General features: G+C 39.6%; 2 protein-coding genes across 2 annotated transcripts; both read left to right on the forward strand.

Moving 5' to 3' along the window:
- Window positions 1-37,847: 37,847 nt before the first annotated feature.
- LOC111920146 (trans-resveratrol di-O-methyltransferase) lies at window positions 37,848-39,370 on the forward strand. The gene is made up of 2 exons (XM_023915732.3): window positions 37,848-38,655; window positions 38,942-39,370. Exons 1-2 carry the CDS (start codon window positions 37,870-37,872, stop codon window positions 39,242-39,244), a joined length of 1,089 nt encoding a protein of 362 aa, XP_023771500.1. The 5' UTR covers window positions 37,848-37,869; the 3' UTR covers window positions 39,245-39,370.
- A 4,076-nt stretch (window positions 39,371-43,446) lies between these two features.
- Window positions 43,447-44,754, forward strand: LOC111919949 (probable dolichyl-diphosphooligosaccharide--protein glycosyltransferase subunit 3B). The gene has a single exon (XM_023915519.3). It carries the CDS (start codon window positions 43,504-43,506, stop codon window positions 44,557-44,559), a length of 1,056 nt encoding a protein of 351 aa, XP_023771287.1. The 5' UTR covers window positions 43,447-43,503; the 3' UTR covers window positions 44,560-44,754.
- The last annotated feature ends 27,335 nt before the right edge of the window (window positions 44,755-72,089 follow it).

The raw sequence follows: 72,089 nt of genomic DNA on the forward strand, positions 1-72,089 counted from the left end.
TGTGTATTGATTTTGTTAATAATAACTTGGATAAAGCATCATTATGGCATTGTCGTCTTGGACATATAAGCAAGAAACGCATAGGCCAACTCCAAAAGGATGGAGTCTTGGAGTCATTTGACCTAAAGTCAGATGATAGTTGTGAATCATGCTTACTTGGAAAAATGACAAAGTCACCCTTCACAGGCTCATGTGAGAGGGGTGAAGGTTTGTTGGACCTTGTACACACGGATGTGTGTGGACCATTCAAACATGCCACAAGGGATGCTAATCGTTATTATTTGACTTTTACTGATGATTACAATAGATATGGATATGTCTACTTGATCAAGCATAAGTCAGAGACTTTCGAAAAGTTTAAGGAATTGAAACAGGAAGTCGAGAATCAATTGGGCAGGAACATTAAGATGCTTTGATCCGATCGTGGTGGTGAGTATCTTAGTTCATAATTCCTTGACTATCTAAGGGAATGTGGGATAGTCTCACAATTAACACCTCCCAGGACACCACAGTTGAATGGTGTGGCTGAGAGGCGTAATCGAACCTTGTTGGATATGGTTCGTTTCATGATGAGTCGAGCTTCGCTACCAATCTCATTCTGGGGGTATGCCTTAGAGACTGCCGCCCATATCCTTAATCTAGTCCCTACAAAGAAAGTTCCCAAAACTCCTCACGAGATGTGGACTGGTAAAGTACCCAAACTAGACCACATCAAGATTTGGGGTTGCGAGGCTTTCGTGAGACGCGAGACTCATGATAAGCTTGAACCCCGAAGCGAGAGGTGTATTTTCATTGGCTACCCACAACAATCCTTTGGTTACCTCTTCTACAGACCTAGTGAAAATGTGGTCTTTGTAGCTAGGAGGGCTTTCTTTAGAGAGAGAGAGAGTTCATAAGCCAAGGAAACAGTGGGAGGCAAGTTGATCTTGAAGAAATTCAAGAGTCAAGCGGTGAAGCAACTTCAAACCCTAGCACTCAACTTGAGGAGGAAACTCCTGTTGAGCCAATTGACAAGTCTGTACCTCTGAGGCATTCCACAAGGGTTAGGAATGCTCCTGAGCATTACTATGCATTCCATATTACTGCAGAAGGAGATACACTTATCAGTGATGAGACACTGATAGGTCTGGATGAACCTAACAGTTACGCGGAAGCCATGGCAGGCCCTACGTCATCCAAGTGGAAAGAGGCAATGGACAACGAAATACAGTCCATGTATGACAATCAAGTTTGGAACTTGGTTGAGAATGTACCAGGTCGTAAGACAGTAGGGTGCAAATGGGTCTTCAAGAAGAAGACCGACATGGATGGTAAAGTACACACTTATAAGGCTAGACTGGTTGCAAAAGGCTTCTCTCAAATTTCTGGAGTGGACTATGATGAGACCTTTTCTCCAGTAGCCAAGATTAAGTCTATTCGGGTTCTAATGGCCATAGCTGCATTTCATGACTATGAAATATGGCAAATGGATGTCAAAACCGCTTTCCTTAATGGAAAGTTGGCTGAAGATGTTTACATGAGTCAGCCAGAGGGTTTTGTCAGCAACGAGTACCCTAATAGAGTGTGTAAGCTTGAGAAATCCATTTATGGATTGAAGCAAGCACCTCGCAGATGGAATCTTTGCTTTGATGAAAAGGTCAAGGAATTTGGATTTTCTAAGAGTGAAGATGAGTCTTGCGTGTATGTCAAGGCTAGTGGGAGTATAGTTAGCTTTTTGGTGTTGTATGTGGATGACATACTACTCATAGGAAATGACATCCCAACTCTGCAGGAAGTTAAGTCCTGGCTTGGGAAGTGTTTCTCTATGAAGGACCTAGGAGAAGCTGCCTATATTCTAGGGATAAGGATCTTGAGAGATCAGAGAAAAAGACTAATTGGACTTAGTCAGAGTACCTACTTGGATAAGGTGCTGAAGAGATTCAGCATGCAGGACTCCAAGAAAGGAGAGTTACCCATCCAGAGTAACGCCAAATTAAGTAAGACACAAAGCCCTAGCACTGAGGCTGAGATAGCAGAAATGAGTCGAATACCTTATGCTTCGGCTGTAGGATCGATCATGTATGCTATGACGTGTACTCGACCTGATGTAGCTTTTGCCCTGAGCATGGTTAGCAGGTATCAGGCAAACTCTGGCAAGGCACACTGGACTGCGGTAAAGAATATCCTCAAGTACCTACGGAGGACTAAGGACTGGGTCCTTACCCTCAGTGGGAGTGATGACTTGAGAGTTGTAGGGTATAGTGATGCTAGCTTCCAGACTGATAGGGATAATTTCCGCTCTCAGTCGGGCTGGGTCTTTACTCTAAACGGAGGAGCAATTTCTTGGAAGAGTTCCAAGCAAGAGATAGTGGTTGATTCAACTTGTGAATCAGAGTATATTGCAGCTAGCGAGGCGGCAAAGGAAGCGATATGGCTGAAGAACTTCATTGGAGACCTTGGATTTGTACCAGCTATTAAAGAGCCAATGGAAATTTTCTGTGATAGTGAAAGTGTTGTTGCCTTAGCCAAGGAACCAAGGGATCACGGGAGATCCAGACACATCGACAGAAAATACCATTTTATCAGACATCGAATAGAAGAAGGACTCCTCGTGGAAAAGAGGGTATCATCGGATGAGAACCCAACAGATCCCCTCACGAAGGGACTGACTCGGGTTAAGCATCTCCAGCATGCTCGGAGCATAGGACTGAAGGATGATATTAGATTTAGTAGTTAGATAACCTCGAAATTTGTAAAGTGTAATTGACATTAGATGATGAATAAAAGGTGTTTTATTTATGAGTAAAGTGTTGCTATCTCTTGTCGATCGTTTACTATATTTCTTTTGCATGTTTTGACTTCCAGAATAATTTTGTTTGGTATAACATATTATTCAAACCTCCACAGTCGGTCATATGTCGGAAGTAGGTATGAATCAAGACTGTCATGATTGGTTGCAGAGGTCTAAGGTGTTGGACAAGGCTACAACAATCATGAGTGCTCATAAGTTCTGAGCATTGGACTTAACCCACGCTCACCGGAATCACTTCATGGAATTCTATCTCGAGAGATCGTGAGATGGTAATATAATATAAGTCTTCAAACCTAGAGATATGATTTGTTACTTACAAGTTGGTTATGCATTGATTGTACGAAAACGCATTGGTAACTAGATGTTATAAAACGTGCTTTTGTGTATAATTCAATGAGTGGTAGAACAAACATATGAGTCAAAGTTTATCTATTCCTTCTTGGATTAGAAGCTGATATCTGGGCCCCTCGATGGTTTTGTTTTGACCCATGTACTGGGCTCGGTCAGAACTAAGTTGATGTGTTCAATTAAGTTCTTTGTCAAACAAATCGGAAATCGGGAAACAAACTGCTGGACAATAAGTAAGACAGTGTTCCATGTATTTGTCCGGCTGATATCTAGAACAGAGGATTATATGATCACTTATCTTAAATGGCGTATCAACATCTTCTCAGTTCCGAGAGACCTTGAAAGAGCTACGATTGCCGGTCGGTTCCTGAAGTACTGGAGTTATAGTTATTAGACTTATCCAAGTGGGAGACTGTTGGATAAGGTGTCTAAGTCCATAACTATTTATGGTTAGTACTTGACCCGACCCGGCATGGTCCATTTGGGTTGCATGGCACCATGCAATTGGATAGACTAAATGAGAGGAATAAAACTTGGAGATTATTAACATATTATAAGTTCTAATATATTAATAATATTATTTGATTAGTTTGATCAAAGAATTAATTTGGAATTAATTAAGTGATCAAAAGATAACTAATTAAATATATGGGTTGATTATGTAAATCATTCATATCTTGTATAGTGGGCTAAGAGGCTCCATGTATTATCAAGTTGGGTTCTACCCATAGGATGGTCCATGGATGTTCCATGGGAGTTACAAACCCATGGGTCATGGAAATGAAGAGTCATGACACATTAGGGTTTACATGGTGTAACCCTAGATGTGTCAACACTATATAAGGATCCCATTCTCCACCAAAATCGGCTACACATAAGAAACTAGAGGGCTAGGCCGATTTCAAGAAGTGTGTATTCTCTCAAAAGTCTTTCCAAGAGCATTTGGTGTTGTGTGAAGCATTTGAGGCATCACACTTGGGGTGCTAGGCTCACAAGGTTTCAAGGAACATAAGCAACAACAAGGTAAGTTATTCTATCTTTCATTGAAGTTAGAAATTGTTCCCCATGTATGCTAGATAGGAATATAACCTTGGAATTCAACTTTGCATGATAATTAGACAAAAATAGATCCAAGGTTATTAGGGTTGCATGTACACTTAGGAAGTGTTAGAATGCTCAAAACCCATCATGGGCGAGGCTCGTATCTCTCAGATAGCAGAGTGTGGGCGAGGCCCGTATCTCTCAGATAGTAGAGTATAGGCGAGGCCCGTATCTTTCAGATAGCAGAGTGTGGGCGAGACTCGTATCTCCCAGCTAACGGAGTGTGGGCGAGGCCCGTATCTTCATGAGTGTGGGCGAGGCCCATATCTCCTAGCTGTTCATTGTATGTTTTTATGGTATGAGGTATTATGGGGGAACTCACTAAGCTTCGTGCTTACGGTTTGCAGTTTTGTTTTCAGGTACCTCTTCTTTAATGGGGAGGAGTTGTCGCGGTAGCGGCACATCATACACGCACCTTGTTTTTCGCACCATGAGTCATTCTGGGATTTTGTACTCTGATAGTTGATTGTTTTCATGTTTCAGTTTTCAGACATGATGTATGTTATGAAATGGTTTGACCAGACAGTGTTTTAATTACAATCGTTTTCTAAAGTATTGATTTAAAAAGAAAATTTTTTTGGATGTGAAATTTGGGTCGTTACAAGTTGGTATCAGAGCCCTGGTTTGAGGGATTCGGACACACCCTCGGGGGTGTCTGAACTCAAATCGAGGGATTAAAGATTTTTAAAAGGGAAATGTTTTGTAAAATTTAAGAAAGAGTTTTAGAAAGAACGAATTGTGTGATGTGCGCGACCGACCGAGCTCAAGTTAGTATTCCCCAAAGTACCTATACAAGTTTATGTTTCGTTTATCAGTTTTAGTAGGACAACATGCTAGAATAGGACTAAGGATCTAGGAGTGATGCCTTATGTGCCTGCTTGATGTGCTTCCGCTTATGAGAGTTGCATGCTAGTATTGAGTAGACAGTAGTAGGATAGCATGTTTAGGTTATGCCTGGTAGTATGAGCTTAGCATTGTATGTTAGTTCAGCTTCTCATTATGTGGGTAGACTTGCTTGAGTAGTTCTCCTGCGTCCGAATGCTGCTTGCTATGTGCTCTATGGGACTCTGAGTGATGAGAGTTAGTCATTAGGTGAATACGTCACATTACATGTGATCAAGGTTGGATAAACTTAGAGTGCTGGATTTGGCCCTATTGCGCATCTCTTGTTTGAGTCTAACCGTTGTAGGGACGAGTCTGTTACTCGAAGGATTATCTGAGCCTCATCGCACGTAACGGTATTCAGGTAATGGCTAATTGACATTACAAGGAGGCCTTCAGTAGCTGAGGACAGGGTAGGGTGGAGTCAGAGATTCGCTAGGGCAAACCTAGGATGAGTATAGCAGTGATTAGCAGTAGAGAAAGGGATCTGGTGGAGTCGAGGCAGTCCTTGAAGAAGGTATGGATAGATGTGGAAGGTAGTATGGGCCCGTACTACTGAAAGCAGAGGATCCGTACCCGAACTAAGGAAGGCTGAGACAAGACCAGGAAACTTGAAATAGATGTGATCCCTTTAGAGGTATCAGTATCACTAATGGTTGCCTGTGTGTATTGCAGAATGGTGGTACTATGCCAGAGGCCACCTGATGGCAGTTCTGGAGAGGGATCATGTTCAGGATCAGGTTCCGAGCCAGTAGATGAGAGGCTACACGAGTTCATCGCGTCAGAGATCACTAGAGGCATCCTTGAGTCGACCCCCATCATTTTCGGGTCGATCAAGGAACGGATAGTTGAGCTGATGGAGGACCGCCTCAGGGCGTTCAGGAGTGACATGGCATCTGGCCAGTCAGGATCTCACACACTGTCCTTTAAGGACTTCAGGGGCAGTGGTGCGCCGAATTTCCATGGGGCGAAGGACCGCATTGCTGCCAGACGATGGATTGCGGACATTGAGTCCGCACAGCTGACCAGTTTCTGCCCCGAGGGTTCGAAGGTGAGATATGCAACAGGATGTTTACGAGACCGAGCTAGAGATTGGTGGGAGTCTGTCGGTGACTCATTGGGAGCCTCGGTTGTTGAGGCTATGACCTGGTCGGACTTTGTGAGCAGGTTTAGGGCAGAGTTTGCGCTGGCTGTCGAGCTTCAGCAGCTGGCCAGGGAGTTTTTAAACATGAGACAGACTACGGAGACTGTGGCGGAGATCACCGCCAAGTTCCGGGAAAGGGAATTGCTGGTGCCCCGGTATGCGGGAGATGAGGATATGAGGAGGGCCCGCTATCATGACATGCTACGGGCTGACATCCAGGGGCATGTTAGCTTTTCAGCTTGCCCTACCCTGGAGTCCAAGATTGCCAGGGCGAGGGAAAGGGAGATTGATTTGGAGCATATTTGGAAGAGGAAGGCAGAGACGGGGCAGGTGGTTGAAGCTTCGGGGAAGAAGCCCAAGGGATCAGATGGTAGGCCAAAAGGCCAAGGAGGGTCGGGCCGCTGCGGGAAATGCGGCAGGTCGTACGAGGGAACATGTAGATCGGGATCTTCGGGCTGCTACAAGTGCGGCAAGACGGGGCACTTTAGCAGGGATTGTACTGCCCCTGTCTCGGTTGTTCAGACATCTGAGTTGTTGTGTTTCCATTGCAACCAAAGGGGCCACAAGAGGGCCAATTGCCCCCCAGTTGACAGCAGCATCAGCGCCAAGGAAGGTGCCAGCTCCAACGACTTTGAGGATTACAGATGGCCGGCAGGGCAAGTCAGAGGTTCCAATGGTGAGGAGTCAGGCCTTTCAGCTGACTACAGAGGAGGCACGCGCCACACCCGATGTGGTGACAGGTATGATTTTTTTATTTATGCTTTATGTTATGCTGCTGTAATTTTGATATGCTATATGTATGTGCTATGTTTAGGATCGTTCCATGTGAACGGTATCCCAGTTCAGGTGTTGTTTGATTCGGGGGCTACCCGATCATTTGTTTCTCTTGCGCTTAGCAAGATGTTTCTTGAGTCTCCGGGCACGTTGGATTGCCCTTTAGAGGTGGAGATTGCTGACGATCGATCGGTGCGAGCATCAGCAGTGTTTAGTGATGGAACATCAGCCTCCGGCGAATCTTCTGGTCTTCTGCTGCGGCGGAGATCTGACATCACAATCAGAGAGACGCGTTAGAGCCGCCCCAGGGACTATGCCCCGGGAGCGGCCTCCGACGGTCAAGTTAGATCAGCTAGAAGATCTGAGATGGTCCTCCATAGCTGGAGAGAACCATCTTGGTGCTAGTAGTGGTGTATGGCGGCGGCGGGTGGCGACTGAGCCACCCGGCCGGAGTATAGTGGCGGTTGAGCCATCGGGGGAAGAGTCTGGGGGAAGGTCCCTCTCCATGGAGGAGGTACTATCCATTATATAGGGGACAATTAGGTCAGGCCTTGGGCCAAGCCCCATTCAGGCCCAACTAGCAAGGAGTTGGGCAAGGCTGCCCGGAGGCGTCGGGCGGGGCTGGCGGACGCGCCCCAGGCAGGGCTGGCGGGCGCGCACCAAGAGAGGATGGCAAGGGAGTGCCAGGCGAGGGAGCGCCGGTCCGAGCCGGCAAGAGAGTCCCCAACAGGGCTGGCAAGGGAGTCCCCAGCAAGGCTGGCAAGGGAGCGCCAGGCAAGGCTGGTAGGAGCGCGCCAGGCCAGGCTGGCGCGCTAGAGCGGTCTGGGTCATGCCAGTGGACCATATCCCATCAAGTCCCCCCAGTCTGATGGTATTGGTACGCGGCCAATGACATCGGACTGGACTAAGTCGTATAAACCAACAGGAGAGTCCCCAGCAAGGCTGGCAAGGGAGTCCCCGACAAGGTTGGAAGGAGAACACCAGACAATGATGGCGGGAGCGTGCCAGGCTAGGCTGGCATGCTAGAGCAGTCTGGGCTATGCTAATGGACCATTCCTCATCAAGTCCCCCCAGTCTGATGTTATTGGTACGCGTCCAATGACATCGGACTGGACTTAGGCAAATAAACTGTGCGTCGTCAAGTCCCCCTAGTCTGATGCGATTGGGTTGCTGACAATCGGATTAGACTAGATAAAGCACCAATACAATAAACAATAAAGAGAATGACCGAACCTCTCCCACGGGAGCCGTGGGGTTATGCGATGAGCCAAACGCTGCTTGAGCTGACTTGATACTCCTTCATTGAGAGGAGTGCGAGCCGGTCGGTGAGATGCAACGTAACTGTTGCTGCGATCATGCGGACTGAGGCTGCTATAGAGTGTTACGCGACACTAATATCGGTGGAATGTCGGACCGGGGTAGCTAAGAAGAGTAAGCTTGCCATTCAATCCCTGAGACTGTTATCCGACGTGATTGTTATGGTAGGCATGTGAGATGGGATGTCACCAGTAACCATCTATATTGTCTGTATTGCGGCGTACCAACCCTATTCTCCCCTCCCCCTTTCTTAGAGGAGCCGAGGAATAGATTCTGAGAGTTGGGTGACTAGGTTTCTAGCGAGGGTCACGTAGTAAGACTATTGTTGATAGCCAGACAACATAATTGTTGAGGGATAGGTAGTGAGGCTATAGGGTGGGGTTGCATAGCAAGACCATTTCCAAAAGCCAGGAAACAAAGATGTCATGGGGTACGTGGTGAGGCTACAGGTAGGGTTACGCAGCAAGACCGTTTCCGAGCGCCAGGAAACAGAGATGTTGTGGGGTACGCGACGAGGCTACAGGTAGGGCTGCACAGCGAGACCATTTTCGAGAGCTAGGAAATAGAGATGTTGTGGGGTACGCGGCTAGGCTACAGGTAGGGCTGCACAGTGAGACCATTTCCGAGAGCCAGGAAACAGAGATGCTGTGGGGGCGTAGGTAGCAGGGCCGCTATCGGGATGACCTTCTTGCCGGAGAGTATCCTCACTATAGCAGGTTGTAATGTGGATAACACTTCATCGATCGCCCGAGTACAAGAGAACCATGATGACTGTGAGAGAGGAAGCGCCAAGATCATGGTGTGGAAGAAGCTTGTGATGCGCAACTTAGGAGAATAGCTTGGGCTTAGCAGCCAATGATCATGGAGGTGTTACGCAGGAGAGCATTGCATGGAATGGATCGGGCTTAGCTGCTAGTGATCATAGATAGATCATGCGGAAGAGCATCGCGTGAAATGGTCAGAGCATGTTGCTATAATGGAGTCGGGCTGAGAAGCCAGGCGACTCAAGGCGAGAGTACTGAACCTCGTATGCGGAGCTTATCGCTATAATGGAGTCAGGCTGAGAAGTCAGGCGACTCAAGGCGAGGGTACTGAACCTTGCATGCAGAGCGTGCCGCTATAATGGAGTTGGGCTGAGAAGCCAAGCGACTCAAGGCAACGGTACTAAACCTCGCATGTGGAGCATGCCACTATAATGGAGTCGGGCTGAGAAGCCAGGCGACTCGAGGCGATGGTGCTAAACCTCGCATGCGGAGCGTGCCGCTATTATGGAGTCGGGCTGAGAAGCCAGGCGACTCAAGGCGAGAGTACTGAACTTCGCATGCGGAGCTTGCCGCTATATATGAGTCGAGCTGAGAAGCCAAGCGACTCGAGGTGAGAGTGCTGAACCTCGCATGCGGAGCTTGCCGCTATAATGGAGTCGGGCTGAGAAGCCAAGCGACTCAAGGCGAGGGTGTTGAACCTCGCATGCGGAGCTTGCCGCTATAATGGAGTCGGGTTGAGAAGCCAAGCGACTCGAGGCGAGGGTGCTGAACCTCGCATGCGGAGCTTGCTGCTATAATGGAGTCGGGCTGAGAAGCCAGGCGACTCGAGGCGAGGGTGCTAAACCTCGCATGCGGAGCGTGCCGCTATAATGGAGTCGGGCTGAGAAGCCAGGCGACTCAAGGCGAGAGTACTGAACTTCGCATGCGGAGCTTTCCGCTATATAGGATTCAAGCTGAGAAGCCAAGCGACTCGAGGCGAGAGTGCTGAACCTCGCATGCGGAGCTTGCCGCTATAATGGAGTCTGGCTGAGAAGCCAAGCGACTCAAGGCGAGGGTGCTGAACCTCGCATGCGGAGATTGCCACTATAATGGAGTCGGGCTGAGAAGCCAAGCGACTTGAGGCGAGGGTGCTGAACCTCGCATGCGGAGCTTGCCGCTATAATGGAGTCGGGCTGAGAAGCCGAGCGACTCGAGGCGAGGGTGCTGAACCTCGCATGCAGAGCTTGCCGCTATATAGGAGTCGGGCTGAGAAGCCAAGCGACTCGAGGCGAGGGTACTAAACCTCGCATGCGGAGCATGCCGCTATGATGGAGTCGGGCTGAGAAGCCAGGCGACTCAAGGCGAGGATACTGAACCTCACATGACTGGGCACATCACCCTACAATCTATGTGTCTAGCTCGTGCGACCAGTCTGAGTTAAAGCGGAATGGTACCTGATGCTTTGCTGCATCATTAGCTGTAGTGACGATCGGTGCCTCGCTGTCTTGGCTGACTGCCGACGGCTATGCAGCGAGGCTATTGAGAGCTAGACTGTGGAGTTGCTATTAAGAGCTGATCAACGGGGCCATTGAGAACTGAGCATCGAGCTGCTATCGATAGATGAGCAGCACGACCGCTGAAAGCTGGGCAACAAGACTACCGAGGGCTGAACAGCGGGGCTGAGCTTCCGACTTGGAATATTAATATCACCTTGGGAGTGCACGATCATGCATAACATCAGCTCTTCATATATTTTAACTCTGCCCCTTCGGAATAAAAATCACTTCTACATGGTGTCGTACCAACACTATTCCCCCTACCCTCCCCCTTTTTTTAGAGGAGAGGCGAAGAAAGGGAAAGAAGGATGTATAGTTGCTGAAAGCTGAGATACATAGCTGCTGGGAAGAGCTAGGCGACCCAAATACTAACAAAAAATGGGTAGTGCGGTTGCCGAGATCTAGGCGGCGCGACCGCTGCGAGTCAGACAACATGACTGTTGGTGACTGGGATTTGCGACTATTGAGCTGGATCACATGACTGCTGAGGGTCGGGCAGCGCAACTGCGAGATGTTGGCCAACATGACTGATGAGAGCTGAGCAGCGAGACTGCATGGCGCTGGTCAACACAACTTTCTGATAGGCAGACACCTTAGTTGCCGTCACGAGTAGTAGTAGCGTACTACTCTTCTCCCTCCCCCTTTTTTTCTTGAAAACATTGAGATGGTCAGACCACATCTTATAGAATCAAATTTAGCTTGACTGATTGGAGCGCACGAGCTTTGATTTTTTTTTTGAAAATGGTGAGTGATCTAGGTTGTAACGTATCTTCTTATGTCGGATTTTGTTGGGTGGGATCTCAACAAGTGGGTACTGGGCTGATCATTAAAATTTATCTTGCAAAAAATATTCATTTTAATTGTTGGGCTAGCCCATTAGTATTGAAAAACTAATTTGAGAGAGAAAACCAGCTAGATTGCTTAGCCCAACATAAAATTTCAATACATTTATTCATTAATCAGCCCCAACCCAATAATAACAGCCCAAGATCGAGTTGTGGGCCCTCTTAGAAAATGATTAGCCCAATATGAAGGTCTTGAAAGCCATTTGAGAAATATGGGTAGTGCCCTAATTTCTTTCTGTCGTTTATGCGAAAAAAAATGAGAGGATAGGTTGTTTTATGCTTCTTGATGAACTCGAAAGTGAAAAGTCGTATCTGGAAGAAGGTGGGTAACGAATGGTCCTGATGTCGGAGTTCGTGATCTGAGGGGGAGATACGAAGCTCTATTTATTCGGCGACGTTGAGTGAGGGAGATCGGGGCGGAGGTGGTCGACTGGCGGCCCCGATCCCAGTGGTGGTCCGATGGCGCTACTGTCTTGCAATTGGAGATGGTACCGACGACCTTTCTCCCCCTGATGATGACAATGATTGATGGTTCTAAAAATGGCCAGTGATGACAACTGGAGTTTTCTTCCGGTGAGAGGAGATAGCCATTATTGCGACCGGCCATGGCGTTGACGATTTGTTTCTGTTGGTCATCGGGTGGTCCGGCAACGTTGCGATTCCGGTGCGACAACTCATTATCGATGTCTCTGATTTGCTATATCGTCTGGTGAAGGGTCAACTGGAGAAGGTGGTTATCGGATATCACTGTTGGTTGATTGGAGCACATTTCACCGGTGACCGGTGTTGAAGGTGGTCTGCATTCAATCTGTTGCTTTGGTTTGTTTACCATCGGTCGATGAGCGGGCTTTGGAGAGGGAGATCCAGGTGGGGTCGGCTGTATTTGACTTTGTGTAGGCGGGTCCCACCTACAAATGCTTCTGTCCTTTGGTTCGTGGTGCACTATATACACCCATACCTTTTTTTTTCTTTTTTTGTTGATTATAAGACAACTCATTGTTGTAATATTTTGTACAATCTACTGCCAATGTGAGCTGTAAAAATATATGTATATAACTGCTCTTTTAGTAGAACTCCTCTCCACCCTTTTTTTTCTTTAAATCCATGGATAAAAGTGACTTTTACCGATATTTTGAAATGTATAAGCATTACAACAAAATTTAAACAAACTCGTATCTGTAAATCATTACTGAAACAAACTTTTCATAATATGTGAGCTGACATGGATGGTAAAAAATCATAATAATATTTTTCCAAGATTGAGCAAAACCATCAAAATATGGGCACAACTCTTAAAAGCCTCTTTCTCTTCTTATTCTTCTTTTTTTTTGAAGGTTATTGAGGAACATATTAAGATATGAACAAAGACCTTTAATTTTTTTAGAGGTTTTGTAAAATGTACAAGCCACATAGTTGTGTGTACAAATAAATGTTGTAGGGATTGAAGTTTTACACATAAAATCTAGGTAAAAAACGTTTTTCTATAACATATAAACTAAAAATAATGTAAGAACTTATTTTCCTCTCAAGTTTACTGAAGAACACCAACATATGAACAAAAGCGGGTCTGATGTGATTTTCTTCTCAATTTGAACAAGAAAAGGATGGTTTATGAACTGTAGAAACCTCTTTCCTTTTCAATGTTCTCAAGAAATCACCAGAATGAAAATTAATACAAGAGCTGAAGTTGTAAAATGGAGTTATATGTGGAAAAAGCGAACAAACAAATGATTCTCTGCTCTTATGAGCTGATGAAAGTGGGTTTAAAACTCATAAAACATCTTTTCTTCTGAAGTTGCTCAATAAACCCCCACATATGAACAAAAAAACGGATCTAACAAGGTTTTTTCTCACTAAACCTTCTTTACTCTTCAGCTTGCTCAATAGATCTGAAAATCTTTTGTTTTCCATCTCTGGGCTTCTAGAGGAAACACCAAATAAACAACTTGGATGAAGTTGTACATGATAAATCAGGAACCAAAACTGATTTTCTTGAAAATGAGCAAGCAAAGGAGGTAAAGACTTTTAAAACATTGTTTGTTCTTCAACTTGCTGAGTAAAACTCGAAAATATGAACAAAGATTGAGAAAACTCATAAAAATCTCCTTTCTCCCCAACTTTCTAAATAACCCGTCAAAAACATGGACGAAAGTTAGATCGTATGAAGTCTTTTAAAACTTGAGAGATGCTCAGATGAACTAAAACAAAAAATATTTAGATATCTGAGCAAAAAGAGACAGATCTGAAGATCTTGGTGAAAAAAACTGACCAGATCAAAAGATCTGAACGAAAAAGTAAGCAAATCTAAAGATCTGAATGATGGCTAAACAGATCTGAGAAGATCTTGTCTAGAACCAAAGTCGATATGAACAGATCTTGGCAAAAGCCAAATGGATTTGAAGCAAATGGTGCTAGAAATGAACAGATCTGAGAAAAACCTGATGTGAAGAACCACAAATCTGATCAGATCTAGACAAGAACGAGCTTGAGGCCAACTGAGGCTTTTGCTACTTGCTCGAATCTGGGATGGCACCAAATGATGGAGCATCAGCCTCCGGCGAATCTTCTGGTCTTCTGTTGCGGCGGAGGTTTGAAATCACAATCAGAGAGACGCGTTAGAGCCGCCCCAGGGATTGTGCCCCAGGAGCGGGCTCCGACGGTCAAGTTAGATCAGCTAGAAGATCTGAGATGGTCCTCCATAGCTGGAGAGAACCATCTTGGTGCTAGTGGTGGTGTATGGCGGCGGCTGAGCCACCCGGCCGGAGTATAGTGGCGGCTGAGCCATCGGGGGAAGAGTCTGGGGGAAGGTCCCTCTCCATGGAGGAGGTACTATTCATTATATAGGGGACAATTAGGTCAGGCCTTGGGCCAAGCCCCATTCATGCCCAACTAGCAAGGAGTTGGGCAAGGCCGCCCGGAGGCGCCGGGCGAGGCTGGCGGGCACGCACCAGGAGAGGATGGCAAGGGAGTGCCAGGCGAGGGAGCGCCTGGCCGAGCCGGCAGGAGAGTCCCCAGCAGGGCTGGCAAGGGAGTCCCCAGCAAGGCTGGCAAGGGAGCGCCAGGCAAGGCTGGCAGGAGCACGCCAGGCCAGGCTGGCGCGCTAGAGCGGTCTAGGTCACGCCAGTGGACCATATCCCATCATTCAGGGATTGTGTTCTAAGGTTGTTTGAGGAGCGCTACTTGGTGGATTTGGTTCCCATTCTGTTGCGTGGGAACAAGGTGATTATAGGCATGGATTGGTTGAGCCCTAATGGGGCGGTGATAGATTGTGCACAACAACTGGTGCGGATCAGGACCCCAAGTGGGGGAGAGTTGGTGATCCACGGTGAGAGGCCACAACGTGGACCCGCAATGTGTTCAGCAGCGAGAGCTAGGCGCTACCTTCAGCAGGGTTGCGCGGGATATGTCGCGTATGTTATGGACACCCGGGAGGCGGGTAATGCGACAGTGAGCTAGGTTCCGGTGTTACGAGACTATGCTGATGTATTCCCCGAGGAGCTTCCGGGAATACCTCCGGAGCAACAGGTAGAGTTCAGGATCGACCCAGTCCCTGGTGCGGCTCCGATAGCCAAGGCACCGTACCGGTTGGCTCCTCCCGAGATGCAGGATTTGTCTACACAGCTGCAGGAGCTGTTAGACAAAGGATTCATTAGACCGAGCAGTTCACCCTGGGGAGCCCTGATTCTGTTTGTGAAGAAGAAGGACGGGTCGCATCGGATGTGTATAGACTATCGGGAACTGAATAAGGTAAAGGTGAAGAACCGTTACCCACTCCCGAGGATTGATGACCTCTTTGACCAGTTACAGGGAGCATCTTGGTTATCCAAGATCGATTTGCGTTCGGGCTATCATCAGATGAGGGTTAGAGAGGAGGATGTGCAGAAGACCGCGTTTCGGACGCGCTATGGCCATTATGAGTTTGTGGTGATGCCGTTTGGGCTCACCAATGCCCCTGCCGCGTTCATGGACCTCATGAACCGCGTGTGCAGACCGATTTTGGACCGGTCTGTGATAGTTTTCATTGATGACATCTTGGTTTATTCCAAGACGCAGGAGGAAAACGAGGGGCATCTACGAGAGGTGTTGGAGACCCTGAGGAGGGAGAGCTTATATGCTAAGTTCTCCAAGTGTGAGTTCTGGTTGCGCAAGGTGCAGTTTCTTGGGCACCTTGTCAACCAGGACGGGACTTCGGTGGATCCGGCCAAGGTGGAGGCCGTGATGAGGTGGGAGGTTCCGAAGTCTCCATCTGAGATTCGGAGTTTCCTGGGATTAGCGGGCTATGATCGGAGATTCATTCAGGACTTCTCCAAGATAGCCGTACCCCTGACACGGTTGACTAAGAAAGCCATGGTCTTTCGATGGGGGCTTGAGCAGCAGGCAACATTCGAGGTTCTGAGACAGAGATTGTGCGAGGCGCCAATCTTAGCCCTGCTAGAGGGCGTAGAGGATTTTGTGGTATATTGTGACGTGTCCATTTCAAGGTTGGGCGTGGTACTGATGCGGAGAGCTCATGTCATTGCCTACGCTTCGAGGCAGCTGAAGCCTCACGAGGCGAACTACCCGACGCACGATTTAGAGTTGGGGGCGGTGGTCTTCGCCCTCAAGATTTGGCGACATTACCTCTATGGGGTTCGGTGTACCATTTACACGGACCACAAGAGTTTGAGGTACCTCATGGATCAGCCGAATCTGAACATGAGGCAGCGTCGGTGGCTCGATGTGGTGAAGGATTATGATTGTGAGATCCTTTACCACCCGGGGAAGGCCAATGTGGTGGCCGATGCGCTTAGCCGTAAGGCAGCGCCGATCAGGAATATTTGCTTACGGATGACAGTGGTGACTCCGCTTTTGGAGCGGATTTAGGAGGGCCAGCAGGAGGCCATGAAGGAGGAACATCGGAAGAGTGAGCGCATAGTGGGTCAGGTTTCCTCCTTCGACTATGACAGCAGGGGATTATTGACATTACACCGCAGGGTGTGGGTGCCATACCTTGGAGGCGTGCGCCGGGTCTTGATGGAGGAGGCGCACAAATCTCGATTCTTCATTCATCCCGGGGCGACGAAGATGTATAGGGATCTTCGTCTGGACTATTGGTGTCCTTGCATGAAGCGGGATGTGGCTTGGTACGTCGAGCGGTGCTTGACCTGCAGGAAGGTCAAGGCCGAGCATCAGAGACCGTACGACAAGATTCAGCCGTTGGATATCCCGTTGTGGAAATGGGAAGATATTACGATGGATTTTATCACGAAGCTACCCAGGACCACGCGGGGAGTGGATTCTATATGGGTCATCGTGGATCGATTGACCAAGAGCGCCCATTTTATCCCGATTCAGGAGAGCATCTCGGCCAAAAAGTTGGCCGACATCTATATCAGGGAGATAGTGGCGCGGCACAGGGTTCCAGTATCAGTGATTTCAGAAAGAGATGTGCATTTTACTTCCAGGTTTTGGAAGAAGTTTCATGACAAGTTGGGTACTCGTCTGCATTTCAGCACCGCTTTTCACCTACAGACGGATGGTCAGAGCGAGAGGACCATCCAAACGTTAGAGGATATGTTGCGGGCATGTGTTCTAGATTTCGGAGGTAGTTGGGATACCTACCTCCCGTTGGCGGAGTTCTCATATAATAATAGCTATCATGCGAGCATCGACCGTCCTCCCTTCGAGATGTTGTATGGGAGGAGGTGCAGGACCCCGATATGTTGGGGAGAGGTTGGCCAGAGGATCATGGGAAGCACTGAAGTGGTGCTCCAAACGACAGAGAAGATCCAGCAGGTCCGGAGCAGGCTTCAGACTACTCAAAGTCGGCAGAAAAGTTATCCCGACAAGCGCCGTTCAGACTTGGAATTCCAAGTTGGGGATATGGTTCTCCTGAAGGTGTCGCCGTGGAAAGGCGTCATCCAATTCAGGAAGCGAGGCAAGTTGGGCCCAAGGTTCATCCGGCCATTCAGGGTTATAGCCCAGGTGGGCAAGGTGGCGTATATGTTGGATCTGCCAGCCTAACTCAGCCAGATCCACAACACTTTCCACGTCTCTCAGTTACGGAAGTGTTTGGTAGACGACTCAGCAGTGGTGCCTTTGGAGGATATTCAGGTCGATGACAACCTGAATTACATCGAGCGGCCTGTGGCAATCCTCGACAGGAAGTCGAAGGATCTAAGGAACAAGAGGGTGGAACTCGAGAAGGTGCAATGGCAACACCGGAAGGGATCGGAGTGGACTTGGGAGCAGGTGGGAGAGATGATGGAGCACTACCTCGAGCTGTTTCAGGATCGAGCAACAGACTTTGAGGACGAAGTCTAAAATAAGTGGGGGAGATTTGTAGCACCTGGTTCCTGGTACATACTCCTTGTGATTAATATTTTAATAAAGTGCATTTTTGCCTTGGACTCGGCGATTTGAAGGACCAACTCGCCGAGTAGGAGCGGGATAAGACGCGGGGTTTGAACTTTGGACTCGGCGAGTCGATCCCCGGACTCGGCGAGTAGACCCTGTTTGGGCAGAAACCCTAATCCGGGTGTTCGCACCCTATTTAAATGCTCTAACTTGGCCTCCTTTGTCCCTAACACTTCCAGAGAGCTGTAGTAAGAAACTCTAGCCCCCATATTGTTCTTGAGAGTGATTTTGGCTTTGTGAAGAAGGTTTGGAGCTTAGAAGAAGAAGGAATAGGTTGAAGTGTGCAAGGAGGGGAGGTAGATCCGGAATCTACACTGTGAGAAGCTTCCATTCAGGTAGAAAAATTCTTACCTTGATCACTAGTTCATTAGATCCCCTTTTTGTCCCAAATTAGTGGTTTTCAAGCCCTAAAAGCTCAAACTCCATGTATTTATGCTCTATGTTCTGAAAGGACTTCAAATTGGGACCTTATGGACATCTTAGAAGTATAAAGTCTCTGTGGTTGGAGTTATTGAGGTCCCTATTGAGTGTATGACCTATTAAAGAGCTTAGATTTGCCTTCTTGAGCTTATAAGGCCATGCATGCACGTAAAGTTTGCAACTTTACGTGATAAGCATGCCCTAGGAGCATAGATCTATGGTTTAGAAGCGTTGCATGTCTCAGATTTGGTCTGTATGGGAAGTGGGTCGAAGGGACTCGGCGAGTTCCAAAGTGGAACTCAGCGAGTTCTATGAAGATGGTCTTAGACTCGGCGAGTTGGATGTACAACTCGGCGAGTCCTATGAAGATTGCCTGGAACTCGACGAGTTGTTCTTCAAACTCGGCGAGTCATATGAACTTTCACTGAGTAGGAGGGGTTTAGGTGTTGAAGGTCCAACCCTTCGTATCTGCACACGGAATTAGCAATTTAACGTGTATCAATAGTCCCAGAACCCCAAATCCTTTTAACGGATGCTCTGGTGAGGATTTGGAAGCGAGTAGGAGATCTGTTCGTGGGGACTCATCGAGTTGTTCTTGGACTCGGCGAGTCGGATCACGAGTCGGTTCTATAGTCCCGAGTAGTGAGTTAAGGGTGACTCAGTGAGTGGGATGAGGGACTTGGTGAGTAGGACAGGGTTAGTAGGAGAAGGACTCGGCGAGTCTGTGCCACGACTCGGCGAGTCCAGTCAACTGGAAGTTGACTTTGACCAAGGAGTTGACCTTGGACCAAGGGTGGGTCAGTCAATTGACCTAAGGGTATTTATAAGTGGCTAATCTATGTTTATGGATTTGTATCCGGAGGATTACCGGTGCAGCAGCCCAGTTGACTTTTGACCAAGGAGTTGACCTTGGACCAAGGGTGGGTCAGTCAATTGACCTAAGGGTATTTATGAGTGGCTAATCTATGTTTATGGATTTGTATCCGGAGGATTACCGGTGCAGCAGCCAGACGTCTAGCGGTCAGACTTTCGGTAGCTACTTTTCGAGGTGAGTTTCCTTCCAGTAGTAACGGGTCTAAGGCACCAAGGCCAGCCCGTATAGACGATATGTTAGTGTCGGGGTGTGGGCAGATCTCGTATCTAATGGTTTAGTTTGATTATGATATATGCCAGTATGATAAAATTGTCTATACTCATTGTCTGTGTGATACTTGTATGATATGGTTTAGCAGATGAGTGTGGGTGAGGTCCGTATCTCTCTGATAGTGGAGTGTGGGCGAGGCCCATATCTCTCAGATAGCAGAGTGTGGGCGAGGCACGTATCTCTCAGATAGCGGAGTGTGGGCGAGGCCCGTATCTCCCAGCTAGCGGAGTGTGGGCGAGGCCCGTATCTTCTTGAGTGTGGGCGAGGCCCGTATCTCCTAGTTGTTCATTGTATGTTTGTATGGTATCAGGTATTATGGGGGAATTCACTAAGCTTCGTGCTTACGGTTTGCAGTTTTGTTTTAAGGTACCTCTTCTTCAAGGGGGAAGGAGCTGGCGCGGTAGCGGCACATTATACAAGCACCTTGTTTTCCGCACCATGAGTCATTCTGGAATTTTGTACTCTGATAGTTGATTGTTTTCATGTTTCGGTTTTCAGACACGATGTATGTTATGAAATGGTTTGACCAGACAGTGTTTTAACTATAATCGTTTTCAAAGTATTGATTTAAAAAAGAAAATTTTTTTGGATGTGAAATTTGGGTTGTTACATACACCTACCTTATCCCTATCCACAAAGGGCCTAAACCTTTCTCCTTCAAAGACTCAAAACCTTCTCATACTCAGATTACGACCCATGAGCCTTGAATCGCAAAACGATCCGAAACAGAATGTTATAACAGCGCTTCGCTTCTAACGATATAATTTCCTTCGACGAAACCTAGTATTATTACCACTGGATTTTAGTCTAGTATTTATCGCGACTAATAACAAGCAATTTTTGTTTTATAAGTGCTAAATAGTAGTTTTCAACCACCATGTATAGACAGGGGCTAGACATGAAACACTGGAGGGCAGGACCATTTTGGCATTATAGCACTTCTAAAATCCAACAACCCTATGCGGCCCTTCAAACCAGATTCCCCGTACCGCAAGTAGTTAAAAGATATTATAATAACACTTTGTATATTATATTTTATAATATATTTATTGTTTATTAGTTCATAATAATGATATTGAACTTAAACATAAGTTATACTTGAAGTAGGGTAAGCATAACTCACTTACCAGGAGGTTTAGCTAAGAACCGGGCTCTGCGGGGGCAGAACTTCTGAGCCAAAAAGATCTTCTTCTTGGATCCTTCTGGCACTCTGGGGGCTTTCCTCAAGCACTTAGAAGTTACTAGAGGTTGGGGAAGTTTAGAGAGAAGTTAGAGAGAGAGAGAGAAGGGTTGAGGGTTGAGGAAAATGAGTGAGCCTCGCATGGTATTTATAGGCTAAAAAATGGCTCAACCCAGCGAGTTCTGAGCCTCCAACTCGTCGATTTGGGTGCCAGGTGTCACTATCTGGTGGCAAGGCGTGGGGAGGAAGCAATGGCTCAGATCGCGCCACATCACCCACTTCGCACGAGCTCCGTTTTCGACGTTTTTTATATCCATGCATAGGTATTGACAAGATCTACAACTCTCCTTTTGACTCCATCGGCTAATTCTCAACCGATTTTAAATTTAACAGTATGAGAATATTACACTATTTAACGATCGTGCAAAATTCATAACTTCTACATACGGACTCCGTTTTCAACTGTCTTTTTATTTTTGAGCTCCTATTAATGAGACATTCAATTCTCATTTAGGTTGTGTCGGTTAAAAATCGATCGATTAAAATTTTGAATTTCGGGTTGTGCACTACTATGTTAAATCTTAGAAAAATCATAACTTCCTCATACGAAGTCAGATTTGGACATTATTTTTATGCACGTTCTCGGTTTAACGTATACTATGACTATAGTTGATATGGATAAGTCTATACAGTAATTTAACAAAAATTCACTTTTTATGTTATGCGGTGTTGTGCCGCTTTTGCCGCAAAACTTCGACAGGTCATAACTTCTTCGTTATAACTCGAATTTATGCATTCTTTATATGTATTGATCCCTTGTGACATATACTAATTCTTGGTAAAAATTATTTATTCTAAATAATCTTCCATCGAAAAGTCTTTTCTTTTTACGCTTATTGTCTCTAAATTGACTAGCTTGAATCTGCGGGCGTTACAGAGTATGACCGAATGTGGAAGTTTGAGATTAAATTGATACTTGGTCAATCCACCCATACTCTATTCTATGTACAATCACTATGGTCAATCCACCAATACTCTATTCTATGTCCAATCACTATGGTCAATCCATCATATATTAAGATCTCCACTTAATAATCGCTAAATCGAATTAACACTTATACTGCTTAAGTTATCAAGTTTAAAACAAACTAAACCAATAATGTTTAAGCCAATTAATTTGAAAATCTAATGCCTCTCGACTTTGCTAACCGTCAGAATTGATCGGTGACATTGGCTTATGGAATGGATCGACAAGATTATCTTTCGATATGACTTATTAACTATGATATCTTTACATTGGAAAAAATATCAAATGTAATGGTACTTACTGAGTATGTATCATGTGAGCTTGTGTGACTTAGGATCCATACTCGAGGTAAGTTCACCCTAAAAGTCACAAAAGTCTCCAAAAGGAACATCAATGATTGAAGTTCAACAAAGATGTCACTAATGAATCTCTTATATTCATGTTGTCTTCTTTGCAATTTAGCCAATTGCAATATAATCTAAGTTTGTTAAATCCATTATGGTGTATTACTTGGTACTCTTCCATGCTAATACATCACCATTAAAAAAAGCACGAATTCCTTCTACGAACGAAATCATGTTTGTTAGTGTGGGACTTAGCATCAATGTAACTTTTACATTGATCTCTTCTATACTAACAAGATCATTTCCTCTATCCTCCCAGGACACTTAAGAATGTTCTCGATCTTAATTCATTGATTCTTGCCAAATTGATCTGTTCCAACTTGTCATGCTCAAGGCATACGAGTCATCAAATCAGGTACATGTCATGACATATATGATCGATCCAATAGCAGAAGCATGTGGGAAACAACTCATTTCCTTTAGCTCAATAGTAGAACTAGGACATTAGCGTCACTCAATGTCATGACATATCTTATTAAGTATGAACTCCTTCTTGAGTTCTACGTGTCGAATTACCTCAAGATTCCATGTACTTTAGCTTAATCCAATGAATCACTTTGATCTATCTCCACTAGCTTTGACATATGTATGGCTCATATTTATTTCTCGAAATTCAAACTTCTTGAACTTTCTCGTTGAAAGTAAAGTTTGGTATGTATCTGGTAGACATCATTCGATGATGGTTCGAACCCTAAGTAAGGGCATTATTCTTGGAGGATTATTGGTCTGTTCGATTTTGTGGTTTCAGTTCAAGTTCATAGGAATCTGTGGTTCCGATATGCGAGGTTTGGGTTCAGGTTTATTGATGTATAAGAGAAGAAAGGCGGGCTGCCATTAAATTGCATAGAGTTTGGGTGTTTATCGTTGCGTTCTCAAGGATTTGTCGAAATCCTTCATGGTTATGAAATAATTAAGGTTGGTCAGACCTTGAGTGAAAATTTATTTGTTGTTAGGTTCATGCCATCAGGGACGTGCATGTTGTCCTCGCCTCAGAAGCTATTGGAGGAATTTCTCATTATAGTCAGTGGTTCCATTCAAGAACGTCAAGAATTAGCTCAAGAAGAATTGGGCCGCTCGGGTTGGTACCAATTTTTAAGAGATTGGTTAGCTTGCAGTTCAGATCACTATTTATAGTCAAGGATGGGCATCTGTTGTTCAGCTTTAGAGTTCAATATGTGTATTTTCTCTTGGAATTTGTTTAGTAGTATCTGATGGGTTTTGAGCAATACATCAATCCTATGGTGTACATGCAAACCCTAATAACTTTGGATCTAGTTTGTCTAATGAACATGCAATTGATAATCCAAATCCATAAACCTTAGATCTAATAAACTATAACTAAAATTAGGGTTTAGATCTTACCTTTGATTGTTATATAGCAATAACAATCAATCCTTGGCTTTAGAAAGCTTAGTGCCTCAAGTGTTGCACCTCTAATGGAGTCACAAACACCACTAAGCAACTTGGATGAAGAGGGAGGAGAGAGGAGGCACCAAAAACGGCTGGAAACCCTAAAGGAAGTATTCACCACGTTTTTGGGGCCATAAGGGTTCCTTATTTATGCTGGCTATTAGGGTTTATAGCTAGGAAACCCTAATCTGACTGCTTAAGCCCTAAGCAACCCATTGACTCCCTCTTTAGAAGCCTTGGATGATTTCTAATGGGTTTCCCCATAGAATTCGTCCACTCCAACTTCTATGGAGTCCATTAGCCCATCTATGTAATTATCTTATAATTACACATAAGTCCCTTAAGTTTAATTAATCTCTTTTAGCCACACAATTAATTCTTAATTAATTCTTGACTAATATTAATTAAACAATATGATTTCTCCTTTAATATATTATTCTCATAATATATTAATAAATCATAATTAAACCTTTCTATCCTTAATTCATCCTACATATTGCTATGGTGAAGGCAACCCAAAAGGACTATGCTCATAATCGGGTCAAGTACATACCAAAATAGTTATGGACTTAGACACTAATCCAAAAGTCTCCCACTTGGATAAGTCTAATAACTATTTTGCATAACTTCAGAACCTAATCAGCAATCATAGCTTTCAAAAGCCGTTGTCAACTATGATTTTATCAGATAGCGTGCCCTTTAGATAAGGGATCACATATTCCTCCATTCTCAAGATATCGTATAGACACAAGACATGAATTTCAATCATTCTCTCTATACTGTTTCCTGACTTCCGATTTATGACGACTGACAACAGACTACAATTGAACACATCAACTTAGTCCCGGCTTGGCCAAGCGCTTAGGGTGTCATCACTAAATCACCGAGGGGCCCACGGATATCGCTTTTATCCCACTTTGGGTAAAAGGAATGGATAAACTTTGAGTCAAATGCTCGCTTGCACCTACTGATCGAATCACACACAACAATAAGTTTTATAAAAACAAGTTACTGGTGTGTTTACTTATCATTAATGTGCGACCGCCCAACAAATAACAACTCACACATCTCGGTTTCAAGAATATACAATATTATCGTCTCACAATCACTCGTGATAAAATCCATGAAGTGATTCAAGTGAGCATGGGTTTAATCCAATACTCTAATCTTATTAAAGCACTCATGAACTCTGCAGCGAACTTGTGCTTTGTCTAAACACTTTAGACAATCTACAGACAGATTCATTACAGTCTTTCTTCATACCTACTTCCAACGTATGACCGACTGTGGAGGTTCGAATAACCCAGTTATTCTGGAAGTCAAAACATGCAAACTGAAACACAACAATAATACTTAATCCTATATGGCCCCAAACTTGTGAGAGTAAATAAAACACTTCTATTTAACCACCATATTGATTACTCATCATTTATCATTTAATGTTTCGAATAATCAACTCATTACTTGAATTACAACAACAATTGTCCCTTGCTCCAAGCATGCACACTTTGTTTCCTATAGTCCATGCTTTGTGAAATAGATCAATTGAAAACTTTTCCAACGATGCTCATTTCACAATTCCTAATCCGCATCGTTAGTGTAAGAATACAAGGTTCTTGCCACTACTAGAATATGTTAGATTCTAACATTTTATGCAACAATCCTTTCGTAAAGTCATAGCACAAAAGTCACCAAGACTTGGCCAATGAAAAATACAAGGTTCTCTATTAGAATTTGTTACAAAGCAATTCTATAGATGTGATGTCTCTCACTCAAAGTACATTCCTTTAAACGTCCTTTTGCATAAAATTTTATAATCTAGACATAAATTCTCAATTTCCAACTCCCAATATGGAAACATTTCCATATTTGACATATGACAACTTATTCTTAATAGAATCTTATCTATTCATAATAATGTCGATATGGTCCATCCAACACTATACTTCCAACTACTCACAAGCAACAAATCCTTGGCGAACCTTAGATCATCCTTTGATAGTTGTTTAATTATTTTAGTCAAAAAACGTTCTAGTCCCTTTTCCCTCTTAATGCGCTAAGCATTTGGAAAAATTTAGAATGATCAAACATTATAGCATATGCAATCGATCCTATACCTGAAGCATATAGGACACGATTCATAATGTCTTACATAAAGACGTGATACTTAACTGGTCTTTTGCTATAATATTTCGAATTGCCATGTTCTCACAATTTTGATTATGAAAAAAGGATGCCGTAATCATAACCAAATTTTGAGAATGCAATTATCCTTTCCATATATAGAATTTCCTCATGTTGAACCATTCCAGCACAACATTCATATATATTTGACTAAATTTGATTAAAATTCCACAATCTAAGCCTTTAGATTTGAAATGAAGTATAATATTTTCTCCCTTAATTATAGCAAAACAACTTTTCAACCCCTACAACTCTGCCAAGTGAATCTTTGTTTTCTATAATTAATATTGCTAACTTGCAATACTTGAAATAATAATCATGCTCCCACTAACACGATGATTATTACCATACAAGCATAACACTAATGCTCCCACTAGCATTGACATATATTCATAAAAAATCTAAACTTTTAGAAAACAATGCTTATTGAATTCCTTAAGTTCATATTTCTGAATACTTGATGCTTTGATAAGCCTTTATCTAAGCTTCTTTAACTCATACACCTTTGTCTTAGAAAGCTCACATGTGTGTCAAAACCACTTCAGAGCTTATGTTACTAAGTCCCAAATGTTCAGACTAATTGCCAAATCTCACAATTCGAACTATGAAGAGGGATGCCGAAATCGTAATCGAATTTGATAATACAATTTTCACAATTGCAATCTTCTTAAAATCTCTCTTATTGAAAGCATTTCCTTACAATCATTTTCATGAAGGAGGGAAACCTTATGAAACTTAGATTTTAAAGTGTATGTGTTCCTATCCATGTGAATTTGTGATAACAACAATCATAAGACAATGTTTGTGACAAATCCAACTCATATGGACTGAACTTGTTCAATCTTGATTTCTTGCCTTATGGCAGCATGAATTCCCACCATTGCTTCCAGGTTGTTAAGCAGCTCACCCTTACCTTATCAATGTACTTTCCATTGATCAGGGTGCCTTGCCTTTATGCAATCTAATTGAGAACTCATAGAACTCTTATTATATAGTTGACTTAATCTAGAATGGTACAGAAACAAAATTATGTCAACACAATAGGTCGCCAACCTCAAGTCGTGTGCTAGTGATTAACTGTTGGTTTATTCTTGATTAGCTCTTGAACTTTTCAAGACAATTGAGACTCCCACCGACCTCTTGACATATATGATTATCTTATCAAGGAACTTTCCTTGACAAAAAAAATATTCAAGAGTTAGTGCGAAATCTTATCAAGACTAACACTTCACATAACTGGTCCTACTTGGTCTTTGTCTTATCTAAGACATCACAACTTACCAATTTCAAATATACAATAATAAGAAAACTTTTCCCAATTCCACATTTGTTGAGTGTTATAAACCTACTAAAGACATGTCACTCAATTCTAAATCTTGGAGTATGAATCTAAGATTTGATATTGGAACGAAGTATGATTGACTTCTTGATTTAACCATTTCCACAATTCCCGATTCCTTTTCTTAGACATACAAATGTACTAAGACTCACTTAGAGGATCAATTGAGATATGGTTCTTAATCATTAAGACTTATCATAAAACACAATAAAAGGTACTCTCCATTCTTCTTAGAATGGAGAAACTTTTATCTTTCTGTCTTCTTGATTCTTCTTATTCGTTCTGCCATTAATTGAAACGTTTTCAATCAACTCAGAATTACACTTAATCTTATAAGTATAATCATATTTACTAAACTTTAGAAAATTATGACCAATACTCTATCTCTCTTTGTGGCGGACTTGACCAGCGCACAACCAAGTGTACCTGATCCCTAGACCTTCACTTGAATCTTTGTCAAGGAATTAGTCTAATTTCCAAATATGAAAGTTTTTCATTCATCACACAATGCAGGTTGCATGATTCCAAGTTTCTATCCAATTGAAACTTGGGCGATGAGAAACTCTCCATATTTGGTAAATCCTCGACATTTCCACGAATAACATAATTAAGAATCAAATCCATTATTGCTAATAGTAGAAACATTCAAACATCAATTTTTTCATACATGCCATTGCAAGGATAAATAAATAAGACAAAAAACAAATTTTATTTTATTGCGGAAAAACTTTGTCCTTACAATGCAATTCAACTGAAAAACTATGCTATTACATATTCCTAAGCAATTTATTCTAACTCCAAGTAGTAGCTCAAAAATCCAATCTTCAAACAATGCGATCGAAATCCATTTTCTTCACGATTAGATTCAGATCACTTCTTCCCTTAAGCTTCCTCTCTTTTCTTGGATCCTACAATACATCAAGATGTAATCTTATCACATCATGAATTAAGAATCTAGAATAGGAACTCAAAAGAGTTAGATAATGGATTTTACCTGAAGTAGAGCCATATGCCTAGACTCTCCCATCTCTTAGATCTCTCAGGTCGTTTGGGCAACTTTGTCTCCAATGCCCCTTCTCTTGGCAGTAAAAGTAAATGGACTCCTTTGGCACAATACATGGGACAATCTCATTCTTAGTCCTTTCTGGACTTCCAATGTTGCCAGTGTCCATTGAAGTTTGGGAGTTTGATTCATCAGACAAATTTGCTTGACCAACACACCAAATCATTGCTGATTCAGTAGCTATAAGCAAATAGGTGAGATCAATGAGGGTCACGTAGGTTTCATCATATAGTACTCTCTTACGAACTCACTATATGATTCAGGAAGTGACTGAAGAACCCAGTCAACAACCAACTCACCTGAAATCTCGACATCCAACATCCTTAACTTGTCAATGTGTGACTTCATCTCTAAGGCGTGTGCACACACATGTTTCCCATTTTCGTGTTTACTTGCCAAAAGGGCTTGAGTGAGCTTGAACTTTTCAAGCCTTCAAACTTGTGGGTCAGGGAGAATAATTGGAGGAGGTGGAGGAAGTGAAGCATGATCTTTGGTTCCTCGATCATATCGTGGAATATCATCTCCATTTGGAAAACTTGTTCCATAGGATTTGGGAAAACCATTGTTAGATTCAGACATCTACAAAACGGGAGAAATTCAAGTCAAGTTGATTAGAATCCTTGATGTAACACCCAAATGAAACATCAAGGCTAGGATCCAACACAATACTCTACAACCTATAAGAGGGATGCCGTAATCTAGTTGCAGAATATTCGAAGGTAGGTAAATGACGATTTACCAATTTCCACCATGAAAAACGAAAAAGAAATTTAAGTTTTAAATGAATTGAAACTCCTAGATCTTTTGAGATTCATTGAACTTTGCAATGGCATGTTTAATCTCGATTATGCCCTACTATTTGCGACTGGGATGTCAAGGATCACAAAAAAGGTGTGAATAACCATGCGAATCACGTGGTGCACTCAATGCTACTACCACCTAATCAATGTGCCGGTTAGCCACACACGCTCCATTGATCTATGATAAACATCGAGTCACCCTTCGCTACCAATGCCAAACCCAAATTAGTGTGCCGGTTAACCACACACGCTCCACTAACGTCTCGACAAGGGTACAAAGTGTCATTCCATGGATTAGCATACAATTTCACATTTTGCCTAAAGTAACTATGATTTCGGAATTTGAAAAAACATTTAGTTACTTTGTACTTCATTATACTTGTAATGGAAGGTTTCTGTCATATCCTACCCGTTCGGCTAACGACCCTCTACTAGTCAAGAGTGCGATGGATAAGAGTGGATACCCATTCAATCGCCATTTTGTACGCAATTTCCTTAAACATCCCTTATAGACCAGCTTCGTGAATGAGGCCTACTAACGGTAAGACTGACTCTTTACTCATATATATATATATATATATATATATATATATATAATATTAGACTTTTAATGTTACATATATATAGTATAGGGTGTATTTTACACTTTTAAAATACTAGGTGGTTTTATTAACTTTCTCTTTAACTTTTAATTAACTTAACAAAACCATGTGGGTGTAATTTGAACTTTTCAAAATACTAGGGTTTTAGAATTTAAATATTACATAATTAAACTATTAATCAGTGACATCCCCATTTTCACGGCCAGAAAAGATCGATTTTGTTTATGCTTTATAAAAATTAGAGTACCTCTTTTAATAAAAACGTTGTGGAATTTGTTCCCAGAAAAACATGATAATTAAGTTATCAAAGAATTTCCGAAGAAATGTATTTTTTATTCATTTTAAAACATTGGGATGTCATCATCAATACAGGAACATAAGCATAAACAGAAGTTACATTTATTTACACTAGTGATCTACATCTCCTTTAAATCTCTCAGTGTAAAGTAGCTTCGTATCGACACCTGTGATACAAATAAGCTGGAGTGGGTCAGGTTGGGAAACTTGGTGAGTGCATAGGGATTTCAATCCCACAATGTTATATCATATATATAATTTAGAACTCACAAAATATACAATTTCACCATATATGTATAAGCAACTCTTATTCCACCCCGTCGATCCTCACAACGAGACTATCCATACTCTCAAACCTAAGATTAACCGTTTTACCTAATCCATACTCCCGGATCAGAAATGAACGGCTTTACCTAATCCATACTCTCAGATTAATGACGAATGGTTATACCTAATCCATACTCTCGGGCTAGGGACGAATGACTAATCCATACTCTCAGATTAATGACGAATGATTATGCCTAATCCATACTCTCGGACTAGGGACGAATGACTATGTCTTAATCCATACTCTCGAACTAAGGACAACTGACTATGTCTTAATCCATACCCCCGAATTAATGACAGTTGACTATGTCCAATCCATACTCTCGGACTAGGGACAATGACTGTGTCTAATTCATGCTCCCGGATAAATGCCATATACTAAAGTTCTATTATCTGAGTATAACTCACTTGTACTCGAAAGAAAATACTACCCAATATTCCTCCTAATTAATTTAGGTCTACTCTTTATCCTAAATCATCATATATAATCAGGTATGTTCTTTAACACGTATTTCAGGCAACATCAATTAACTCGCACATAAACATATAATTAATACTTCAATCAATACTTGTATTAAAATCATGTTCATGAAAGGGACTATGCACTCACCTGATACGGTGGTGACTCGGTACTTGGACAACACTTCGTTACTCTTAAAACAATTTCCCTCGACAAAACAGTGGGTTTTTCGCAAAACCGGGCTGCGCTGGAGCAACATTTCCGAGCCAAAATACCCTTTTTCTTGGGACTTCGGGAGCCTCGGGGCTTCCTTCGGGTGCTAGAGAGGTTCCCTAGGCTTTTTGGGGGGTTAGAGAGAGAGTTTAGAGAGAGAAAGTGAAGTTGGGAAGGTGTGAAAATGAAGGAGCCCAACACCTCTATTTATAGGCTGGAAAACAGCTCTACTCGTCGAGTAGGTCCTCCTACTCATCGATTCCATGCCAGGTGTCACCCTCTGGTGGCTTGCCTTGGGGAGAAAGCCTTGGCCCTTATTCAGCCACGTCATCCGATTTCGCACAGCACCCTGCTGACTTCTAAACCCCGTAACTTTCGCATATAAGTCTGTTTTCGACGTTCTTTATATCCACGCGTAGGTAAAAACAAGATCTACAACTTTCATTTAGACTCCGTCGGCTAATTCTCGAGCAATCTTAAATTTAACAGTAGGAAGAGATTAGACTGTTAAATAACCGCGAAGAATTCGTAACTCCTTCATATGGACTCCGTTTTCGTCTGCCTTTCTATCGTTGAGTTCCTATTAATGAGATCTTAAACTCTCATTTAGGTTGCGTCGGCCAAAAACCGCTCGAGCTAAAATTCGACTTTCGGGCCGTGCACTGCTATGCCAAATCTTAGAAAAATCATAACTTCCTCAAACGAAGTCAGATTTGGGCGTTCTTTTTTTGTATGTTATCAGTTTAACGTATACTACAAATTTTGTTTAGATCACTAAGGTTAAAAAGTCCTCTATCTTAAATTCACTATTTACGTCTCCCGGTGTCGTGCCGGTATTGCCGAAAAACTTCGACGGGCCATAACTTTTTCATTATAACTCGGATTTCGGCGTTCTTTATATGTACGGAACCCTTGATACATATTTTACAACTTGGTTAAGATTATTTATTATAAATAATACTTTGTCGAAAAGTCGTTTTCGACCCCTATTATCTATAAATTGACTAGCCCAGATCTAAGAGCGTTACATAATCAAAATTTTAAATTCCAAATCTTAAGGGCAAGTTTTGAAACATTTCAAAAACTTTAGGGTTTAGAATTTAAACAATATGATTTCTCCGTTAATATATTATTCTAATAATATATAAATAAATCATAATTAAACCTTTCTCTCCTTAATTCATCCTACATATTGCTATGGTGAAGGCAACCCAAAAGGACCATGCTTATAATCGGGTCAAGTACATACCAAAATAGTTATGAACTTAAACATTAATCCAACAGTATGTGTGTCATTGTTACTAGTGGTCGACACATCTTCAATCGTTGATTATTTCGTTCATCGTCCACAAATAAGGTTGTTCGAAGGTTTCGATTTGTATCGGTTGGAAGTTTAATTGATGCGTCAACCATTTGTCAAGCTTTGTAAAGTGTACATTTTGGTTTCTGGATATGCATACTCTTAGTTGTTGGTTATGGAATTATTATTCTTGGTTATTGGGAGTTCGGATGTTGGGGCGGTGTTGTTCGATTTTTAGGTATGACCTTGGATTTATGCATAGTTCGATTTAGGCATATCGCATTGACAGGGTTGGTAATCAGGTTGATTCGATCAAGGCTCTAGCAACATTGCTAGATATTTTTGAATTTTCCTATGAACTTGGAAGTATTATCAGGTTCTTTAGGCATTAGTGGGATCTGTTCAGTTTCAACTTAGGTGTGGGATCTTATTTCGGTTATTCATGAGGAGGTTTCTATTAGTGGTTGAGGTTCGTCACCCAATGGATTCATTGGTACTCCACCCTTTGGGTAAGGTTCTGATGAAGAAAGGACACGATCAACATGTTGAGCATTTTGTTTTTTCCTGGAGAGTGAAATGTCGGCAGCTCCATAAATAATATTATGAGGGGTATACATGGACCGAGTATGATAGCATAAGAATACTTGGTCCGACTTTATGGCATGGTTCGTCAGTGGAAACCTTGACTGTGGAAGGGTTGTGTGTTATAGAAAGGTATATATGCTATGGTTTTGGTAAGTGTTGAAATAGATGTTGTCTAGATTTCTTCAAGTCAGTGGGATGATGGTTGGGTATCCTTAGGCCCATGTGGTGCTGGTCATGAGTCTCTAGGCCAGTGAAAGGTGATTTTGTCATCTTTCCTAAAAGACAAGATTCACATTCATCATCTAGCCTTAGGTCAAATGATTCCAACACTCCATCCTTTTGGACTTGGGCGATGCGTTTCTTGTTAATGTGCCCAAGATGACAATGCCACAAGCATGCCTTGTCTAAACCATTGGATGAATCAATGTGAAATACACTATTACCTAAGCTATCAACACAAGTCATAGTTTCATACACATCATGACAAGGTAAAGCTTCAAATATAAAAACACTATTTTTATAAACAAGAATTGAACCATTTAAATCATTAAATGAGTATCGAAAACATTGTCTAAACAATGCATGAAATGAAAGAATGTTTTGTGTCATTTTTGAAGAATAACAACAATTAATCAAATCTAAAATAACATTACTACTAAGCATAAGTTGATAAGTCCCAATCTTTATCACAGGAGAAGATCGCCTATTGCCCATGATCAGATTCATCTTCCCATGCTCCACCTCTTCACTTTCTCTTAGCCCTGCAATTCAGAACAAATGTGAAAACCACATCCTGTATCAAGGACCCAAGAATAAGTAGATGGTGACTTATTAGTTTGAATAGTGTGTATACATGCCGATGATGGCTTCACCTTACCATCCTTGATGTCTTGCAAGTATTTGGGGAAAATCCTCTTCCAATGGCCCTTGTCATTGCAATAGTAGTAGGTGGCCTCTTTGAGGTCACTAACAGCTGGAATGTATGAGTTGGCCTCGCCTTTGGTCCATTGCTTGATGACCCAACTTGGGCCTTGTTATTCTTGTTAGCTTTAGGATCAACCTTTCTTTTCTTCCCTTTTCCTTTACCAATTGTGAGAACGGGAGCACTAGAAGTAGTGGAGGGGGATTGACTCTTTCCCTTCAATCCCGAATCAGTAGTCTGTAGCAGGTTGTGGAGTTGAGCCAATGTGGTTTCTGTGTTTTCCAAATGATAAGGTAATATAAACTAATAATAAAAATTTAGCAAAGAGTTCAAGAACATGTCAATGGCCAACTCCTCACCAAAATGCACATTGAGCTTAACAAGGCGCTCCACGTATCTTTGCATTCTCTGCACGAGGTTACAGACAGACTCTCCCCTTTTCATCTTGAAAGCCATGAGGGACTTGACCACTTCAAACTTTTCTTGACAGGCTCTATTGTGGTAATTTTGCACAAGGTTATTGTTCATCTCAAATGGCTAATAGTCCTCATAGAACCTCTGCAACTCAGGAGTCATTGTGGCGACCATGATGCAAGTAAATTTTGTTGTATCATCGCAGTGTTTTCTGTAGGAAGCTAGTTGTTTAGGAGTAGCAGTGGCTTCATTGACTTCAACAAGTTTTTCTTCAAGGACATATTTTTTTCCCTCTAATCGAAGAGCCATTCTGATGTTGCACATCTAATCGTGCACATCCTTCGAATTTTATGTTACTTTTGAAACAACGTTTTTGTAAACAATTATTGACTTGGGGTTGTTTTGGAAAAATAAAAATTTTACTCTAATTGTTTGGGATGTTACATAATCCAATCCCATTTCACCATCAATTCAAAATTCTTAATTTGTGTTTTCTAGGGTTCGTGGAACTTTTTACCCAAATCATCAAATCCATCAATTGGATGATTGGATTGAGATTAGAACCATGGAAATCACCCAAGGAAGTTTAAAAACCAAAACCCTAATTAACGAATCAAACTAATTTCAACATTGGGGTTCACCCTAAACCCTGAATTCAAAATTTAGAGTTAGAGGAGGAGAAATTATACTTTAGATGCCTTTGATTCCTCTTTCTTTTGCTTGGACATTTAAATCTCCACTTGAATCAACCCTAGAAGCTCTTGAGAATCAAACATCACCATTAAAGAGTTTATTTCTTGCAAATCACGATTGGAAGAAGGTATGAGGAGGTGTGTGCATCTTATTTCCCCACCTTTTTCACATTTGGTCCCTGTAATTTACATCTTTTGGCCAAAACCCACTAAACCTTAATATTTTAGATTTTAATTTAAGCTTTGATATAATAATTCCTTAACCCTCACCTTCTTAACCTTCCTCATCCATTTAACCTTAGTGAGTCAACACTTAGTCAAACATACTTTTTCAAATTGATAATTTTGGTCCTTTAACTTTGAAATGTTATCATTTCAACCTTTAACTTTCTAAGATTCATATCAACTAATGATATGATCATCATTTAACGATTTAATTATGAAAATCATCCTTTATTTAATTACTTAATTAGTTTAAGAGCATTACCTTAAATTTTAGGATGTTACATTTACTTTTTAATTAGTACATCCAAATAGCCGATTAATGATATGCATTGAAAATGACATGCATCGACAATCGATAATCAATTTGATACCTAATCCAAAAAAACTTATTATTGATTGTATGTGTGATTATAACTTGATCAACTATACAATGAATTTAGCTCTGATTCTTGATTCAATTATCTCAAAAGGTGAGCCTTCATAAAAAAAAACTTAGAGGATCTCATATAATGGATACCGTAAAATATGATTTGAGAATTGATGAATTAAATAGATGTCGACCCAATCGAGTATAGTGTAAAACTCAAAATCAAAATGGAGCCTCACACGGTATGGACATTTATTGATAGTCGGTTTGAGCAGTTGTTCTCGACTCTATATCAGTTAAGGTTTTGTTGGGTCATTTGTTTGTATATAATATGGTTGATAGTTAAGATTTCAGTTGTACTTTCATTGTTTATAAATATTCAACTTCAAGATTAAAATTAATCCATTTTTTCATATGGTTCCATATATGGTAATGTTTTACATCAACCTTTTGATTTGGTATAAAAAATAGTTATTTCATAGTTAATGATAATGACATAGATATTCTAAAGAAATATATTTGTTATCATTTTAACTATATAGTTATATTCCCACGCTTTGCGCGGGTATTCCCTAATAAATTAATGTTAGGAGTTAATAACTTTTAGAACAAATAAGGTTCCTAAAGAATGTCTTTCATATTTTCCCTTTCTTTACATACCACATGTTAGGGTCCCCATAAGAATCATAATAACGGATTCTTATATGTAGAGTGCATGAGAATCACTTTATCAAGGGATAGTTCGACAACAAAAGCAATTTCAAGTGGTTAAAGTAATGCTCTATGGAGATGGTTCAAGATGCAAAATGCCAAAAGCATCATATTTTTGTTCGTGACAAATTGCGAAAGTTTTATGTAATGTTAATTGGTCCTCATAGCCGTTATGTAATTGTCGAATCTAATTGGCCACAGAAATTCGGCTAGGCATGCACAGAAAGGTTTCAAAAGAAATATAGCGCAGACACATGTAATGTTCGATCTCACTGGCTCGATAATTGACGAACAAATAGATGGGAATTCGATGATCATAATTGTTAACAAATAAATATAATCTACATGACTACATCTCCAGCTTGACATTGAAATACATAAATAATTGCATAGGGGAATAGGGGAATTGTATATTTATTAGATTTCAGAAAATAATATGAAGTAATGGTTTTCTATTTTGTACAATTATTTTTAGCCATACACAACGATTTTTGTTTTATACGATTATATTGTATAACTGTATAAACCGTAATTTGTTGTGTATGACTAAAAGTGCTGTGTACAGATTATTCCCCATTTTCATAGTATGTATAATTTATAAAATTAAAAGATTAACTATAAGTTAATTCACAAATTGGTTTAAACTTTGAACTTCAAATCTTAAGTCAACAAAGGTTCAATTTTCTAACATTAACAAATAAAAACATGCAAGACAAAAAAAAAAGTCATCTCATAATCTACACTCATATGTTTACAAAATTATAACTTGAATGGTAAATTCAGAACCAAAACTCTAAAATTATATAATCTAACACTACAAATGATGCGCCAATATCATTAGCGAAAAAGACATATTTGATTAATCCACTTAAGATTCTTCCAAGATTTAGGCAAAAGTTGGGCTTTTTGCCTTCAAATTGGGCCCGTCAATGCCCACTTACATAAGTCAATTTTTTAATGCATCTTCAATATTTTTGAGTTGTATAGGTCGCCTTCGCCAAATTATTAAAAATGCATGCGAAATATTATTTCACAAGTTTCAACTACATTTGGCATGTGACCCTGAGAAATCCCATTTCATAGGTGACCCTTGTGATATTTTGTAAATGTAAGAAGTAAGGTTGTTAAGATCACGATCCTACCTAGGATCATTTTTGAGTTTGCAAGATCGGGATCGTAAGATCGAGATCGAAATCCTAAGATCCCAGAAAATATAATATAATTTTAATTTATAATATTTAATCATGAAAAATATTTCAAACATTTAATTTTTCGTTCAAAAGTTATAAAAACTTTAAAATATTAGTCATGAGTCACAATAAAAAATGATAAATGGTAGATTGGTAAAGGGTAAAAGACATAAAGTGGTAAAAAAAAATACCATTTGCAAAAAAAAAATCAAAGGAAGGTAGGATCGGATCGGATCTCGATCCTACGATCCTACCTACGATCTTACGATCCTACCTGCGATCCTACCCCAAATACGATCCTTTTACGATCCAGATCGTTTTTCATACCTAGGATCGTAGGATCGTACGATCCCACGATCAGGATCACGATTTTGACAACCATGGTAAGAAGGATTCTTGAACGTCGATGAAAATCGCAGTCAATTTTTATCATAAATAAATTTATTTAATTTATGAAGACTTTAACAAAACACACAATAATCATTCAAAATACTTGATTTTTTCAATCCTAAGCTCTAGAATTCTTTTTATATTCTCATTATACCTATCATTTTCATATGATATAACTCTCTCTCTTTATATATATATATATATATATATATATATATATATATATATATATATATATATATATATATATATGATGCATAACCCATGTCAAATTATCCATCACGTATTCATCTTACCAAAAGAGAGATGGAATTGCAAAATGATGAGCAATCATTAGACTTGCTTCGTTCAGAAGCACACATATGGAACCATATTTACAGCTTTATAAATTCCATGTCACTGAAATGTGCTATTCAGCTGCAAATACCTGATATCATCAATCGCCATGGTGCACCAATGTTGCTCTCCGAGTTAGTGGAAGCCCTCTCCATCAACAAGGAGAAAACCCAGTATGTCTTTCGACTTATGCGCATCCTTGTTCACTCTGGTTTCTTTGTAAAACAAAGTATATCCACAACTGAAGACAACGATGAGGAGGAAACAAAAGGCTATTTGTTAGCTCCTGCTTCTCGATACCTTTTAACAGAAGAGCCACTAAGCAGTAGGTCCCTTGTGCTTGCCATGTTGGATCCAATACTAATGAATCCATGGCAACAAATGAGCAAATGGTTTCAAAACGATGATGCCAACCCCTTTCTCACAACCCATGGGAGTCATTATTGGGAATTTTTAGGTGAAGAGCCGAAGCTTAAACAGTTCTTCAACGAATCAATGGCCAATGATTCAAGGCTTGTTATGAGTGTCGTTCTAAAACACTGCGCAGACTCTTTTAGAACGTTGAACTCAATTGTTGATGTTGGTGGTGGTACTGGCACTGTTGCCAAAGCCATTGCCGAAGCTTTTCCTGATATAAGTTGTATCAGTTTTGATCTTCCTCATGTCGTTATTGGTTTGGTTGGAAGTAAGAATTTGAGGTATATTGGTGGAGACATGTTTGAAGTTATTCCCAAAGCGGATGCAGTTGTGCTAAAGGTATACTTTGATTTTAAAGTAGCGTTTATTTTCTTTTGGATATTTTATTTCAATCTATTTGAAGACATAATTTCTAATAAATATTTATTGGTGGGGGTCAATGAAGACAAAATTTTCCAACTCACATATGTTGTTGAAATATATTATCTATAGTTATACATTACTAGTTAGACTGAAAGTTTATATATATATATATATATATATATATATATATATATATATATATATATATATATATGCACTAATTATGTATGTTAATTCGTGATTTTGGTTTATGAAAAAACAGTGGATATTGCATGACTGGAGTGACGAAGAATGCATAAAGATATTGAAGCAATGCAAAGAGGCAATCCCGAGTAAGGAAAATGGAGGAAAACTAATCATCATAGACATGGTGGTGAAGAATCACAAAGAGGACAACAATTTACTCATGACTCAACTCTATTTTGACATGCTTATGATGACTGTGCTGACAGGAAAAGAGAGGAGCGAAAAAGAATGGGCAAAGCTCTTCCTTGATGCCGACTTTAGCGACTATAAAATAACTCCAATTTTGGGGTTAAGATCTCTTATTGAAGTTTATCCCTAGTTAGGTTACATTCTTTTATATACAACTTAAGTGTTGGTGAAGCTACTACAATATGGAACTTGTTTGTATGTTGTTTCTTTGTATAAGTGTTATCCTTCAACATGTTTCATTTTATAAATATTCAGAATATATCATAAGTCGTAACAGCCTTAAGACAAATATGGCGAACAACCTTAAGACAGATATGGCGAACGAATTTGAGATGCCGATCCATTCTCATCTGACTTGACAAAATCCCAGGCCTAAGACTATCTCCAACTCATCTCCATTTTTTCTCCTATAAATGGAGTAAAAATTGGAGTAAATAGTGTTTCATCTCCAACCCTACTCCATTTTCTATCCTATTTTTTAACCCCAAAAGTATCCATTTTTATAACTTATATATATTGTTAAATACACTCCTCTACTAATTAAACTATATGTTTATGATTAATTAATATAAATTAGTATATAACATGATAGTATAAATATTAAATATTACATTTAAATTATAATTAGTAGATAAAATAAACTAGAAATGTATAAAATAAAAATAAGAGGGACTAAAATTGGCAACCAAACTTCACCTCAATTTTTGGAGATATGAATAATATATTCATATCTCCAAAAATGGAGGTGAAAATGTGGTAGGGTTGGAGAAGAATAGGGAAAGAAATGGAGGAAGAAATAAAATTTGAGGGTGGGTTGGAGATGCCATAAGCAACGACAAACAATGTAAAAATGTTTAAAACCCAGGGGATATACAAAAAAAAATCACAATAGTACTTTCGTATATTTTTTTTTTTAATTATAACATAGTAATAGAAAAAAATAATAGTAGAAAGTTATAAAAAGCCTATGAAAATTACCTTAAAACCATCATTTATTGTCAAAGAGAAGGGAGCATTTATAGATGCTATAGTATGCCCCCGATCCTAAAGGACAACATAAAACAAATGGGAAAATGACTTGAAAGGGTAACGAACTTTCGACTTTTGTCACATTTAGTCACTAAACTTTTTTTCATTATCTATTTGCCATTGAACTATTGAAATTGTTCATATTTTACCCTTATGACCGGCTGTTACCAGTCATAAGGGTAAAATGTGAACAGTTTCAATAGTTTAGTGGCAAATAGATAACGAAAAAAAGTTTAGTGACTAAATATGAACAAAATCGAAAGTTCATTTCCCTCTAAAAAGTTCAATGACTAAATGTGAACAAACTTCCTATTGTATTATGTTTTAGCAAATTATTTATTTTTGTTTAATTGTAGCAACATTTGTTGATAAAGAAATCTATGAAATAAAAAAACAAAATGTAACATCCGGATTTCCAGGTATCATAATTTAAGTATTTTTCTTTTGATTTAAGAAGAGAGACTCGACGAGTTGACGCCTTAACTCGTCGAGTAAGGTCGCGACTGATGACTCGGATTAATGAATGGACTCGACCAGTCCGCGTTGTTGGCAGAAACCCTAAATCTTTGGGCCCAAGCCATATTTAAAGGCACTTATGACCTTCAATTGCGACTACCTTTCCCATAAGTGAGAACCCTAGCGAGCTTGAGTGTGTAGAGTGAAAGAAAGAGCTATCTTGAGCTTTTTGGTGTGATAGATTTGGACCCTTCTAGGTCCAGAGAGCCGAGAATATGAAGCTTTAGTAGAGTAAACCTTGGGGTTCGAAGTTAGGAAGCATTTATGTGATTTTTATGGTATATATAGTTATTTTCATCTTACACATAGATATGAAGTATTTTATATAAATTACGTGCTATGTATGCATATTATTTGAATACTTGTTGTCTATGCTGGATGAACGATTTTATACACGTTTTAAAAGATTTAAACGGTATATTTATTTTATTTCTACAAATATGTTGCGGATGAAACATGGGTAGATGAAATAGTTGGTGTATGATGAAATAAAATGATGAGAGATAGGTGATGATAATTAGGTAAATCGATGATGATGAGTATGTGATGTAGGATGAAAGGAGATACCATAACCTTAACCGACAATATGGCGATGTAGTCATCTATCAGAGTACAGATGGCGACCACGGACTATTCTAGACAACTCAGTGGAAACACCAGCAGGCCCATAACCTGTAGGTGATGAATTACGATTTCAGGCGATGTTGTAACTACGTATTCATGCGATGATACTCTAACCCCTTACTATGAATTACGAGTTCAGACGATGTTGTAACTACATATTCATGGGATGTCACAAATTCCGCATGCCAAACTAATGGTCATAATTCACATCAGTGAGAATGGTCCCTTTTTTTGTAAAACCAAAATCAGATTGGGAATTTTGATTTTTTATTTTGGAAAATGTCAAACCATTGGTTTTTTATTTTAGTTTTGGTTTTTTGTTTTTTTTTAAATATATTTTCAGGGTTCTGTTTTTTTTTTATTTCATAGATTTCTTCATCAACAAATGTTGCTACAATTTAACAAAAATAAATAATTTGCTAAAACATAATACAAGAGAAAGTTTGTTCACATTTAGTCATTGAACTTTTTAGAGGGAAACAAACTTTCGGTTTTGTTCATATTTAGTCACTAAACTTTTTTTCGTTATCTATTTGTCATTGAACTATTGAAACTGTTCACATTTTACCCTTATGACCGGCAACAGCCGGTCATAAGGGTAAAATGTGAACAGTTTCAATAGTTCAATGGCAAATAGATAACGAAAAAAAGTTTAGTGACTAAATGTGACAAAAGTCGAAAGTTCGTTACTCTTTAAAGTCATTATCCCAAAACAAATACATGAACTTATAAAAACGTCTTCTTGGATGAAGAGATCTATCATAAAGAAGTCACAATCTCTAAACAACATTACATAAAAAGACTAAAAAAAGAAATAAATATATAATGAATAATTAAATTTCAATCTTTGAATCAGCAGAAATAAAAATCAACTTCTCAGCCTTTTCAATCGAGTTTCTTGATTGAGTCCTCTTTGAAAATAACCAATTCAATTTGAACCCACATGAAGTGGCATGTAAAAAATCAACCTCAATGCAACTTTTCTCAATGATTTGAATCCAAATAAATAAGATTCCCAAACTAATTAGCTACTCTGTGGATTAGCTATTCTCATATTTTGTAACGCTCGTCTTTCTAAGCTAAACATTATTATAATTATATAATAGTTATGGTCAATAATTGTAACATATTTCGAAGTAATGAAGAGAAATTAGTTGGGTATTATGTGATTTATGTGCAATATACGTACTTATAACGATATAATAAAATAATAATAAAAGTATCGTCAAAAATATAACGTAGATTTGACCCAATATCTTTAAAGAAAGTTGGAGTGGTCGAAACAAGGATTTCAGGGATATAAGAAATGCTGAAATCCGACTTATAACAAAGAAGTTATGACCCGTCGAAGTTTTTGCGACAAAAAATAGATAGATATAATAACTCCACTAAATTACAATTTATACATTTTAAAAAATGCCAAAAAAAAAATGGTTAGATTAGTATTTATTTGTTTGAATTTTTATGATACATATATAACTCCACTAAATTACAATTTACACATTTTATCTTTTGGTCATGTGGTAGCTTTGTGTTGGAAAAGCTACTTAAAAATTTGCCAAAATAAAGTTATTTTTGTAAAAAAAAAAATTGATATTTTTTACAAAACTCTTGCGTTATATGATGTGGGGATTAATGAACGAATAATTATGTAAATTTCCTAATTATTTTTTTTTGGAATTGATGATATACTAAAATAGATATGTTAAAGTGTTATATGATGTTATTTTCTATTTTTAGGTATTTTTGTGATGAGGTAAAAAAAAACTACCAAAATAAACCATCCATATCAATGTAATTATACTATCATATTTCAAAGATAGCCTCTACTATACTGTCAAGACAACAACTATTTCATATTATCAACAAATACTTTAATTATTAAAATGTACATTAAATCACTTTTAATATATAAAATATTGCTATAATTAGCAACTAATGTAATAGTTATTTAAACAATTAACTAAAATAAGAAAATAAAAAATTAGTTTTTTTAATAAAAATGTTTGGACCAATAGAATCATAGATGACATGACCTTTAACGAAATTAAAACTTTCAAATGCCACACCGATGTGGCTTCATGAAATGCTGACATGGCAACATCTGATTGGTTAGAGTGATGTATACCTCAAACAGAGCCGGTCAAAGTCAACTCTAGTCATCGTCTTCTTTTCTTCTCTAATCTTCAAAGAAACCCTAACACCTCACTAGATCTACCAATGGCGATTTTTCCGAGATCAGCTCCGACCCTCTTCCTGTTACTAACAACAACACTTCTCTCACTATCCACAACCCTTTTTTTCACCGGCGCCGCCAACGCCAACGCCGATGCAGATCTAGTCTCCGAACTTCAATCCATCCAATCCCGCTCCTCCTCCGGCGTTGTTCACCTCTCTGACAACCTTCTCCGGCGTATCGTTACCACGAAACCACGATCTTTCTCCTTAATCATCTTCTTCGACGCCATCCAACTCCATGATAAATCCGAACTCCACCTCAAATCACTCAAATCCGAATTCTTCCTCCTCTCCAAATCCTTCGGCATCAACAATGAGAATTCCCCATCAGCACTTTCCAAGCTCTTTTTCTGCGACATCGAATTCGGAGAATCGCAATCATCTTTCGCCCAATTCGGTGTTAACGCCTTGCCACACATCCGCCTCCTTCCACCAGATGCGACCACCTTAAAAACCGACTCGATCTCCATGGACGCCGGTGATTTCTCTCGTTTAGCCGAATCCATGGCGGAATTTATCGAATCGAGAACTAAACTCAAAATGGGTCAAATTCACCGTCCTCCAATTCTCTCAAAAACTCAAATAGGGTTCTTAATCGCTGCATTCCTGATATCCTTGCCATTCCTGTTCAAAAGACTATTAGCTGGTGAAACACTTCTACACGATAAGAGGGTTTGGCTATCCGGTTCTGTGTTCATTTACTTCTTTAGCGTTTCGGGAACTATGCACAACATAATTCGCAAAATGCCGATGTTCATATCCGATAGAAATGATCCAAGCAAGCTCGTCTTCTTCTATCAGGGATCTGGAATGCAGTTGGGTGCTGAGGGTTTTGCCATCGGGTTTCTTTACACCATTGTTGGCCTGTTGTTGGCTTTTATGACTCATGTTTTGGTTAGGGTGCAGAGTAGGATTGCACAGAGGACGATAATGATCATTGCCATGATAATTTCAGTATGGGCTGTGAGGAAAGTTGTGTATTTGGATAATTGGAAGACTGGTTATGCTGTTCATGCTTATTTGCCTTCCAGTTGGTGAAGCAATGATACTGGTTTGTTCTACTTTTTTTGAATTTTATCTAATAGCCATGGCTGAATATGCTTCATTATGCTTTTATACATGTTATTCCTTCAAAACCTTAGGTTTAAAGAACTATTGTTACTCTTAATAGTCTCCTGTTTTTCATTTCCAGAATCGATTACTTCTAGAATTATGTGATTGACTCACTTCACATGCCGTTTTTTTCACAGTCTTAATTTTGCCCACTCTTGATGATTCGATTATATGGTTTCTGTTTCTGTTTATACTAACAATCAACTGTTTCATATTTTCAATAGAATTCTATCCTTAAGATGGTTGCTATCTTTAAATTGTAAGTAATGTATGCTTTTCAAAATATCTATTTTAGCTCAATATCATAGTTGAAGTTGATAGATGAATTCCACCTTCAAGTTTCAAAATCTCACTTTCAAGATATTATCTTGGGATTTTGATCCCCAAATGCATGTAATTCAAGCTAATGAATGGGTTAATATATGTTATCTCTAGGGATATTAACTAAATTAACCCTTATGAATGTGCTTATTAAAAGAAATTACTAGTTTTCGGTTTTTAAAAATTGACATTTTTCTCTGGAATACCACATTCCGGATTTGTTCTTGAAATTCCGGAACTTTTTTTATTTCCACAAATTTTTTCATAAAACTCTCTATTCTATTCATGTCCAAAATGTCAAATTTTTAAGTGTCTAATATCATTATTTTTCAATTAAATGTCTGATTTTAAGCTCTTGTACAGTATAATATAATTTCTTATTTGCTATGTTGTCTTACCTTTTTGTAATAAACGAAGTATTTCTTTGAAATTCAAGAGTATTTTTTTCGAAATCCGGAATATTGATCCGTAATATGAAATGTCAGTTTATATGTATTCTTTTCTAGAAAAAAATATTTTTGTGGTGTTCAGATTTGTTGGTCACTTAAAAAATATATATTATTAGATTATTTTCTTTGATATTAACATCGTTCAAGATGATTAAAAGTAGGGGTGAGCACGGAAAACGTGTACCTGTTTTTGGAACCGGAATCGAGTTCATTGGTTCCGGTTCCTAAAAGTGGGGGCCGCCAAGGACCGGTTTCGGTTTCCATTTTAGGAACTATTATCCTTCGGGTAATTGTTGAAACCGGTTCCAAAACATTAAAATTTAAAAATATTTAAAATTTAAATGAGTTGGTTATAACAATGTTGATGACTAAGACATTTGTTAGGACTATCTAATTAGATTTTTGTGGTAACATACTAATAAGTCGTATTTTAAACGTTCTTTTTTATTATTTTTTATTTTTTTTAATAACATATGATGTGATATGAATGTGAATGTGAATGTGAATGCCAATGCATGACTATAAAAAACTTTGAACATACATGAAGGAAATATCTTATGTTCAATAATATTAACAAGGAAATATCTTATTAATAATATTAACAAGTTGATAGTAAAAACATCAACTTTGGTTTATGAGTTATTTGACAACTTGGATTATCTTTTAAAGATTATTATTATTTTTTTTTTTAACTTGTATTGTATTGAACTAGTTATAGTATTTACTTTTTGTTTCAATGGCTTAGAATTATTTTGTATTAACGAAACTAAAAAAAATGACTTAACCGAGTTAGTCCCGGAACCGAAACCGCCTAGGACTGGTTCCAAAAATTTAAGAACTGACAGTTCCGATTCCGATGAAATGAGGCGGGTACCTGCCTCTGTTCATCACTAATTAAAAGCTCTCACCTTTCTCTATATTATCTTCGTTAGCCAAAATTCTCTTAATTTGGTTCATTAACCGAAATCCACAAAATCCTCGAAATCTTTTTAAACCCTAGGATCAACCAATTCACGAAGATGATTAAAAGCTCTCACCTTTCTTAATGATATTCTCTTGTTGGCTGTGTTCTCTTATTCGCCCAAATTCTCATCTTTGGACTCTCTCTCTCTCTCTCATAGACAATAAATAACAACTTACTTTGACATTTGCCCAAGCTCTTTCAAAATCAACATAAATGCAACAAGTGACATTTTTTTGAAGGTTTTGCCTATTTTTCATGTATTTCTCATCAAATCAATACATAAAAACTCTACTTTTTTTTTTCATACAATAAAAAAAATAAAAACCTACTTTGGCTTTGTTTCCATAACTAATTTAATCACAATATCAAAGTATTTTTTTTGGAAAGAGTATATTAACGTTTGTTTTACATATTACATATGAATTATGTGGATTGCTTGGTGTATGGTATGCATTTTAAGTATTATCAAAGGTGGCTCTAGCGCCAAGGAAGAAGCAGACCTTATGTGTTTTGTTATTGACATATGGCAAAATTTGGAGAATACTAATTTTACATACAAGGTTGGAGAGATATCATTTTCATTGGATTTCTTAAATCTTATAGACGATAATCGCGACCGATAGCATGTGTTATAATCTAGTTTGTTGTAACATGCAAGATCGATATAATTATTTAACTTATTTTGCTATGGTTGCAATCAAGGTTGTTAAAATTCTAATAGGATCACACCTAGGTAAATTGATCATGAACTTAGGTTGTTTTCGGTAAGATCGATGTAGAATCGTTGCACTGGATTGTAAGATTGTACGATCGATCATAACTTTATAAATTCGTTACTATTTAAAAAGAAAATCTAATATTTTTCTAAAAGCAATTACATAAAATACCATTTTGAAATATTTATCGTTAAATGCTGTAATGAATATATGTTGTATGTTTTAACTTATTTGTTGTTAACTGAATTATTTATCGTTAAATGCCGTATTGGATATATGTTTTACGATTACGATCTTGCAAAGCAGAAAATAATCATGTATAAGATCATGTATAAATCTGTGGTTTATATTTCATTAATAGTAAATTACTGAAATAGTCTTTGTGGTTTGGGTAAAATTGCATGTTTGGTCTTTAACGTTTTTTTTTTTGCACTCGGACCATCCCTATGTTCTGTTTTTCTTTCGCTTTTGGTCCCCGGCCGACTTCAAATGACCATACTACCCTTATATGAAAATTAAATTAAAACAAATAGTTTATAAGATATGGGCATATCATCATGCTACATATTACTCACAACCCCTTATTGTGTTGACCCTTTCAACCAGCGTCTCTTCCCATCGCCATCTCTCTCGCATGTCTCGACTCTTCCTCTCTTGTCGGAATCCGATGTTGCCATTAAACAAGCATCCGCCACCTTTTGTCTCCCTTTCTTACATTCTGAATTTGCTAGAAGATCTAACTTTGCAAACCTGACGAATCTGATGCACGACAGAAAGCTCGTCATCAGAGATCGATTTCTTCATGTTCGCCACTTTCATCCTTCTTTCTCAAGTACCGTTAAGCGAAGTGGGTTTGAGTTTACACAAAATCGATTTTTTGGAATCGATTTATCATTTGGATGTGTTTTAGGTTAGGTATGCATCAAGTTTGCTTGTAGGTTTTTTGAAATCGATTTCTCACTTCAATGTTCTTTTTTCTCACTTGATTTTTTGAAATAGATTTTTGAAATCGATTATCTTACAAATATAATTAAGTTGGGTTTGCATCAGGTCTGCTTGAGGATTTTTTTTTGAAATATTGGTTTGGTTAGCTTTACTGTAGGATTGCTTCAAGTTTGTTTTAGGTTTGCATTAGTTTTCTTCATTTGCTTGATTCAAGATTTTTCTGGATTTATTTTTTTTCTAAAAAGTTCGCATCATGTTTGATTTCAGTGGTTAGGCTGCCCGGAGTGGAGGGAGCTCCACGCTGACCGCTTCGGTCGGTTGGTGGTGGCGTGGCTACTAGGACGGAACAAGACGCGTAAGGCTATTGATGGATTACTTTTTCGACCGTTTGGGCATTAAATAAAAAAATTCTTTAATTTAATTTCTCTCTCTATATATATACATCCATTTTACACATATTTTTCAAAACCAAATGCATAAACTCTTTCAAATCAAACACACACTAAAAAAATGGATAACGATTCTGACGACGAGTTGGTATTGCACACACTATTGTCTGCGGCACAAGCCATGGTTCGTGAGAGAGGGGAAAGTTTAAATAGCGAGAAGAAGCATAGAAAATGGATCAACCGGGACCGAGAGACGACAAAAGAACGTTTGGTACGTGATTATTTTGCCCTTGATAGTTTATATGATTTGAAGAACGTTTTCATATTAGTAGAAATTTATTCTTACATATAGCTAGAGATTTGGAACGTAATTATAAGCTTTTCCAATTACGATGAGATGTTAGAGGTAAACGTGGTTTTACTACAATACAAAATTGTACGGCCGCTCTTAGACAATTGACATATGGCATAACCGCAGATGCATCAGATAAGTATATGAAAATGTCTGAAAGGACGGGTCGAGAATATACATATCTTTTCTGTGAGTATGTTATAGAGCTTTACCATGACATATAATTGCGACATCCGACTAAAAGTGAATGTTGAACAGTTGTATGTCGTGCATCAAGCTAAACATGGTTTTCCAGGGATGCTTGATAGTATTGATAGTGATGTCAAACAATTGGGTGTGGGAAAATTGTCCTAATGCGTGGCGTGTTCAATTCACGCTAGGTGATCATGGTGATGGGTTATGAACAAACAATCCTATGTGTGCATGCAACCCTAGATTTGGATCTATGTTTTCACTATTAGATACACAACATTATGAACACATGAAGAACACTAACATGCTCCTAGTATTTTTGAAATTCACATAGAAAGATAGATCACATACCTCTTGTTGTTATATTGCAATAACAACTCAAATCTTCAAACCCTAAGTCTTGAAAGCAAGTACCACAAGTGTAGTACCTCTAATGGCTCACAAACACCACAAACAATTGGAGAAGCAATAGAGAGAGAAGAAGAGAGGTAGAAATCGGCTTTGGGAACCCTAGGAATCAAGTGGGACGATTTCTATGGCCTTAGGGGTCTTTATATAGGGTAGAGATTAGGGTTTCAGTCCTTATCCTTATCTAGTTGCTTGCCCACCAAGTAACCATAAGATAAGCCTTGATAACCCTTATCCTTGGACGATTTCAAGGATTCCTAATCCCTTGAATTCGTCCAAACTATATCTAGGGTAACCATTGCCCTACTTTGCAACTGTCACATAATTACAGTTCAACCCCTCTAGTTTAATTAATTACACTTGATCACAAAATTAATTCTTAATTAATTATTGACCAATATTAATTAAACAAATATGATTTCTCCTTTAATATATTATTCTTATAATATATTAATAAATCATAATAACCTCTTTCTCTACTTATTTCTCCAGTCAAGTTGCTTTGGTGAAGACAACCTAAAATGACCATACACAACCGGGTCAAGTACTTACCAAATATGATTACGGGCTTAGACACTAATCCAACAGTCTCCCACTTGGATAAGTCTAGTAACCATAAATGCAAGTACAACTCGATTAGCAATCGTAGCTCTCAAAGACGCTGTCGAACTCTGATCTTATCAGTAACCTGTCCTTTAGATAAGGGATCGTATAGTCCTCTATTTAGATATCGTGCGGAAAATCTCATGAAACCTTGTCATACTTATTGTCCAGCAGTTTGTTTCTCGATCTCATATTCATTTGACATAGAACTTAATTGAACACATCAATTCAGTCCTGACCGGGCCCGGCACATAAGTCAAATCAAATCATCGAGGGGCCCTGATATCGCTTTTACCCTCTTAGGATAAAAGTAACAGATAAACTTCGACTTATATGTATTTATTATTCACTAATCAACTATACAAAACAATGCGTTTTATGACATCAATTTACCGATGCGGGTTCGCATTATCAATGCACCATTAATTAGTAGACAATAAACCATATATCTTGGTTTTAAGACCATATGATATTATCGTCTTGCGATCACTTGTGGTACATTCCATAAAGTGATTCCAGCAAGCGTAGGTTTATTCCAATGCTCAAACCTTTTTCATAAGCACTCATGAATGTTGTAACAAACCTTTGTTATGTCTAATACCTTTCAGACAATCTACACACCAATTCATGATAGTCTTCATTCATACCTACTTCCAACATATGAACGACTGTGTACCGTTTGAATAATTCTATTATTCTTAATAAACTCAATTATTCTGGAAGTCAAAACATGCAAAGTGAAACAATAGTTAAACAATTAACATAAGATAGAAACCTTTAAATAATACTCCTTTATTTAATCATCAAATGTCAATTACATTTATCTATTACATGTTTCCAAACTATCTAATCCAAACTAATATCATCCTTCAGCCCAATGCTCCTAGCGTGCTGCAAGTGCTTAACCCTACTCAGTCCCTTCGTAAGCGGATCTGCTGGGTTATCCTCTGACGATATCCTCTTAACTACGAGGTCTCCTTCTTCTACTCGATGTCTAATAAAGTGATATTTTCTGTCGATATGCCGAGATCTACCATGATCCCTCGGTTCCTTGGTCAAGGCAACCGCTCCTTCATTATCACAGAAAATTTCCATAGGCTCCTTTATGGCAGGTACAACTCCAAGGTCTCCAATGAAGTTCTTCAACCATATCGCCTCCTTTGATGCTTTGCTCGCTGCAATGTACTCTGATTCGCACGTTGAATCAGCTACGGTTTCTTGCTTGGAACTTTTCCAAGTCACTGCTTCTCTATTAAGGGTAAAGACCCAGCCCGACTGCGAACGATAGTTGTCTCTATCGGTCTGGAAGCTGGCGTCACTATACCCTTGCACCTTCAAGTCATCACTCCCTCCGAGGACCAAAAACCATTCCTTGGTCCTCCGAAGGTACTTAAGGATATTCTTAACCGCGGTCCAATGCGCTCTGCCAGGGTTCCCTTGATATCTACTGACCATGCTCAAAGCAAAGGCCACATCAGGGCGAGTACAAGTCATAACATACATGATTGAGCCAACTGCGGAAGCGTAAGGTACTCGGCTCATTTATGCTATCTCGGCTTCGGTACTCGGACTTTGAGTCTTACTCAACTTGGCATTACTTTGTATCGTAATTCTCCCTTCTTCGAGTTTTCCATACTAAAACGTTTTAGTACTTTATCCAAGTAAGTATTCTGACTAAGTCTTATTAGTCTCTTACTTCACTCTCTCACTATCCTTATTCCCAAAATATAGGAAGCCTCTCCGAGGTCCTTCATAGCGAAGCACTTCCCGAGCCAGGACTTAACCTCCTGCAGAGTCGGGATGTCATTTTCTTTGAGTAGTATGTCATCGACATACAAAACGAGGAAGCTAACTACACTCCCACTGGCCTTGACATATACACATGATTCATCTTCACTTCGTACAAATCCAAACTCTTTGACTTTCTCATCGAAGCAAAGATTCCATTTGCGAGATGCTTGCTTAAGTCCATAAATGGACTTCTCAAGCTTACACACTCTATTGGGATGCTTCGTATCGACAAAACCTTCTGGCTGAGCCATGTAAACATCCTCATCCAACTTCCCATTAAGGAAAGCGTTCTTGACATCCATCTGCCATATCTCATAATCATGAAATGCAGCAATGCCTAGCATCACCCTAATAGACTTTATTTTAGCAATTGGCGAGGAGGTCTCATCATATTCAACTCCGGGAGTTTGAGTAAAGCCCTTCGCAACCAATCGCGCCTTATATGTGTGCACATTCCCATCCACGTCGGTCTTCTTCTTGAAGATCCATTTGCACCCAACCGTCTTACGTCCGAGCACATTGTCAACCAAATTCCAAACGTGGTTGTCATACATGGACTGAATCTCGCTGTCCATCGCCTCTTTCCATTTTGCAGACTCTGGGCCTGCCATGGCTTCCTTATAGCTATTAGGTTCATCTAGATTTATTAGTGTACCATCACTAATATACGTTTCCTCTTCGGTAGTAATATGAAAACCATAAAACTGGGGTTGAACTCTAACTCTTTCGGAACGTCTAAGAGGTAAGGACTCGTCAATCAGTTCAACCGAAGTTTCCTCCTCGGGTTGAGCCAGCGATAGAGGTTCCTTCATCACTTGACTCTTGAATCTCTTCAAGATCGATTTGCCTCCCACTGTCTCCTTGGCTTATGAGTTCTCGCTCTTGGAAAACTCCTCTCCTCACAACGAAGACAACATTGTCACTCGGTCTATAGAAGAGATATCCAAAAGATTTATGTGGGTAGCCAATGAAAATACATCGCTCACTACGAGGTTCAAGCTTGTCGTGAGTCTCTCGTCTTACGAAAGCCTCGCAGCCCCAAACCTTGATATGTGCTAACGAGGTAGCTTTCCCTGTCCACATCTCGTGAGGTGTTTTGGCAACCTTCTTTGTAGGGACTCGGTTAAGGATATGGGCGGCAGTCTCTAAGGCATACCCCCAAAATGAGATAGGTAGTGAAGCACGACTCATCATTGAACGAACCATGTCCAACAGTGTTCGATTACGCCTTTCTGCCACACCATTCAACTGTGGTGTCCTAGGTGGCGTCAATTGCGAAACTATTCCGCATTCCTTGAGATAGTCGTGGAATATAAGATTTAGGTACTCTCCTCCTCGATCGGATCGAAGCATCTTGATTTTCCTGCCCAATTGATTCTCCACTTGTTGTTTGAACTCTTTGAACTTTTCAAACGTTTCTGACTTGTGATTGATTAAGTAAATATACCCATATCTACTATAATCATCTGTGAAAGTCACATAGAAGCGGTTCGCATCCCTTGTGGTGGATCTAAAGGGCCCACATACGTCGGTGTGTTTGATATCCAATAAACCCTCACCCCTCTCACAAGTGCCAGTGAAGGGTGACTTGGTCATCTTTCCATGTAAACAAGACTCGCACGTGTCATCTTCCCTAAGGTCGAAGGACTCCAACACTCCATCCTTTTGGAGTTGGGTTATGCGCTTCTTGTTGACAAGTCCAAGACGACAATGCCACAAGCATGCTTTATCCATACTATTGGAAGAATCCACACACAATACATCATTCCCTAGGTTATCTACAACCATAACAGTTTCATAAATTCCATTACAAGGCAATGCTTCAAAATATAAAACACCATTTAGATAAGCATAAATCGAACCATTCTCATTATTAAACGAATATCTAAATCCTTGTCTAAACAAACCATGAAATGAAATGAAGTTTCTTGCCATATCTGTCGAGCAGCAACAATTATTTAAATCTAAACCTAATCCATTACTAAGCACTAGAGAATACACTCCAATCTTGGTGACAGGCGACGATCTTCTGTTCCCCGTGATTAGATTTATTCTTCCACGCTCCACATCCCTATTTCTTCTTAGTCCCTGCAAATCAGAACATATGTGATAACCACATCCTGTATCAAGAACCCAAGAAATAGCATGCGATGAATCATTAGATTTAATTGTGTAAATACCTACGAAAGATGGCTTGATCTTCCCATCCTTGATGGCTTGCAGATATTCCGGGCAACTTCTTTTCCAATGCCCTATTTTGTGGCAGTGGTGACACTCTGCCTCCTTTGGGTTCGAGTTAGGCTTGGTAGGACCAACTTTGGTCCCACTAGAAGAGGAACCATCTTGGAACTTTCCCTTGTGGTGGCTATTTGAAGGAGCCATCCTCTTCTTGCCCCTCCCTTGCCCAATAGCCAAAACAGGAGCAGCGGGTGGAATGGGAGTTAATGCAACAGACTTGTCCTTGAGGTTGCTCTCAGTAGTCCTTAGGAGCCCTTGGAGTTTACTTAGGGCGACCTCTTCCTTGTTCATGTGGTAGGTCATCCTAAATTGGTTGTAGCACGAGGGCAAGGAGTGAAGAACGATGTCGATTTCCAAATCTTCCCCAAAGTTAACATTTAACTTACGAAGACGATCAACATACCTTTGCATCTTTTACAAGTGCACAGTTAGAGACTCTCCACTTCCCATCTTAGCGGTGATCATGTTCGTGATGATCTCATAGCGCTCTTGCCTTGCGCTTTGGTGGTATCTCTCCATTACGTCTTGATGCATTTCGTACGGATACATGTCCTCATAGGACTTTTGGAGTTCGGGGTTCATTGTGGCTAGCATAATGCAATGAACTTTCGTTGCATCATGCTCATGGGTCTCAAAGACAACCATTTCTTCGGGAGTAGCGATTTCTGGATTGATCTTTTCAAGCTTCTCGTCGAGGACATACTCTTTGTCCTCGTAGCGAGCAATCGTGCGAGTGTATCTTATCCATTCGCTAAAGTTCGATCCATCAAATGTCACCTTTTGACATAGGCTCATTAGCGAGAATGAGGTAGCATCAGCGTTGTTTATGTTAGACATCTACAAATAGAAAGGAACAAAGTTTGATTAGAATAAAATCCCTAATTAAACACCCAAAATGGAAGATTAGGGCTAGGACCCAACAACATTATTTACACATTAGAAAAGGGATGTCGTAATCCAACATGCAAATAATTTGGAGGTAAGTGAATGACGATTCACTAATTCTTCACCATGAAAAACATAACGCTCAAGTTTTAAATGTATTGAAAATTCCTAGATTTCCTTAGAGATTCATTGAACTTTTCAATGGCATGTTTAAATCTCGATATGCCCCTCTCGTTTGTGACTGGGATGCCGAAGATCACAAAGTGGGTGTGAATAACCATGCAAATCTACATGGTGCCCTCATTGTTACAATCACCTATTCGATGTGTCGGTAAACCACACACGCTCCATCAAACTATGACAAACAATGAGTCACCCTTTCCCACCTTTGCTTAGAACCAATTAGTGTGCTGGTTAACCACACACGCTCCACTAACTTCTTAGTAAGGGTGCAAAGGGCAATTTCATGGGATTGCATCAATTTCACTTTTGCCTAAAGTAACTAGGATTGAGAATTTGTAAAAGCGTTTAGTTACTTTACATAGATTCATTATACTTATTAATGAAGAGAGGATTGCCCTATCCAACCCGTTCGGCTAACGACCCTCCAGCAATCAAGGAAGCGGTGGGTAAGAGTGGATACCCATTAAATGGCCATTTTATAGGCCATAACCTTATACTCCCCTTATAGATCGGCTTCGTGAATGAGGCCTACTAACGGTAAGACTAGCTTTTTAGTTATACATATATATATTTATTAATCTTGTAATAATATAATAGTATAGGGTGTATTTTAAACATTTCAAAATACTAGGGTTTTAATCTCAATTTAAAATTTTCGAAATTTAATACCATTTAAATTAAAATTTTAAATATTAAATCTCTTGATTTAATAATTATCTTGAATTAAAATATTAATTTAAATTATTAAATCATAAGGGATTATTTAAATCATGAAGGATAATTACCAATTAAACAATTAATTTATCCTAATCCTTTTAATCCTTCTAAATTTCGAAAATCATGGGATAGGATAATTCAAAATCTTTAATTACCATATATAACCATTAAAGGATAATTACAAGATATGGGATAATCCAAATCCCTAAAATTTAGGATCTTATCTTGGGAAGGAGGCTAATCTCGAAAATCCTAGGGTTTGCAAACCCTAGATTTCGAAATCTTGGTACTAAAGGAAAGGATTTGAAAAACCCTTTCAAATTATCGCAAATTAGGGTTTAGGAACCCTAATCTCGAAAATCTTGCCTCCTAGGGTTTATTGGCTATAAACCCTAATATGTCAAGTTCATACAATTGTATAATACTAATTGAAAACAAGTTAACCAAAGGCTCTGATACCACTGATGGGTTATGAACAAACAATCCTATGTGTCCACGCAACCCTAGATTTGGATCTATGTTTTCACTATTAGATACACAACATTATGAACACATGAAGAACCCTAGCATGCTCCTAGTATTTTCGAAATTCACATAGAAAGATATATCACATACCTATTGTTGTTATATTTCAATAACAACTCAAATCTTCAAACCCTAAGTCTTGAAAGCAAGTACCACAAGTGTAGTACCTCTAATGGCTCACAAACACCACAAGCAATTGGAGAAGCAATAGAGAGAGAAGAAGAGAGGTAGAAATCGGCTTTGGGAACCCTAGGGATCAAGTGGGACGATTTCAATGGCCTTAGGGGTCTTTATATAGGGTAGAGATTAGGGTTTTAGTCCTTATCCTTATCTAGTTGCTTGCCCACCAAGTAACCATAAGATAAGCCTTGATAACCCTTATCCTTGGACGATTTCAAGGATTCCTTATCCCTTGAATTCGTCCAAACTATATCTAGGGTAACCATTGCCCTACTTTGCAACTGTCACATAATTACAGTTCAACCCCTCTAGTTTAATTAATTATACTTGATCACAAAATTAATTCTTAATTAATTATTGACCAATATTAATTAAAAAAATATGATTTCTCCTTTAATATATTATTCTTATAATATATTAATAAATCATAATAACCTCTTTCTCTACTTATTTCTCCAGTCAAGTTGCTTTGGTGAAGACAACCTAAAAGGACCATGCACAACCGGGTCAAGTACTTACCAAATATGGTTACGGGCTTAGACACTAATCCAACACATGGGGTCCCGACTGTTGTATTAGAGGCAGTTGTTTCACATGAACTATGGTTTTGACATACATTCTTTGGTATGGCGGGGTCCAAAAATGACCTGAATGTGCTTCAAGCGTCTCTGTTATTTAACAATATTTTGCAGGGTAAAGCACCAGAAATGTCATAAGTTGGGAATGGAAATGAATATAAGTATGAGTATTACCTAGGTGATGAGATATATCCAGAGTATGCTACAATTTTCAAGTCATATTCATTTCCAGCCGATGAAAAACGAAAATGTTCAAGTTAGCATAGGAATCTTCATGGAAGTATGTGGAACAAGCGTTTGGAGTCCTAATACAAAAATGGCACATAATCAAACATCCAACATGAACATGAGATCGGGAAAAACTAACGACGATGTTGACTGCTGGTGTTATTTTACATAACAAGATAATAGAAGAAGAGGGCTGGGCAATTTGTTCATATACCGGGAACGATATACTTAATCCACCTGCAATAATATAAGTTGGCAGCCCGATATACTTCTCTAGGGTTTTGGAAATACAAAATCGTGAAATACATTACAATCTACGTCACGATTTGACCGAACACATATGGGGAAGACAACTCGAAGGGGGAAATGACGATGATGACGAAGAGGATGAGGGCGATGATGACGAGGCGAATGTAGACGGTGCCGACGAGGCGGATAAGGCGACGAAGATGGTGACGACGACGAGTAGTATTTGTCTATGGTTTTTATGTTTTTTTTAATTAAGTAGTGTAATGTTTTGTTTGTTATGTTTTGTGATTATTTTAGAAACTTAGGTTTTAAATTTCTATGTTTTTAATTAATGAAATGTGGCTTTATTTTTTTTTTGTGTTTTCATAAAATTTATTTATGTTATAAATTATGTTTTTTTATTTAATATAATGTTACAAAAAATAATAAAATAAAAATATTTATTTATGTTATAAATTATGTTTTTTATTTAATATAATGCTACCAAAAATAAAAAAATAAAAAAATTTATTTATGTTATAAATTATGTTTTTTATTTAATATAATGTTATAGCAAATAAAAAAAATAAAATAAAGGGAATATTGTTAGTGGTAGCCATTTCCAATGTCTAGTGGGTTGGTGGTGAAGCTGACGTGGCATAGATGTGACAACACTTTTTCGGTGGGTTGGTTGTGACCACTCCTCACAGCCTTAGTGGAGGTCGTTTTAGTAAGTGGTGACAGGTAGAAAAGAGAGATACGACAGCGGAGTAAGTTTCGGGTGGTGGCTATCAAGTCTACCTATGCACTTTGAACAGGTTATTATGAGTGTGGTTGTACATCGGGGCTTGCACCTTTGTTAATTATACAACAATAAATAAATTAGTTAATATTCACAATTAGAAAAATACATAAAAATATATACTAAGGGTAGTGTGGTCATTTTAAGTCAATCATGTAACGCTCATTTCAGATATCAATTATTTCTCACGATTTTAGGGTTTTAGACTGGAACTCGACGAGTTGGGGGGCTCCAACTCGTCGAGTAGAAATCATTTTGGATGCGGGACTTAGGGTCTATTCGATGAGTTGGAAGGCCCCAACTTGACGAGTAGTCGTTGTAAAGGAAAACCCTAATTTTAAGGGATTTGGACCATATTTAAAGAACTTATTGCTCATTTGTAGCCTCCCTTAGTGTCCTTGCAGCCAAGAGAAACCCTAAATCGAGCCTATACCTTCTTGAGTGTGTGAGAGAGCTTTGGAGAGTGATTTTGGTGTGGTTGTGAAAGAATTCGGAGCTTGAAGAAGTTGGAGTAAAGAGAGAGGAAGTAGATTCGACATCAACTCTGTTTTGGCAACCATCTTGATGTGTAAAGTTGCTACCTTGACCACTATTTGCTTAGATCTCATCTTGTAAAAGTATATTGTGACTTTTGGTGCATAATGGTGTCATTCTCGGGTTTGAACTTGTCATGAGGATATGGTTTCATATCTGGACACCTCTAGGCCTCCATGGACATCAAGTTGCCCACTTTATCTAGTCTAGGCCCTTTCCCATGCCCTAAACCTTGTATAAACCTTAGTTTTGGTATTTTAGCGTCTTAAGGCCTTGCATGCACGTAAAGCTGGCAACTTTACGTGGTAACTACATCTAGGGGGCTGGATATGCAGTTTGGAGCCTTGGATTCAATTGGAATGGGCTGAACATGAAAAGGGATGAAGGAACTCGACGAGTTGCTTAGCCAACTCAACGAGTCGGACAAGATTTACCCATTTTCAGGATTCAGAGTGATCTCGGTGAGCTGATTAGAGTTTTCGGTCTCCTGGACACTAAAGGACTCGACAAGTTACTCAAGTAACTCTGCGAGTTGAATCGAGATTTCAGTTTTATTAACTCTGAAGGAAGTCGACGAGTTGCTATATGCGCTTGACGAGTTGGGACAACATAGACTGTTGTCCTTGGTTGTAGACTTTGACATTGACCATGGTTGACCAAGTTTGACTTTGAGGGTATTTTGGGATTTTGATAAAGTCAGTCACCTGATGGTTGTAGGTAGTTTAGTTGGAGCTACGCATTGGGACTTATCTTATCAGTTCAACATTCTTGTGAGGTGAGTCTCCTCACCATACCAATGCGTCGAAGGCACCAAGGCCGACCCATTATTTGTTATGTGACATGCTAGTTGGTTATGGGATATGTGGTATGCTAGTTATTTGTGATACTTGCATGAAAGATCTCAGGGGGGGGGGGGTCATCCCGAGGCACTTCTGTGTAAGACTTTGGAGAGTTTCCAAGGTATCATTGGGATAAGACCTTGGGGGGTTCCCGAGGAACTCAGAGTAAGACCCTGGAAGGTTTCCAGGGCACCCTTGGGCTAAGACCTGGGGGGTTCCCGAGGCACCCGAAGTAAGACCTTGTAGGGTTTCCAGAGCACCCTTGGGCTAAGACCTCGAGGGGTTCCCGAGGCACCCGGAGTAAGACCGTGGAGGGTTTCCACGGCATCCCTATATGTTGTATGCATGAGTTATGTGGTTTATGTAGCTATATTGTAACTAATATGGATTATGTGATTATGTGGATTGTGTGGGGTATGCTCTGCGGAACTCACTAAGCATTAGCTTACAGATTGTTGATTGTTTAAGGTACTTCTGAGCCCAAGGGCAAGGGCAAGGCTTGATGGCGCAACACGCACTCTCTCACGTATTTTTATGGAGACACTCTGATATTTGAAATAAAATGTTGGTGCTATGAATTTGAAAACAATTGTCATTGAGATTTTATGGTTTATGGGAATGTTTTTTAATATTTTAAATGTGAAAATTTTATTTGGAAAAATTGGGTCGTTACAAGTTGGTATCAGAGCCTTTGTTTGAGGGATTCAGGCACACTCTCGGGTGTGTCAAGACTCAAACTAAGGAAATGGTAAAATTGTTTTCAAAAACCAAAGGTTAAAAACTTCTTAAAATGGACAAAGGGGAGAGTTAATGCACGTGATTGGCCGAGCTCAAGTAAGTGGTTCCCTAATATGTTAGCCATGTTATATTGATATTTGGATTATGATAGACGGATGGATTTTGTTATGTGTATGCTTTAAAAATTGTATACGGTTAGGATCTTATTGCCTTAATGAATGATTTGGCCTTATTTCCTGTTCTTTGTATGGTTGTGGTCTTAGGGTAGAGTCTGTTATTTGAAAGTCTATTTGATGTTGTTCTGTGTATAATTTGCATGCATAAGGAAACCTATTATGCTTGAGTTCTAGTTTGATATGGATGGAGCAAATCTTAGGATAGCCTAGAATTTGAGCTATGCGGTAGCTTGTGAGATATATGTTGTTCTGGGACGAATTGGAGTGATCAGGTAGAGACTTGGGGAAGGTACATATAGGTGTGGAAGGTAGTATTAGGCCCGTACTACTGAATGCACAAGACCTGTACCCGAACTGATGTTAGATCTGGAAGCTCAAAGGACAACCAGTGTGGGAGGATCCCCTTTTTCATTATCTTGATCATTATGTCTTATCAGGATGGTGGTGATATGATTTGGAGCAGGGGGGTCAGGATCAGGATCAGGATCCGGACCTGGGTTGGGCGATGCTACTGAGCCCATTGATGAGAGGCTGCGCGATCTTATCGCAACCGAGGTTATGAGAGGCATCCTTGACGCTACCCAGTGATTTTTGGGACAGTCAAGGAAGGGATGATGAAGATCATGGAGGAGTGGCTCAGGTCTTTCCGAGCCGAGATTGGTGTGGGCCAGGTTGGGGCCTGAACTCCCTCGTTCAAGGAGTTCAAAGCGTGCGGAGCGCCAGAATTCTTTAGGGTCAGGGACCCCATAGTTAGCCGACGCTGGGTGGCAGACATGGAGAACACCCATCACACGAGCTTTTTCCCCGATGCGGCGAAGGTGGGGTTTGCCTCGTGTATGTTGAGGGACCAAGCCAGGGATTGGTGGGAGGAGGTGACTAGTCAGGTGGGAGCAGCCATTATGGCTAAGATGACATGGGCAGAGCTTGTCAAATGCTTTGATCTGGAGTTTGCACCACCTATTGGGGTGTAACGGTTGGTGTGGGAGTTTCAGGAGCTCCAACAGACCACTGAGACTATGGCGGAGATCACCGCCAAGTTTCAGGAACAAGCACTATTGATCCCACAGTATGCTACAGATAAGGACATGAGGAGGACGATGTATGATTCCATGCTGAGGGATGATATCCGTGAGTTTGTGAGCTTTACAAGGTGCAAAACCCTGAATGAGATGGTGGAGAAGGCCCGTGAGTGGGAGATGGAGTTGGAGTTCCGCACCAAGCAGAAACCAGAGCTAGCTCAGACAACTGTAGGTTAGGCTAAAAAACCTAAGACCTCAGAGTCTTCTGGTAGGGGACAACAGGGTCGTGGCCGGTGTGCCAAATGTGGGAGATCGCATGGTGGAGTATGTCGGGTGACGGGCACGATATGTTATACTTATGGTCAGTCGGGCCACGTGAGCATGGACTGCCCCAAGAAGGGCTTGATATGTTTCCACTGAAATCAGACTGGCCATAAGCAGGCTGATTGTCCAAGGTTGTGGGGAGGGGGAGGATCAGTGGCGGCGCCTATGCTCGCCACAATGAGGATCACTAATGGCCGTCCTGCTAAGGCGGATGCTCCTGCAGTGAAGAGCTGCACATTTCAGTTGACTACTAAGGAGGCCCGGGCAGCGCCAGATGTCGTGGATGGTACATATTTTATTTTTCCTGCTTGATATTGATTCGTATTGCTTATATATATATATATATATGTGTGTGTGTGTGTGTGTGTGTGTGTGTGTGTGTGTGTGCTCCTGAATAGGGACCTTTTTGGTCAATGGTATGTCAGCTCATGTTCTTTTCAATTCGGGAGCTACCCGATCGTTCGTATCTCTTGCACTTAGCAAGAAGTTCTGGGATGCGCCGAGAACTTTGGATTCCACGCTTGAGGTTAAGATTGCAGATGACCGCAATGTGAGTCCTGCGGGGGTGTATCGGGACAGTTTCCTGAATGTGCTTGGAGAGAGGTTTCGTGTTGATATAGTCCCAATACCGTTGTGAGGACTGAAGGTGATCGTTGGGATGGACTGCTTGGGGTCCAACGGGGCCATGATAGATTGTGAGCGCCAGCTGGTGAGAGTTCGAACCCCAAGTGGGAGAGAACTGTCTATCGATGGAGAGAGAGCCTCACAGGGGCCAACTCTCTGTTAAGCTGCGAGGCCTAGGAAACTTCTTCAACAGGGTTGTGCAAGATTCTTGGCGTATGTCTCTGATACGAGGGTTGAGGCATTGACGGATTTGGATAGTATACCGGTTGTGCTGGAGCTCCGGGATGTCTTTCCCGAGGATCTACCTAGAGTGCCTCCGAAGAGTCAAGTAGAGTTTCACATTGATTTGGTGTCGGGTGACGCTCCGGTAGCTAATGCACCGTCTCTGCTAGCTCCGCCCGAGATGCAAGAGCTGTCTATGCAGCTTCAGGAGCTGCTAGACCGATGATTCATTCGCCTGAGTAGTTCCCCATAGGGAGCGCCGATCCTGTTCGTGAAAAAGAAGGACGAGTCACACAGGATGTGTATCGATTATAGGGAGCTAAACAAGCTCACGGTGAAAAACCGTTATCTGCTTCTGAGGATCGATGATTTGTTCGATCAGCTGCATGGCGCATCTTGGTTTTCCAATATTGATCTTCGATCGGGGTACCATCAGATGAGGATTAGAGATGAGGATATACTGAAGACAACTTTCAAGACTCGGTACGGTCACTACAAGTTTGCGGTGATGCCATTCGGGCTCACCACTGCCCCAACATCGTTCATATACCTCATGAACAAAGTGTGTAGACCGATGTTGGATCGGTCGATGATCATTTTCATCGATGATATTCTGGTATATTCTAAGACCATGGAGCTACACGAGCAGCATCTGAGGGAGGTATTGGGACACTGATAACGGAGAGGCTTTATGCCAAGTTCTCAAAGTGTGATTTCTGGTTGCGAGAGGTGCAGTTTTTGGGCCACATCATCAACCAAGAAGGTATTTCGGTTGATCCAACCAATATGAGACATTGATGCTGTGGGAAGTGCCAAATAATGCATCTGAGATTCGTAGCTTCTTGGGTCTAGTGAGGTACTATTGAAGATTCATTTAGGATTTCTCCAAGATTGTGGTGCCTTTGACCCGCTTGACCAAGAAGAATGAGACATTTCGGTGGGGTCTAGATCAACAGTTGGCATTCGAGACCTTGAGGCAGAGGTTATGTGATGCCAAATACTAGTACTACCCGAGGGATTGGATGATTTGGTGGTGTATTGTGATGCATCAATCTCGGGATTAGGGGCGTTTCTGATCCAGAGGGGGCATGTGATCACATACACCTCGAGGCAGTTGAATCCTAATGAGGCGAATTACCCCACTCACAAACTGGAATTGGGGGCAGTGTTGTTTGCCCTAAAAAGCTGGAGGCATTACTTATACGGGGTGCGGTGCACCATCTATACTGACCACAATAGTTTAAAGTATTTGATGGATTAGCAGAACCTCAACATACGACATAGGAGGTGGTTGGATGTACTGAAAGATTATGATTGCGGGATCTTATTGATGGGTTTTGAGCATTCTAACACTCCTATGGTGTACATGCAACCCTAAAAACCTTGGATCTATGTTATCTCTATAATACATGCAAATATTTGATATTCCAAGGTTTTAATCCTAACTAGCATAATGTGAAGCAACTGTACTACAAAAGCCTAGTTAGATGACATACCTTTTAATGGAGCTTGAAGTCTTGAACTTTAAGAGCTTAGCCCCAATAGTGTGGAAGCCTCAAGTGGAATCACAAATCACCAAAAACACCTTGGAAAGCTTGAGAGAATAGTAAGCACACTAGAAATTTGCGCACTCTTGTTTACACACACACTAGTGCCATTTCATGTGCCAAAGACCTCTTATATAGTATGGAGGATTAGGGTTACATTCATGTAAACCCTAATACCCATGACCTTTCATTTCCATAGGATTCATGGGTTAAAAACTCCATGGACTATCGATGCAAGCTTAGCCCACCCTAATTAAACTTGGCCCATGCTATATATATAAAAGTCCATATTTAATTAGTTCCTTTTGATCACTAAATTAATTCTAAATTAATTCTTGATCAATACTAATTAAATAATATGATTTCATATTAATATATTACAACTCATAATATATTAATAAACCATAGACATACTATTCTCAAAAGATTATCCATACAAATTGTTCCGATGAAATGCGACCCATATGGCCCATGCTACTCTCGGGTCGAATACATACCAATAATAGTTATGAGCTTAGAATATGTCAATATGGTCCTTTCCAAAAAATTTGCACCATACTTCCAACTGTCCATGAGCAACCAATCTTTGGTAAAACCTTAGATTGTCCTTAACGATTGCTTAATCATTTTAGTCATATCCGATTCTAGACATTTTCCCCTTTTAATGCCCTAAGAATTTTGGAAAATTTAGAAAGGATAAATATTATAGCACATGTAATCGATCCTACATCCGAAACATATGGAACATGATTCATGATGTCTCACATAAAGACATGATCCTAGACCAGTCTTTTGCTACAATATATTTTATTTGTCATGTTCTCAAAATTTGACTATGAAGAGGGATGCCGTAATCATAATTGAATTTTGAGAACACAATATATATAGAATTTCCTTAAGTTGAACCATTCCAACATAAAACTCATATATATATATATATATATATATATATATATATATATATATATATATATATATCCTGGACTAAAGATGATTACAATCTCAATCTAAGCTTTTAGAATTGAAATGAAGTAGAATTTCCTCTCCCTTAATTATAGCAAAACAACTTTTCCCAATTGAAACTTTTATTTTCTATAATTATCATTGCTAACTTGCAATATTTATCATAATTATCATGCTCCCACTAACATGATAATTATTAGCATAACAGTTATGCTCCCACTAGCTTTGAAATGTACTCAAAAATCACCTGGACTTCTATAAATCAATACTTTATTGACTTTCTTACTAAAGTTTAGATTTCTGATACGAGATTTTTTGATAAAACTTTATCAAAATCATACACCTTTCCTTAGATAGCTTACATGTGTGTCTAAACAATTTTTAGTACTATGAAAAGGGATGTCGTAATCATAGTCTCAATTGTTTAGACCTTTGCCATTTCTCACAAGTCCATGTTACTGTGTCGGTTAACCACACACGCTCCACTATCGACTTTGAGAATGCAAATATCACAATTGCTATCTACTTAAAATCTACTCAGTGAAAGCGTTTCCTCATCATCATTTTCATGAATCGGAGAGAAACCTTATGACACTTAGATTTTATGGTGTATGTGTTCCTATCCATGTGAATTTGTCAAAATCATAATCACAAGGCAGGGTTAGTGACAAATCCAAACTCATATGGACTGAACTTGTGCAATCTTAAATTCTTGCCACCTGGCAGCACAAAGGCCTACCATTGCTTCCAAGTTGTTATGCAAACAATTGAGAACTTGTAGAACTTAGATGCATAGTCAACTTTTAACTGGAATGGGCACAAAAATAAGAATATGTCAACACGATAGGTTACAAACCTCAAGTCGTGCGCTAGTGATAAACTACATGTTTTATTCTTGATTAGTTATTGAAACTCTTTCAGGATGTCTTAGACTCCCACTATTCTCTTGTCATATAAGACTCTCTTGCCAAGAACCATTCCTTGACAAACAAATATTCAAGAGATAGTGTGGATTCTTATAAAGACAAACACTTCACATAATTGGCCTTAGTTGGTCTTTGTTTTATCCAAAACATCACAACCTATCAATTTCAAGAGTAGAACACATTTTACTCTTAAATTTGACAAGTGTTATAAACCTTCTTTTAGATCTGTCACTCAAGTTACAATCTTGGAGTATGACTCTAAGAATTTTTTTGGAATGAAGTATGACTCATCTTCTTGATTTTAACTATTTCAACATATCATGATTCCTGCTCTTAGCCATAGGAATGCACTAAGATGTCCTTAGAAGACCAATTGTGATATGGTTTCTTAATCATTAAAATGATCACAAAACATGATACTAAAGTACTCTCCCATCTTTTCAAATTTAAGAAACTTTTATCTTTCTGCCTAATTTGATTCTTCTCATTCATTCTGCCATACATCGAAACTTTTCCAATGTTTCATAATTAAACTTAAACTTGTAAGTATAACCATATTTTACTAAACTTTAGTAAATCATGACGAATAGTCTTATCGATATTTGTGGTGGACTTGACCAGTGCACAAGAATGTGTACTCGATCCCTTAGTCCTTCACTTGACTCGCATATACATGTGAACAAGGAATCAGTCTTAATTTTCCAAAGACGAAAATTTACATTCATCATACAATACAACTTGCATGATTCCAAGTTTCTGTCAAATTGAAACTTGGGTGATGAGAATCTTTCCTTATTTGGTAAATTTAGACACTACGACAAATGAAAGAATCAAATTCATATTTCCATTATTGTTAGAACCATACAAACATCAATTTTCCACAAATGCCATTGTAAGGAGATATAAAATAAAACAAATTTTATTTATTTATTTATTTATAAAAAAATGCGGAAAAAACTTTTTCCTTACAATGCAACTTTAAATGGAAACTATGCTATTACATATTTCCTAGCAATCTATCATAACCCCTAAGTAGTAGCTCAAAAATCCGATGTCAAACCATGAGAATGAAATCCATCTTCGCGATCAGATTCATCATACTCTTCTTTTTAGTTACCTTCCCTTTGCTTGATCCTGAAGCAGAGTCAAACTTTTTGATTCTTCATTCTCTTAGATCTTTCAGGTAGTTAGGGCAGCTTCGCAACCAATGCCCCTTCTCTTGGCAATAGAAACATATGGACCCTTTGGGAATGGTACACGAGACTATCTTAGACTTAGCCTTTCTCTTTACCATTTGGTCAACCGAGTTGACTATGGCCGATCCCTTTTGTGACAACCCAAAGTTTATTCCGTTAGATTACCCCGTTATCGTTAACGGAATATTCCATTTTATAAAAGTTCCGTTAATTAGAGGTCGCCAAATAAATAAATGTTTTATTTATTTATATTATATGTCATTAACGTCGTGATAAAAGAAATAAAGACACCTACTTTACATTTCTATGTTAATTTGGAAAAAGTTAATTTTATTACGACCACTAAATCGGGTGCGACTAAAAGCCCCGTCTAACGGCAGTATCGGGTAGAATACCACTGAGCTCCAACACCAACCCATATATAAGGGGGAATGGACTTCATTCCACCCCTTTTACACACTCTCTCTATACTCTCTCTCATAAAGCCCGATTTCGTCTCAAATCCGCAACCAAACGCTTCCAAATCGTAAGTCCCCTTACCCTAGCTTGTTCTAAACATCTTGGCTTGTGATTATAGCTCAAAAATCTCATGAAAAGGACAAGGAAAAGGAGTTTACGGCCTAAGAGCCTCCTTAGGCCGTAAACACCCAATAAGTGGCCAAAAGTCTCGATTCTTCCTTATTTGAGCTTGGATACTAGTTAGGGAATTTATCTAGGAGTTCTAACATCAAAACACAAAGTTTTAGGGCATAAAAGAGAGTTTAAATGCCCTAAAGACACTCCCAAACCACCCTTAGGCTTAATACATAAATTAGGGGCTTGCTATTTCGGGTTTAGAACATTTAAACACATAGATTTGAGGGGCGAAATGGAGTTTACGGCCCAAGCACATGCTTAGGCCGTAAACACCTCCAAACCATGTCAAATGGTAGTTTTAATCCCCCCAAATGGCCTTATACCTTCACTAGAAAATGCTAGGGTTGAAACAAGGGCTTAAACTTCAATAAAATCAAGGGATAGGAGTTCACGGCCGTGAACTCCCATAGAGGTGGTTCATGGGCCGTAAACTCCCATTTAGTGCCCAAATGGTGCCTTAAACTCCCCATTTGACTTGGAAAAATACATAGGATTTATTCTCAATCACTTAAGCCCTTAAAACACCCAAGAAAGATGTCCTTGGGAGCTTACGGCCGTAAACTCCCATGGTTAGGGCCGTAAACTCCCATTTGGTCCATTTAAGTGCCTCAAACCCATTCATACCTTTTATATTTGGACCTAGCAAAATTCCACAATTGATATAAGGCCTTTAAGCATCCTAGAACACCCTCACCATGAGTTTACGACCGTAAACTCATGGGAAGTTTTCCCATGGCCGTAAACTAAGTGTATAGAGTTTACTCTTGAAGAGTAAACTCCATTCCTAAGTCATTCAAGCCCTTAAATGTTACCCGGGACACCCCAAACACTTAACCAAAGTGTTTTCCGCTCTTTAGGGTGCGTATACTTGTTTAATTAGTATTATATATACTAATTGTATGTGAACATATGTTATCATATGTTAAATAGGTCACTAAGTGTGTCCAAGTCTTTACTTGACACCGAGCACCCAACCGGCACCTTCGTTGGATCCACTTACATCAGGTGAGTTCATACCCCTGAATGAACCTTTTAAATGTTTTTACATGTTTTATAGGGGGGAATACAAGTTAAACATGCCAGTTATCATATCAATCACATGTGATTGATAACCCGCATGTACAAGGATTTACCACACTGTAAACTGTTTTACCGAGTAGGATACTATAAATGGTTTTTCTAAAATGTTTTCACTTGTTCAAAACTCTTACTTATATTGTTTTATCAAAGTTCATTTTAAACTGGTTTGTGAAAGGTTTCCAAGAATTTCTAAAGGTTTTCAAACTTATTTTACCAAAGAATACCAAGTTGTGATTTTCTTAAGAATAAAGGTTTTTCCAAGGTTTTCATCAAAGCTCTCTTTCATGTCGTATACTCTTACTTATTAGATACTGCTGCTTCGCTTTTACTTAGTTTAAACTCCTACTTGATAACATTTCCACTTCGTGATACACTTATACCTGTTAGCGCTTATACTTCACGATTCGGTTGTTCCACATTGTTCGTTTATACATCACGATTCAGTTATTCCACACTGTATGCTTATACATCACGATTCGGTTATTCCACACTGTACGCTTATACATCATGATTCGGTTATTCCACACTGTACGCTTATACTTCACGATTCGGTTATTCCACACTGTACGCCTATACATCACGATTCGGTTATACATCACGATTTGGTTATACTTCATGATACATTTCCACTTGTTACACACTCAAACGTAGTTGGATGTATGCCTATGCTTGTATAGGTGCATATAAATAATGTTGAAGGACTTAGGAAGGCTTGTTCGCCCTATTTCCTTTTCTTCGTTGAGATGTGGTCTGGTGGGATCGGATGTCCGTCCGAAGGCCATTTGATCATTAGTTATATATTATGTACACAAGCATAGACATATAGGTTTACATTAGTCAGTTTAGTTAAGAGTCTCTACCACTAGTTCAACACTTATATTGGAAACTCACTACCCACTATTTGGGATGCATCTTCGGGACACGGCCTTCTCCGTCGTCTAGTTGGTAACCAGAGTCTCCTGTAGGGAGAGCGGACATTGTGTGTATAGATCTATACGGGATTGACACCCCCGCACCCTGACTGCTAGCTACAGTCCACGGCCTACCAAGCCAAGGGGTGACAAATTTCATATTTTATAGACGCTTGTAGGGCGTCGGGTACTCTAGTGTCGGTTAGTATGGTTACGAGTATCCCAGGTTACCTTATAATTCATGGCCTTAAGGTAACGGTATTTTACATTGTATTTCACACTGTATTTTACACTGTATGCTGGAAACCCACTATCATAGTCACACTGTTTTTAGACCTTACTAGCTGTATCTTTCATTTGATACTGTCTGGGGTCTGTATCCTCTGTTTTTAGACCTTGCTAGCCGTACCTTTCATTTGGTACCGTCTGGGGTCTGTGTCTCTTTTGTTAGACTGAGCCAGGCGTGTCATTCGTTCGATACTCTCCTGGAGTCTATGATTCCTCTTGCCTTAGTCAGCAGTCTTCACTGCTGAGTCATATGTTATTTTCCCTGATTTCTCCTGCTTTCTTTAATAATCAAATTCTGTATTTTGATAGTGATAGCGATTAAGGGAAAACTACTTTTTACCACATAACTCCGTCCAGTCTTGGTAGAAGACTGCTTTTATTAAAGAAAATATAGGATTTTCTGGAAAAGACACTAATGTAAAGGACACTCTAAAACTACCACTTTTATTAAAGTTATTTGGATAAAATGACACTAAATACTTATGAACTCACCAGCATTTGTAAAAATGCTGATACTCGCTTTTCAAATAACTTGTATTCTCAGGTCAGCTTTAGACAGGTACATTCCAGGAGCTTCTATTGAAGACGGTTTTGTGCCAAGCTGCTCTTATATTATTACTTGTATTACTGTGATATATTGTAATGTAAACCATGTAAAACTATTATTATTAATGCAATGGTTGTTGTACTTTGATTACTATAATGCATGTGTTGTGATACTTGACATGATGTCATCCACCCCAGAACGTTTCCGCCGTTCCGGTTTTGGGCTGTGACACCTTTCCATTGGGAAGAGAAAGCTTTTTTGTATTTCCAATGTTACCATTTTCAATGTCCATGGAAGTTTGGGAAGTCGATCTTCTAATCAAATTTGCTTTACCAGTGCTCCTAATCATTGCTGATTCAACAACATCAAGAAAATAGTAAGATCATTAAGGGTCATGTCATGGTCGGTCATGTAGTAGTCCTAAAGGAACTCAATATGTGACTTAGAAAGTGACTGAAGAACTTAGTCAACAACCAACTTCCTCAAGACCTTGACACCCAACTCTCCCGACTTGTCAATATGTGACTTCATCTCCAAGATGTGTGCCCACATAGACTTTGCTTATCAATAGGGCTTAAGTGACCTTGAACTATTCAAGAACTTGTGGGTTAGGGAGAATAATTGGAGGAGGAGGAGGAAGAGAAGTATAATTTCCATGAACCAACCACGGGCCATCATCTTCATTAGGAAAGCTTGTTCCAAGGGATTTGGGATGATCATAGTTGTCTGAACCAGACATCTTCAATGGGAGAAATTCAAGTTAGTTGATTTAAGTCCTTAATATAACACCCAATATGAAATATTAAGGCTAGGACCCAACAAAATATTTTATAACTTGGAAGAGGGATGTCGTAATCCAAGCTATAAAATATTTGAAGGTAGGCGAATGACGATTCGCCAATTTCCACCATGAAAAACGAAATAGGCATTAGGTATTAATTGGATTGAAACTCCTAGATCTTTTGAGATTCATTGAACTTTTCAATGGCATGTTTAAATCTCGATTGTGCCCTCTCAAGTTTGTGACTGGGATGCCGAGGATCACAAACAAGGTGTGAATAACCATGCAAATTAACTTGGTACTCTTAATGTTTATAACCTAATGGATGTGCCGGTTAACCACACGTGCTCCACCGATCTATGATAAACCTTAAGCCACCATTTTCCAACCTTGTTAAATCCAAGTTAGTG

Source organism: Lactuca sativa, chromosome 4, assembly GCF_002870075.4.
Source record: "Lactuca sativa cultivar Salinas chromosome 4, Lsat_Salinas_v11, whole genome shotgun sequence".
NCBI classification, from domain to species: Eukaryota; Viridiplantae; Streptophyta; class Magnoliopsida; order Asterales; family Asteraceae; genus Lactuca; species Lactuca sativa.

What these genes read in the sequence shown, in the direction of transcription:
- LOC111920146 (XM_023915732.3), top strand. Translation starts at nt 37,870, where the DNA reads ATGGAATTGCAAAATGATGAGCAATCATTAGACTTGCTTCGTTCAGAA. An exon ending in CGGATGCAGTTGTGCTAAAG is followed by an intron (nt 38,656 to 38,941) that starts GTATACTTTGAT and finishes ATGAAAAAACAG; the next exon opens with TGGATATTGCATGACTGGAG.
- LOC111919949 (XM_023915519.3), top strand. Translation starts at nt 43,504, where the DNA reads ATGGCGATTTTTCCGAGATCAGCTCCGACCCTCTTCCTGTTACTAACA.